This window comes from Grus americana, chromosome 5 (assembly GCF_028858705.1).
Source record: "Grus americana isolate bGruAme1 chromosome 5, bGruAme1.mat, whole genome shotgun sequence".
In the NCBI taxonomy this organism is placed as follows: domain Eukaryota; kingdom Metazoa; phylum Chordata; class Aves; order Gruiformes; family Gruidae; genus Grus; species Grus americana.
This window is the reverse complement of record NC_072856.1, coordinates 53,898,386-53,967,490: the sequence shown is the minus strand read 5'-3', so window position 1 is coordinate 53,967,490 and position 69,105 is coordinate 53,898,386. Positions and strand designations below refer to the sequence as shown.

General features: G+C 44.9%; 2 protein-coding genes across 3 annotated transcripts; one reads left to right on the top strand and one right to left on the bottom strand.

Annotated features, from left to right (window-relative positions):
* The first annotated feature begins 24,383 nt into the window (after positions 1 to 24,383).
* On the top strand, positions 24,384 to 64,051 carry ASB2 (ankyrin repeat and SOCS box containing 2). 2 transcript variants are annotated; one of them, XM_054828442.1, is made up of 11 exons: positions 24,385 to 24,516; positions 30,411 to 30,818; positions 36,950 to 37,215; positions 38,823 to 38,927; positions 44,081 to 44,247; positions 45,038 to 45,193; positions 47,155 to 47,400; positions 50,149 to 50,320; positions 55,219 to 55,780; positions 59,558 to 59,711; positions 60,462 to 64,051. In XM_054828442.1, the coding sequence occupies exons 3-11, from the start codon at positions 36,971 to 36,973 to the stop codon at positions 60,596 to 60,598; spliced, it is 1,944 nt and encodes a 647-aa protein (XP_054684417.1). In that variant the 5' UTR covers positions 24,385 to 24,516; positions 30,411 to 30,818; positions 36,950 to 36,970; the 3' UTR covers positions 60,599 to 64,051. The 2 variants fall into 2 exon arrangements, with proteins under 2 accessions (XP_054684418.1, XP_054684417.1); XM_054828443.1 differs by lacking the exon at positions 38,823 to 38,927 and having other exon boundaries at positions 24,384 to 24,516.
* A 2,886-nt stretch (positions 64,052 to 66,937) lies between these two features.
* FAM181A (family with sequence similarity 181 member A) lies at positions 66,938 to 68,319 on the bottom strand. The gene is made up of 2 exons (XM_054828033.1): positions 68,205 to 68,319; positions 66,938 to 67,878 (listed from the first exon to the last, which is right to left on the bottom strand). The coding sequence occupies exon 2, from the start codon at positions 67,805 to 67,807 to the stop codon at positions 66,938 to 66,940; it is 870 nt and encodes a 289-aa protein (XP_054684008.1). The 5' UTR covers positions 67,808 to 67,878; positions 68,205 to 68,319.
* Positions 68,320 to 69,105: the final 786 nt, after the last annotated feature.

The window sequence follows — 69,105 nt, the reverse complement described above, 5'->3', positions numbered from 1 at the left end:
TTTGCTGATAATTCACTTCATGGAAACAATAACAGAGCAAACATCTAAGTTGTTTAAATATCTCTTGTTAACATGATACTTTTTAAAAAAAATCACAGTGGGACAGTACTGATTGATTGAATTTAAGCCACTGATGCTAGGGGTTTCCTAGTCCGGGTGATGCATTTGCCTTCAGTGTTTTCCTCTTCCAAGCACAATCCTCTGCACCTGCCTGTCAGCTCGTCTCTGGGAAGAGCCTCTTCAATAGCCCTTTTCCCAAGCGGGCAGGAGCACATTACAGGGAGCTAAGAGAGGCCCTAAGTTTGGCCTTTCTTCCAGTTAATCCAGTCGTAATGCAATAGCTGTTTACATTGCTGAAACCTGCCACATTTCCTCCCCTGGACAGCTAGCACGCCTTGCTGCTGAGCAGAGCGAAATGGTGACTACTCCTCCTGCCACCCTCCCGCTGGTGACAGCTGTGTGTCTGAGGTGGCCTCAGCGCTGGTGGCTGCTGGCCTCTGCTGGCACCCGCCTCCACCTCACCCACAGGCAAGAGGAACAAAACTGGGGGAAGACTTGGGACAGACCAAAACACTGACAGAAGGGAAGAGAGAAAGGGCTTTTCTGTGACAGCTGGGTTTGTTTCAGCTCCTGTTGAGGTGCTGGAGCGTGTCCAAAGAAGAGCAATGAAGCTGGTGAAGGGTCTAGAGCACAAGTCTTATGAGGAGCGGCTGAGGGGACTGGGGTTGTTTAGTCTGGAGAAAAGGAGGCTGAGGGGAGACCTTATCACTCTCTGCAGCTACCTGAAGGGAGGTTGTAGCCAGGTGGGGGTCGGTCTCTCCTCCCAGGTAATAAGTGATAGGACGAGAGGAAATGGCCTCAAGTGGTGCCAGGGGAAGTTTACATTGGATATTAGGAAAAAATTCTTCACCAAAAGGGTTGTTATATATTGGAACAGGCTGCCCAGGGAAGTGGTTGAGTCACCATCCCAGGAGGTATATAAAATACATGCAAGTGTGGTGCTTAGGGACATGGTTTAGTGGTAGACTGGGCAATGTTAGGTCTGTGGTTGGATTTGATGATCTTAAAGGTCTTTTCCAACCTAAATGATTCTATGGTTCTACATCGTGCTCCACTGGCCACAGCTGTTTAAGTAAGAAAATGTCCTGGAGTCTTGCTGATTTCTCAGAGTATTACCTTTGCCCACATTTTGTCCCATTTTCTGCAACTGGTTCCCCCACCCCCCCACCCCAGCTTGTTTCTTTACAGGATGAAGCTGAATGGAGCTGCAAGAATTTCTGGTCAAGCAGCCGATCCATCTGGCTGCTCCTAAAACAGCTGCAGCATCCCGTGGAGGCACATCAGGCGGGAGTGCTCATCTTCAGCACCTCTGCTGCACCTTGCTCACCATGTCAAAGATGCCTTCAGCTGCTCTGCCCCTAAACACAGCAGCCTGGCTGTGCTCACTGGTAAGCATCACATGGCGTTAAAGATGTTTCAGACTGTTGCATGTAGGTGCTTTGATATGTTTTTTTTTAGGTTCCCTTCAAAATGTTGGTGCTGTTTGCAGGAGTTTTACTTAGCACGCGACTCTCCTGTTCTGCATAAGTTAGGCAGAGCTCAAGGACAGCTTGTCTGGCCAGATCAAAGGCCTGCCTAGGCCAGTATCCCGTCTCCTGCAGGAGGCAGCAGGCCCCATATTTCTTCTGCAAACATCAGGGAAGGACTTTTCTCTTAGTAATCCTTAAGCTTTTTGTGTCTTCTGAAGCTGTACAGATGCAATGTCAGGAAAAATATTATTTCTATTGACTTGGAAAAATATTCAAGAGTCTGGTGTCTTGCTTAAGCAGTTACAGTAAAATTCAGACGAACTGGAGAATTGGGGGGAGGAGGATTATTTTGGGTTTCTGTGGGGTTTGGCATTTGTTGTTTTACTTTTTTTGCCTTCCTCTGTATTGTGGACTCTAGTGACTTTCTAGATGAAAACATCTGGATGATCCTTACAAAATTCTCTGCTACAGCAGGAACCACCAACATTGAAGATGCCTTTTTTCCTTTGCTCTCTTCTGGTCATAGATAGTTTTGGCAGCTTGTACTGAAGATCTTCAGTTTTCTGCAAATATGTGAGTAAAGATTTTGTGGTTTCTGATAAGCAGAGCCCATCTTGCTCTTGCAGGCCTCTCTGAATAGAGGCTTAGGAAAGCTGTGATTAAGTAGGGGCATATTAATTAAAGAAAAGGCAAACAATATTAAAGCACTTCATGCCTGATTTACCTCTGGAATAACAACTCTAACATCCGTTTTAATGGATCTTTGTGTTTTCTCTCCAGAGGGAAACATCCAAGTGCTTTGAAGCACTTAAAAAGACATTGAACGCCTTCTGAGTTGAATTTCATTGTGTAGTTCCCAGAGGGCAAAACTGCAGCACTTTCTTTTCCACAGGTAACAGGAAAAGAGACGGGCAGAAAGAATAAGTTACCTGAAAAGAGACGGGCAGAAAGAATAACTTACCTGTGATCATCTCTCCCTGCTGTTTAATGAGTCGGTGATTGTGTGCCTATGGATGCAATACAGTTTGTGCGCCTTCCATCTCAGATATATCTTTACCCAGCTAAGGTTATTAGCAATTAGCCAGCTAATTACTTTCCAGAATGTCTTTATCGCAACAGCGGTGTGGGACATTTTGGTAGGGAGGCAGAACAGACGCTAGATGGCACAGACGCACTTGCAAATCAAGAGGAAGGCTGCGCCGAGGCGAGCCGAGCCTCGGGCATCCTCCCCTCTCCAGGGGCCAAACCCGGGCCCCTGCAGGGAAAGCACCTGGGTGGGAAACATAAGGGACTGTGACCACAGTAATTATGAACCATCAGTTTAATACATTCTGCTTCGTTAGCCTAAGCGAGAGGTGTCACAGGCCAAGTTTATATAGCTGTACATGTTCCTCTTTGTAGTTCGTGGGTGAAATTATGAGCATTGGATATTTGCATCACCCCTTTTACTTGTCCAAACTGACTTTTTTTTGGTAACTCATTTATCTCAAGAACATTTATCTCAAGAACTCATTTATCTCAAAAAACACAAAGCAGACAGAAGAGACTATAATTCAGCCTCACTTAAATCCTCAGCATTTTGCATCCATTTTGTACTTGTGCACTCATGTTGATCTGTGTATGTTCAGTTCTGGAGATGATCGCAGTTGGCCTTTAAGTCTACCCTAGCAAGGCAGGGCAAAGGAAGCTGGAAAACTTCCAGACAAAATGGTGTGAAGTGGTGTGAAGCAGACGGATAGATGTAGGTCTTAACAGTGTTTCATAACCAGGTGAACAAACCCTTGTTACTGTTCCAGAGTTGTCCAGACACATCAGTTCTGGATCATTTTTCCCATGTGCCTCCTGCCCGAAACAAGGATATTTTAACTCCCCACACCTTTGTTGGTAAATGGCCTCTGCAGACACCTCTTGTGGGTTTCTCTTTTGAGGAAATCTCACTCAGATGCTTCACTCATTGGTACTTACACTTTACAGACTCCTGATTGCAATGGTTACGTGGGCTAAGACCAGATCTCCATTTATGCTGGTTAGCTGCATGCAGATCTTGCATGGGCAGCAGTAGGGCCATGGGAGTTTGCGTGCATGCAATGGGGTTGTTTGCCAAGCACATCTTGGAGGTGGATATCCACAGGCATGACACAGAGGTGGCATTGCTACCCTCTGTTGGGCTTCCCCCAAGAAACTAAAGCAACTGGATCCCAGTTTGCTCAAGTGCTGTTGGTGCCTGCAAAAGTACAAACCCAGGGAAACGCCACCGGGATGGGCTCTCCAGCCAAGTCCCCGTGTCCCTCTGGGGCATTGGGCACAGCAATGAAAGACAGCAAGGGACGCTGAGCATAGCACCTGCCCTCTCCTGGCTTTAGTTTCTTGCTCTTGCTCTAAACACTGATAGTAAAAGAAACCCAATCCAGAAGCCAGGCTATAACAAGTGTGAAACAAATAAAGCAAGTACAGCATCTGTTTGCACCTGACAAATCCTCCCATTTTTCAGCAAATGACGGTTTAGGAATTCCCACTTCTTAGTCTCACACTGCAATCTTGGAAAGCCTGTTCAAGACTTGCAAGAACGCTTTTGTGGGATGACTGAGCCACAGCAAGGTTGCAGAAATATGGGAATCTACTAGATTCAAGACATGACTGTTACAAATATGGGGGATATTAAATTTAAGAGGAATCTACCAGATACTTGGTCTTATTTTTTACTCTTGAGCTTCATAAGCTCTTATACAGTCAGTGCTCATACTCAGTATTATGTACTTCTGTTGCCTGAGAGTTAGTCAGACAGTACTTTTTTGCTGTCGGTACTCAATGTTTCAGTAATTTTCCCAGTTCGCAGGGCAGAAGCCCTACTTAAAATTTACAATTCCTCCTCAGGTTCCTATGAAGGAGTAAAAGTATGAATCAAAAGTAGGCTGGATTTAATTCAATCCATAACATCAAACACTATCCAGATTTCATTACCTCTAACACTGAGAGCAAGACATTCACTGAGTGACAGTCAAGTAACACAAAGATGCTTCTTCAACTAGGAAACTGAACTGACCTACGATTGCACATGTTTAATCCTATAATGTTGATGTGATAAGTATCTTGGTTTCATGAGATATCATGTACCAATTCTGTAGCTGCTGAGAGTGTGCAGCCATTTGGCAATAGGCTGATTTGTGAAATGTAGGAATTGCCGTTGTGGATTGCAGCAGTAGACCAGCTTCCATCTCTGACAGTAGTCAGAAGCAACTGTAGGGAAGGAATATTGCAGAAAACCCAATAACTGGTGACAGACAAATCCAGGTTAATCGGTCTTCCATAGAAGTCTCATACTGATCCCAGAAATTAGAGATTGGAGTAATCTTTGAAACACAGTGTTCTTAGCATCTGGTGTACTTCATGAAAGACAGATTTTTATCGTATTCTTTTTCCATTCCTTTTCTTCTTTTTCCCTTGTTCCTGGAGAATATGTTTCTGGTGGAAGGGATATGGCTGTTCTATGCAGAACATGGTATGTGCTCTAGCAAGTGCTCTAGCCACACCGCCCAAGTCACAGAAGGGAAAAGCAGGGACTGGGAGAATAAAGAACCACCCACTGTAGGAAAAGATCACGTTCGAGACCATCTAAGGAACCTGACGGTGCACAGGTCCATGGGACCTGATGAGATGCATCTGCAGGTCCTGAGGGAACTGGCGGATGAAGTTGCTAAATCACTACCCATCATATTTGAGAAGTCCTGGCAGTCTGGTGAAGTTCCCGCTGACTGGAAAAGGGGAAACATAACCCACATTTTTGAAAAGGGAAAAAAGGAAGACCCAGGGAACTACAGGCCAGCCAGTCTGTGTCCAGCAAGATCATGGAGCAGATCCTCCTGGAGACTATGCTAATGGTGCACGGAAAATAAGGAGGCAATTGGTGACAGCCAACATGGCTTCACTATGGACAAATCATGCCTGACAAATTTGGTGGCCTTCTACAACGGGTTTACAGCGTTGGTGGATAAGGGAAGAGCAACTAATGTCATCTACCTGAACTTATGCAAAGCATTTGACACTGTCTTACACAACATCCTTGTCTGTAATTGGAGAGACACAGACTTGACAGATGGACCACTCAGTGGATAAGGAATTGGCTGGATGGTCACATTCAAAGAGTTATGGTCAATGGCTTGATGTCCAGATGCAGGCCAGTGACGAGTGGCGTTCCTCAGAGTCAAAATAAAGTGCAGCCTTTTTGCTGCCTTTTCCATTAAGTAAATTGATAGACACTATTCAAAATCTTGTTTAGGATTTTAATATTCTCGATGTCTTTTTATATTGATTTAACAAAATCAGTCTTGCTTAAAAAATGTAAAACTTCAACTGTTTGACTCCATCGCTCTAACACTTAGTGAGCTTCAGATTAACTTTCAACAGTATAAAACAAGATTTTAATTGCTTAGTTTGAGGCAAATCTGTATTTGTCTCTGTTTTGGATTTTCGGGTTTGGTATTCTGTACATTACTGTACGCCTTTGACCTTTCTCCAGGGTAGGGTCCCTGCATGAAGCACTGTGTGTACCGGCAGTAAGCAGAGCCAACCAAAAAGTGAGAGGTCATGGGAAATTTTTTATTTATTTTTTTTTAAAAAACTGGTTTTGATCCAAATTGGGTGGAAACCAACATTTTTCCAAATTTTCAGCAAACCAAAACCTCCACAGCTCATGGCGTGGCTGGCTGGAGCTGACACACTTGTCAGTTCCACTGCTAACAGCATCTGTCGGTGCCCCAAGCAGCTGCAGGAGGCTCCCGAAATCCCCACGCTGGGGCAGACCTGCTGGCATGTTGGGGTCCATCAGCCCCAGGGCGGGTGTCAGGAGCACCTGTGCTGCGGCCATGACCTGTCAAACTGCCTCAGATTCAGTAAAAAATTATTGATTAGAACATTGCCTCTATTGCCAGTAAATGCATTATTTTGTTCTACCTTAATTTAGCTGATCCAAGGTTAACAGATGTTCCTAGCCAGGTTTTCTAGTCCTTTAGGAATACAGTCCTTAAAACCATGGTATTTAATCACTGGCTTTAATTTTAAAAAATTAAAATTATCTTTTATCAAGGACATGGTGATTAGAAATGAATTTGAGGCTCTTTCCCCATCCTCAGGTTGAGACTTCCAAATTACTTCTCATGGCAATGCTGGGTGGAATTTAGGTGGAGGCAGTCCTGCTTCGGTAGCTGCCCAGGGAGGAGCTTGGGATTTACAGGGTAAAGAGGGAATAGGATCTGCAGTACAGTGGTGGGATATTTTGGAGACTATGTGTGAATCTGTGCTTCTGGGCTCTGGGCCCAACTCCACACCTGCCAGCCAAGGCACCAGTACCACCCCTTGCCTGCCTGTCCTAAACATTAGCATCCCCAGCACCAGAACCACTCCTTATTGAGTGTGGCAACAAGTACGGGACATGAACAGTACTCAACTGCTGTCCCACGGGGCTTTTAGTAGCTGAATAATTCTTGGTGATTCAAGGAGGGCTGGTCTTGAGAAGAGGTTTGATGCCAGAGCCATTAAAACTGATGCTACCTTTGAACTGAGACAAAAGACAAGGAGTCTGAGGCTAGATCTGAATGAACTTGATGCTGCCTGCAATGAGTGCCTCTAGCTTCATCACCTGGTGAGTCACGTAGGAGTGTCTAATTCAGGGGCTCTTAAGAAATATGACTTTAGCAACCAGTTCTCCTGTTTAGACTGGTGGGAGGGAAAAGTCAAGGGCTTGTTTCACTGCAGCCTGGTGCAGAGCAATGTCAGATGCCTCCTTTCCAGTTTGGTAGTGTTTTCCAGCATGCTTGCTCTAGTACAGAGATTTGGCAGCCTGCGGGAGAGCTGTGAATGGAACGTGCTGTTAAGGCATTGGAAATCTTGGGCAAGACATTCACCAGGCATAAGTCAGTAGAGCCCCTGTGTTTTATAGGTGTTTTATATAGAATCATCTCTCATAGAGTGACAGATGCTGTGATAACACAGTGCAGCATGTGTGTTACTGACCAGTACCAAAGTATGGCCATGGTAGCACGGGATCTCAGATGCTGGGATCACATCCTGCCCTTTCTTGCTCCTCCATTCCTGCTCACATCATCTGGCCCTGGAGAGCCTCTGCTCCTGATGCCCTCCTCTACCTCTCCCACCCCAGAGCTGAGGAGGCCCCCAGGGCTGGATTGCCAAGGAGGGAGCATAGGAAGGAGGATGGGTGAAAGAAAATTGTACCCAACCCTCCTCTTTTGGCTGCTGATGCTTTCGGAGCTGCTGGGTTGTCTCAGCCCTTGAATAATGGTCTGGAGAGGGGGCTGTGTGTGCTGAGAGGAGGGGGGTGAGGGCTGGACTCAGCGCAGCATTGTTCGACTCCAGGTTCAGGGGGAATTTCAAGGGACTAGTGGAAACTTCATGGGCAAAGTGAGCTGCATAGAGTTAGTGTGGGCAGAGCAAGAGGGCAAATGCCTCTGAACCCCACTGGCCTCACACTGAAATGGCTCTGAAGTATCATGATACGGTTTTGGTGCTCTGAGTGATTCCAGTAGCATCACTCAGCACCGTTCCCATGGTGGTCCGTACTCTGTCCATTTTGTAACCCCTTCTTTCTCCCAGAGAAGAAGCAACTAAAGTGAGGGGTTCTGCACTAATTTCAGAGTGGATGCCCTGAATCAGAGTGCACCTAGATATACATTGATCCCACTCATTCCCAGCATGACCAGTGTATTGTCAATGTTTTTTATTGCCAGTGTGTTTCCATTATGCAGCACTTGCATCTATTTTTACCAAGCTTGGATATGCAGGGAAAACAAATGAAAAAGAGCATTAGAACAAGAATTAGTTAAGGAAAACCAGGAAGCCTGATGCTGAGGTTTGCAATTTTGATCTGTTGAAGCAGTAGTACATTAATCTAAAATAGTGCCATGTGGATGCTTTCCACTTTTTCTTACCACATTGTATTATTCCACCACTCCCCACCAGTAGCTTGTTTTGTGCCTTCTTCATAGCATCTTGCACTGAGTCTGGTCTCCAAACCAGACTGCAACTTTCCAGATTCATCAGGCTGTGTCACTAAGTGTATCATACGATTTTTTTTCAGAAGTGAATCCTGGTGATGAAAAGGAGAGGATTCCTCTGCAGGAAACCATGAACTGCCTCAAGTCCCCTCCTAACCTACAGGACTTGAGTCTACAGCTCTGCTCTCAGCCTGTCCTCTCACCGTAGTCTGGTTGTAGGGCTTTGCTGCCCCTTGCAGGCACATGCTGTAGCAAGGAATGCAGGCACAGTGGATCAGAAAAAGAAAGGAGTCTGTTTCTGTACCCCATTAACTATTTTTGGACAGTACTGGTATTATTTATTGTTATTAACATATTCTACTTTCAGGATTTCCTGCCCTCACTATAAAACGCATACAAATGCAGACTAGGTTCACAATCTGGGTTTTGAGACCATAAACTGAACTGATTTCCTCCTTCCTTTCTATTTTTGCAAGGTAAAATAAATTGTCTTGTCTCAGTAGGGGCAGGATTTCGACTGAAGTGTGAGAGAGCTGAGGCAAGGTTCAGAGTCAGAGCTATAACAGCTTGAGAACTGTCTGTGGATGCTATTCTTGGACCTTTCCCTGGCTCCTCCTCTGATCAAGCACTTCTCTGTGTCTCTGTTACCTCTCTGTTAAGACAGGATTATTCTGCTAAACAACTTTAATACAGGGCTTTGGGAGAGGCTGGAGAAAGCCCTTGAAATATTGATGGAAAAACCATTGCAGTTCTCACTTTCTAGAAATGTCCATATATAGCTAAAGTTAAGGCAGCCTCCAAGTGGATTTATTTATCCTAGCAGACTGCATGCGCTGTGGCTTTTTCCAATGATACTCTACCCCTCAGGTTTACATTCCCAGGGGCCGAATCCTGAAAAGATCAGCTTTGAAGAACATGTTGTGACATATCTTGGCCAAGAAGTACAAGTCTCCCTGTCTTGGCTTTATATCCTGGCTGTTGTCAGATCACCTAAAAGGAGCCTAATCCACCACTGTTAGTGCTACATACTGGCAGCAAGATGAGACTAGCAAGCTTTGTGCAATGTGCATACCGCACGTGCATAGGTACATGTGCTGCTGATGATACATAGCCCTTTTTAGGACCTTTCCCCCCAGTATTTCAGTTGTTTAATGTATCTATTAACTTTCAGAGAAAATGTAAGAGGTGGAGAAATATTGTTCTTTGTGGGGAAACTGAAGCATGGTGTTATGTGACTTTTTGCCAGTCTCTTTGTAACTCGCTAGTAGAGCTGAGGGACAGTTTGGATCTCCTTGTTTCCAGCTGTTTGTGCAAGACACTGCCACTGCTGCAATACTCCTGATCTTGTCATTAATGCTGCTAGTCTGGGTTTTACTGCCTTTGCCAGAGTGCTTTGGTGAGCAGGGTGAGTCGCTGGGAGTTCAGCTGACCGTGGGGGTGTGCGTGCTCCTCGCAGAGGAGTGCCGCTCATGCAACGCCCAAAGCGTGTTTGTTACTTACCTGCCTCATGTCCAGACTTGATAGCAATCCCGCCCTCTGCCAGGGCCGCGTACGACAGGGTGCCCCAGCACAAAAGCCCTGTGTGAATTTCTTGCCCCTAGCAAGACTAGGATTGCCAACTTCCCAGAAAAGGCCATTCCTCTTGCGGTGACAGAGCAGGGCTCCAGCCCAGTACAAATCCCTTTTGGAGATCCTCTTTTTTCTCTTGGGAGCTTCCCAATGACCCTGCTGCTTTTGTCCATGTCCTCGTTTCCTCCCTGTGACTCCAGCTGGCCCCTGTGCAACCCGCTCACCTGCTGTCTGATGTGACCTTTCTCCCAGGTGATGTGTAGCTCCAGCTCTTTGTTTTTTTCCATGAGCTGTTGCCCGTTGTCTGAAGCAGGGAAAGCTCCCTCATCAGCATCTGGATGAAGAAAGCAGAAAGCTCGCTCACTGTTGTGCTTCTCACTTGCAGAGAGGCAGCCAGCTGTGGTGGCTTTCAGTTACCAAATGGCTTTCTAAGTGACTACAAGTGTCGTCTTTGCAAACTTACCAAGCATGCTTCTGGGGCTGGGCCAGGACAAGTGCAGCACCAAGGCTCTGCAAGGGGCTGTGCAGCTCTGCCTTTGCTCACTGGGACACCTTCTTCCCTCACCACCAACACCAAGGTAAACCTCGAGCAGCTCCAGCGTCAGCACTTGGCCATTGCGGAGCAGAACGGTTGGCGCCAGGAGGAGTGCCACCCGGGCACAGCCCAAGCCTGGTGGGCACCACTTGAGCCTCCTCGGGACCTGGCCTGGAGTATCCGATCCAGGGTGATGATCTGCGGAGATGGGCTTTTGCAGGACTGCTTTATCTTCCCAATAAGGGCACTATTTCTCCTTTCATCTCAATTAAAATAAGGGATAAGGGTGATTGTTTTAACCAAAAATATTGGGAGAAATCTTTCAACCATAGAAACTGGCTTCAGTAGCAACATTTTGCAAACATGGCTCAAAATTAGGCTTCAGTCACCACGTCTGTGTATAGCCATGGCCTGGATTGCACTTGGCCCCCCTCCAGGAATCCACTTGATATCCATGAGAGACTTCCAGCAGGGAGGGAATTCAGGCTGTGCAGTGGCCACTGACACCACTCATTTGACAACAGGGATGTTTTTCTAGCATGTTCAAGTGAGGGGGATATATTTTATATTTATGGTCAGCAATAAGTGGAGAAATATTCTCCTCTTCAGCTATTATATGTGAGTCTGAGGCCTAAGGATTTCTTGCAAGAGGGTGGCATTCAGCGCCACAAAGAATTTGATTTTTAGGTTGTGTGACTCTGTTGACCTAAATACCACCCTATAAACCATAAATAACATGCTTAATAACATTATGATTTTTGTGGTATTGTGTTCCCATAGCAAGGCTTCAAGGTCATATGCTGGCTTTTTTGGTAGTCATCTGACAGGATGACTAAATTCTTTATCAAGTTCTGGATTGTAGCTGAGAGAGTCTTGTGTCTCCTGATGATATTTCTCACCACAGGGTCCTCACCACGTTCCAAATAGTCAGTAGAAGGACACAAGGGAAATGGACCACAAAGCCACCTTCCATCTATCACACATATTTTATTGTCCTTTATTTGCATGGTAGGAGCCAAATCCTGCTGATGTACAGATTTCTTCCTGCAGGACATGTTATTCAGACTGCCCATGGACCTCTGAGGAAGAGCCTGCACCTTACAAAATCCATGAAGGACCAGGATCTCTGCATAACAGCCTAATCTCGCTGCTGGGGAGTGTTCCTAGCAGTGGGAATCAATTCAAGGTGACCAGTTAGGAGCACTCGTGTCTCAGCACTCACCTTGCTCCCCTCTACCACATCTGGAGGTCATCTCAACAATCATGAATTCCAAAAATACAAATTAAGAGATCTTTGTATTTACCAGTTTTGAAATGTGGGAGCTACACATTTTCAGGTTCTTTCCCTGCAATGTTGACAAGACTTGAAACAGAGCCCTTAGGGAAAAAAGCACACCACACCTAACCTTCCCGACCCCTGCCTGAACAGCGGAGACTGCTGCTTAATCTGCTGAGTCCAAAGCATCACCTAGTCTGAGATGTGAGAAAATTCTGTAAAGTGCCTCTGCTGGTAGATGTCTGACAAAAGGAAACAACCCTGTTTTACTCGGAGAATGTGGAAAGGTAAGAAAACATGGTGACTGAAGTGATTTCATTTCAAGGTTTTGTCAGGGAAATGCATTGGACTTCATATCTCCGCTACTGAGGGCTTTAAGCTTCTAATACCAGGAAGCCTAATTTCTGGAAAACATAGCAACAAGGATGGAAAGAAGGAAAAGTCTTCACCAAGTAAGGTGTTGCTCCATGAATAGAGAAGGAGTACAGTCAGCATCTGTAGTGACCCAACACAGAAATTAATCCAGAGCGAGACTTCACACCAATGAGTGAAATGGGGTTTTAAGAGAACTCGTTTGGTTTGAGTTTTGTTTGGGGTTTTGTTGTGTTGTGCATTTTTTGTGTTTGGGGGTTTGGTTGGTTGGTTGGTTTGGTTTGGTTTTTTAATCTGTATGGGGACTTCTGTGTCCTTTAAACAGGCTATTCCTTCAAACAGACTTGACCTCACAGTGAAAACAAGCCAGTGACTTTTCATGGCGCAAGGTCTAAATGTTGCCAAGAGATAAACTATTTATAGGCTTAACACCTGACTAAGTGTTAAATAGCTCTTAGTGATAAACCTTTTGGTGCAGATTTATTACTTCAGACTGTGACTGGACTGAAAACCCAAAGACCTGGAATGCTTGAAAGGATTCAGGCAGGATTTAAGATGCATTTAAGAAAGTGCATTTAATGCATCTCCTGTAAGGTGCGTGTAGCTCAGAAGGATTAGAGACTTCGGTAGTGATAGACAGGTCCTTTACCTGTATGTAAACAACACATCAGTGAATTTACTTAAAAGAAAGTCACCTAAGTGTTTAAATACAGCATTAAAACACAAATGGGTTTATCTACACCAAATGAGCCTTCTGCAAGCTGGATCTATGTTTAACAGCCTCCACTGGGTGGTGGCCCCCCTCATTCTAACACAAATATTCCCTTGGCCCCAGTATATTTGTTATAAAAGCAAGAGAAAAAAGTATCAAAGCTTGTTGGAGTGACTTGCTTATTTGGAGAAGTTGACAGAGCATAGTTGACCTTAGACATGTGGGGGGGGGTCAGGGAGCAGGACTGTATTCATTTTATAGTGTAATAAATGTTTCAACATATCACAACCCTCTTGGATGCCTTGCATGGGGCTACAGGGGTCACAACCAATTTGCTGAAAAACACTGAGCTATAAAACAGTCTGGAGTCTCTTCTACTGCAACTCTAATCCTCTAATAAATAAGTGGAGAAAATCAGACTGTGCCACTCATAAAAGGGTAGATGCACAAGTTCAGAGATGTCTCCCACCCACTCTGCTCCCATGCAGCCATGTGCTGTGGAGCCATTTTAGGGCAAGCTCCACAGTCGCCTGGAGGGAGAGAATCCAACCGCGCTCAAAACCTAAGTCCTGGGGGCCGAGTCTGTGCCTGTGCGGTCTGAGGAAAGTGCTAAGCAAGGCCAATAGGCTGCAATTTGTCCAGGCAGGTTTCTTCAGGTTGGCTCTATCCGGGTGTTGTATGGAGCTGTGTGGAGTTAGGAGCACAACAGAGCTAACCGCCAACGATGGAAATGGGAAGCAAGGGGGTCGGCAGGCTCAGGGTGCTTATAGCCATTTTCAGTCCGGTCTGTAGCTGCAGTGACAATATGGTGGGGCCATCCAAGCATCACTGCTCTCTTCCTCAGGCACAGCAGCCCTGCTGACTGCAGTACATGGTTGGAGTCCGCAACTCTAAGAGCTCCCTGAGCAAGAGGCTCTCTTTATACCCTACCTTCAATAGTAGACAAGCTCAGCAAGGCAGAAATGAAACACATACATTGTGAATCCTTTCAGTAACTTCATGTCATCTTGGCCTGACCCGATTCCTGAGTGGACAAAATCATCAACAAATTGCTATGATGCACTACGCAGTCCTGACTTACTTTCTTCCCAAGCATAGTTTTACTGATAAGTTTAAGAGGATTTCTGTGCCTTGTGCTGGTATCAGCTGGAAAAGTGTGTACTCCTAGTTCCCAGCCATAAGGCTATGCAGATCCCATGGTCAAACTGGGCTGCAGCTATTATAGAAGGGGTCTGGTTCCCTCGTCCTCTACCTACAGCTTGACAGCGCTGACCAGGCACACAGGCTCAGCCCCAGGGAAGCTGGTTTGACTCTGTCCCTGCTGTTCCCCAGGCCCTTGCGCTGGCAGCCATCAGCTGTCGCCTACACCCCCAGCACACCTCTGCACAGCTGATTGCTGGCGCCTGGATTTACTGGACCAACGCTCAGGAGCAAAGGGAGGCAGAGACAGTTGCTGTCATTACAGTAAAAGAGGCAGGAGATGCCTTAGAGTAACACTCACTGTCAGCCAATTTGTCACTGGGTTTCAGTAGGAAATCTTCATATACTTCATATTTTGCAACTTTCTTCTCTAGCTTTTGCTGCCTGCAAAGAAAATGAAGAAATACACAAGGCTGTTTTAGAAGAGTTAGTTCAAACAGTGAGAATTAACTACGTTGTTAAAGGGATCCTTCGGTGTCAAAGGAGCTTTTAATTGTGCTATGCCACACAAAGAGCATGTCCATCATGTTGGAGGAGTATATAAAAACTGCTATCCTTTGAGGCAGAAATCTGGCAGTTCTGACAGTTCAGCCTCCCAGTGGCCTCCTGAAATAATAGTAATGCTAATAATCATAATACTTAATAATAGCAAGTATTTCTCCCAAATATTGCATGCAGTGTTCATGAAAGGCAGACTTGAACCGGACAGGTGCAGGCAGGGAGAGCTGAGCGGAGCAGGGAAACCGAGATCCTGTCTGGGACAAGGGGAACTTGGCTGGCTGAGTGTTAGTGAGAAAGTATCCCAGAGTGGAAACCAGGGCTTTCTATAAATAAAGCAAGGGCAAAACACCAGGGAGAATGAGGAGCCAGTTAAGCTAAAGGACAGAGCTGGCAGCAAAAGAAATAAAGGGCCATGAGGCAATTAGAAGAAAGTTTGTAATCAGCGGAGAGAGGTCTTGAACAATATATCGCCGGGTGTAACAGGAGCTGGGGCTAGAGCCATGTTTGACACTGACATTTTGCATACCGTCATTGCAAGCTGTAGCCTCTTGAAAGCCCTCCTCTAATGCTGGAGGTGCCTAAATCACTTTGCACTCTCCCATAGGCACTGAGAGCCCCCTGGGAGCTGCAAGCTCTGCGTCCCCACACACCCAGCACTGCTCAGGCTGAGCAGCTTCATGGTTTTGCTCACACCTGAGCCCCGTCAGAAGTGGCTGATCACCAGCTCACGTCCTGGGGGTTAAACCTGGAGGGCTCCTCACCATGGGGTTGCAGCGGGCTGTCAGGTCCAAGCCCCTAGCAATATTCAGCAAGAGCCACTGTATTTTAAACATGACTAGAGGAGGGGGAGGCAGTGCTCCACTACCCACATTCATAGGTAGATGAGGCACATCATTAAGGGATCTGGTAAACTGCCAGATTATCCAGTGTCCTGGAGAGATTTATTAGCTTCCAGCAGATCAAGTCCCAAATGACTGAAGTGTCCACACTGGGAATGGAGCATGGGGGAAGACGCTCATGTAATAACTGGCCCCAGTGTCATTGCTGAACCCAACCCAAAGGATTTTACACCACAAGCAAAGATGTAGGCTTCAGTGTATGAGGATGCAGCACTGACTCAGAGATCATGGTGAAATACGGGTCACTCCTCCCACTGCATGCGGGATGTGCACTTTGTGAGAAAGGGAGAGAAACAGTGAGCACACTACTCTCCCTTGAGAAAGACTCATTTGCAGCTCTTCCCTTGCTTCCATGGACTATGCCTGCTGCTTAAATTTCCCACTGATTACAACATGTGTGAACATGCAGTCGCTCCCTATGAACAGGTAGAAGAGAGTCACCAAGGGATGAAGCAGGACTAAACCCTGATGCCAGGACTCTCCTCTCCTAGCACAGAGTAAGAAGGTTGCTCACATCTTGTTGTGCTTGGCAGCCAGCTCTGCTCTCCACTGGGACACAGCTTCCATCCTTACTTTAATTTCTTGCCTCCTGGCAATGAGTTCTGCTGTGACACGATTGACTTTGACCATTCTCTGTAGAAGCGGAGTCTTCTGGAGCTTGTTTGCATGGCTTTCCAGCATTTTGCTGGGAGACTACCAACAGAACTGGCTTTGCAGGTCAGTGAAGGCACACAGCAAATCCCCTTGTGCTTGCATAAAGCCAAGTCAGAGTACAATAACTCTTTGTCCTAAAGCTGGCCAAAATCTCAAGTTCCACCCCCTCACCCTCACACTACACACATACAATTTACATGGTGAACCCAAACCAGAACAGGAGTGTGGCAGTTTTAAGAAGCTCCTGTTTTGTCAAAATAAACCATAAGGCTTCCTCAAGCCATGCCAGGAGCCACCATGACCCAGGGTGCCATCCTGCCACAGCCCCTAAGGAGCATAAAGTGGGAAGAGACCCTTCCATCTGGGGTGCAGCTAAGCAGCAGCAAAGGGGATGGCCGTGGGCTGGGCTACACTTGCACCATTATGACCAGCAATGCTGGTGGGACACTACCATGTGGGTCTGAGCAGCCCTCTGAGTCTCTGACACCCATGGAGCTGGCTGGGAATGCCCAGACTGTAGCCAAGCCTCAGTCAGTGCTGTCTTTATGCTGGTTTCAGTGCACGTTGAGTTAAATGAATAGTAAGTTGTTGCACACTGGCTGGTGTGGGACAAACTTGCTAGATATGGGTCCAGCCTCCAGAAAGATGTAATCTTGTGGGAGTTTTTAATTGAGTAGAGGGCATCCTGGTTATCTGTAGGCATTTCAACAAGATGCCAAAGTTAGAAGATTAACCAACTCTGAAGCTGATGAACAAACATAAAGATCCTGAGAGGTCAGTGCAGCCCACCCAAACTCTACAGTGCCCAAGGAGGTACCACCTGTGTTTCTCATGATTCAGGGGGGTGTAAGGTGATGAGACTGTGGAGCATTGATCAGTGCCTACAGTTACATGGGATGAATCTGGGCAAAGTTGCTGGGCAGGTGCCGAGGCATGTCCCACTTTCTGCACAGAGGACGGAGCACCTGAGCTAGGGCTTGAAACGTCATGAACCAAACAGAAGTTGTCTGTACCTACAGATGCTATTGTTGAAGACTTGGAACTTAATACACTATGTTTTTCTTCTTTGGTTGCATTCCTGATTTGTTACCTTTTTCTCATAATGAACCACCGCTTTTGGGCTGTAGTATGTATAAAAACAATGCATAATTTTTTGATGTATGATTTTCTTAGAGGGAAGTCCCCACATAAAAATGTGACTCAGTTCAAATTTGAACAGATGCTTTGAATCTACTGTACGCTTGGCTTCCTGCACTCATGACACCGCCTCACCTCACCTGTCGATAGGCAGTACTAAGGTAATTTTCCTGAAGAACAGAGTGCCATGTGCTTACTTCTCTAGGGGCCAAACCTGGACCCAAATGACAACAAATAGCTGGAAATATCTGGGGTGAGCTTGGCTGGCACACGCACTGTGCACTGAGAGGGCAGTGGCTTATTTAAGAGTTTGCTTTAAGGAGAGAATGCCGTTCCCTGAGACTCTCTGACATACACATGAATAGGCAAAGAGATTTGTCCGACCTCACGGATGATGGGGACCTGACACCTTTGTCCTCCTCTTCCCTGGGAAAATACACAACAGTCAATCAAATCAACTAAAGCATCACCCAAATAATGAATTTCTTACTTGATGTTCACTTGTCTATACATGGTGAAATGGCCTTTGGCTTCAGCAGGCTTTTTGCCCTTAGAAAAGAGTTCAGAGCTGACCTTATTTGCCAGCAAAGACTGGTCAGGCAAAAACTTTCATCAGCTTTTGATAATAATTCTAGTTACTGATTTTCTGTTGAGACACAATTATTTAATTCTTTGGCCAAGTCATAAGCTCAATGATGCTGATGTAAATTGAAAGGGCATCAGTTGTATTCATTGGAGTTATAATCAGATAAGTTAGCAGAGCTGAGGGCAAGATGCATCTCCTTGTCTCCAATAGATTTGTCATCAGCATGCTGAATGCAGTGATGGTTTGAAAAGTTCTTTAAAAATGTATGAATTGATGACAGGGGATTCTGATTTTTATAAAGCATGATTGGTTTCAAAAGCAATTACACTACTTGGAAAATTTAATTTTATGAAGCAAGGTCATTTCAGTAATTTCTGTTATTGCAACATTTCTTTTAGGTTCAATATTAAGTTAAATCAAAATGCAACAAGAAATCTAATGTATTTTATTAGATTTTGCTTTTTAAAGAAAGATTACGCTGCGTGTTTACAAACAGATCAAGAATTTGCTTCTGGACTCGGATCTTGTATAAGAAATATCAGCTTGCAGTGATGAGATTTTTTTCCTAATACATTTCTTAACCCTAATAATAATAACGATATGAGGTGCCTTGTCATGGAGTACAATCACACAGCTCTGCTTGGCAGTGCATGATAGCAAGGATGAGAAAAGGTTGTGTTGAGACAAAGAAAAGAGTCTCTCTCGTTGCTCTGGCATCAGCACTTTCGATGCCAAAGGGGTTTTACAGAGAGTTTTTACAGAGATGTGTTTACAGAGATGACTGCACTTTGAAATGTTCTGCGTACAAAATGAATGGGTGTTTTTATAAATATATACATCTATATGGGCAGGGCTCCTTACGAGGACAAAGTGGACTAAATACAGACTGAGGGAATATAAAACAGACCTGTCCAGCTTCTTGACAAGTTGGTGCAAAGATTATACTCCAGTGCTGCACTCGGGGGCCAGGCAGCAAACGCATGGCATCATGTTGCACAATGGAGAAAGGCATTCAGGAGGCAGGCGGGGTTTCCAGCAGAAGATTCAACACCGAAATTACCAACACGACAGCCTTTATATCGCACTTCTTTTTTAAGCTTAACTTCAATGTTTAACTCTGAAGATTTGAAATTTTATAAATCTGCGAGCCCAGATCCTGAGAGGCGAGACTGACATTTATTTATCAGTATAATTCAGAGTATGTTAGTCTCTTGAATGGATCCTTCTGTATGGATGGATGTTAAACAGCTCCTGAGGATTTTCTTCAGATGAGATGTTTGTCCTGCCACCTCTGCGGATTAATTCAGTGGACATGACTGCTGCAGTCTTGGAGAAAGTATCTGGTCTCATAGGTTTTATGAATGGGAAAATGAGATACAGTCCCAGCTACTAATTTTCCACCGGGCACGGAATAAGCCTGGCAGATATGGGATGAAAAATGAGGCTTCTGTTGCAGGATTAGTCCCATTCAACGTGTCTTAAGTGATCATATGCATTTGATTTGTTTATGGTTATAAATTTTGGAAGTCTAGAATCTTTTATTACCAGGGGTTGAGGTCTTTAAGGGCAATCTGCAAGAGCATGGTCTTGAAATGTGCAAAACTAATGGGTATGTCTGGTATGTTGCTGATTCTTTTGAAGAGATACTCTATTGGAAAGAAACGCTGCCAACACATGTGGGAAGGACTGTGCCCCTTGGATCTTTCACACCATTTTGAGAAGGCTGATGGGCAAGTCAGCTCGATGTAGGCAGCTAGGGCAGCAGGTTTGGGCAGCAATTTAGATAAAGCAGGTCGATGCATGTATGTGTCAGAGCTCTGTGTTATGTAAATAGATACCATGGTGGTGGGCACATTACAGTTGAGGGATGGATTAGACTCACGCATGAGCAGCAGCTGCACATACTCAGTTTCCCAGATCTGTCCTAGGCTTTTCTGGGGCTGAGTCAACCAGTTGTGCACATATGTGTCACATTATGCATGGTGTTGTTCTGTCTTTTTACTTTTATTGTCTCCATATTATCTGCTATAAATCCTGATTTTGCAATGATGAATTATCTCACTGCCTTCTACAGTCTCCCTTCCCTGTGTTGTAAGACAGATTTAAATTCAATCAGTACCTACTGACATCATCCCAGTTTGTTTTTGTTTTCTGGGATGCCACCCTTAAAGGCACAGCACTAAATTTACAGATAGAGCTGGTTTACGTGTACAGGAAAGTTACTACTCAGTCATTCTTCCTTTTTATCCTAAATTAGAATCATAGAATCATTTAGGCTGGAAAAGACCTTTAAGATCATCGAGTCCAACCATTAACCTAGCACTGCCAAGTCCACCACTGAACCATGTTCCTAAGCGTCACATCTGCATGTATTTTAAATACGTCCATGGATGGTGACTCAATCACTTCCTTGGGCAGCCTGTTCCAATGCTTGATAACCCTTTTGGTGAAGAAATTGTTCCTCAGTCTAAACCTCCCCTGGAACAACTTGAGGCCGTTTCCTCTTGTCCTATCACTTGTTACTTGGGAGAAGAGACTGACACCTATTTTGTAAATTCTTTAGAAAAACTTCTGTTTCTGCAAATCTCCAACCAGCGTGTTCCCCATAAAGGTCTCTTCTTTTAAATTCCAGGGCATGGTGGGGTTTGAAATTAAGTCACCTACCTGTATCCACCCAACTGGGTCAGCAAAACATTTCTTGTGTTGTTCTGCAGCTGCAGCAAATACCTCATCTGAGATTGCTGGGGACCCCCCAGTCACTCATGATGGGTTGGGAGCGCAGTAGAGTCTTTCCCAACGCGCAGTGCTCTAGGCACTATGCCACATGTATTTTGATGACTTCTCCTGCAGAGGGAGGGAGAAGAGTTGGGGGAGAAAAGTTTTTAACAGCCTCTGCCTGCATCAACACAATCCAACCTCCTTTATTTTAATTATATCAAACTATGATTTGGAGCAATATCAATTTCAAGATGGATGCAAATCTCCTGCCAATGTCCGCTGAGCAGGGGGGAGCTGTGGGGAGCTGGATTCCCAGCCACAGCTGCAACCTCTGCTTCCCTGGCAGCCTCGGCTGTGTCCAGGCAGAGATGATGGGGCAGGTGATCACGGGCCTCGAGGATTGCCCTGGCAAATATTTCTTCTGCATGCCACTATGCAGAGATCTGCCCAGTCATGTTAACACCCTTATCTGGGCAAATGTCCCTTCCTTGCCACATGTAACACCTCGGGGAAAATTTCAGCCTGAAAGCTTCAAAATCAATTGCAAAAAATTCAGTATAATCTGTTCCCAGGATACCTCCAAAATACAAATGCTGCAAGCAGAGTTTGAGGGTTAGGGTTAGATTTCTTTGATTTTTCAAAAGCTGCTCGACTCGCTTGATGCTGTCTTTTTTTACACACAGTTCCCATCTTCACTTTGCATCTGTGTGTGCATGTGTGTATAGCTACTGCAGCATATGCAGACACACACAAATTTTATCTTTTATTTATCTTCCTCCAAACTGCAGTTCTCTCAGCAGTATTTTGTTTGATTTTCACAGCAAAGTGTGTTTTTCCTTTACAAAACAAGCAAAAGAGGTGCAGAGTCCCATGCTTATATCTGGGTTATGCCATTCTGGTTACATGTAATTGTAGATTTACTTTTATGTAATTTCTTCTGGTTCTTTGCTAATATGCATACTGTGCTGCTAAATTTATGATGATTTTTTTCCTGAGGGTGCTTAGCCAGTACAAAACTCTGACCTGACCACTCACAATGGTAAAGACACATACTTCCTAAGACAAACTCTTTTTTTTGCTTGCTCCAATTCAGCCTAACCATCTGCATAATGCAAGACTGATTTTTATATTTCGTTGATGCTGTGCTCAGACAGACTGGTGGACTCTGTGCACAAGTACGTCACCGGGTCCTTTCCAGGTCTATTTGCAATTGATGGAAAGCATCTGGAAGTAGATTTTTAGCTATGTGAAGGAATTCTTTTTCAGAAGAAAGCTGGAGAAAGCCTGCACCTTCTGCAGTATTTTCACCATCTACTCCCTTGCCATGCTAATTTGTACCTGGAATGGATATCTCAGGTAATGGACTTCACCCTCTTCACCCACATACAGCAGATTTCCAGTAAGATACCTGTACATGTGCGCATACACATGCAAAGAGAGCGAGTGCTTATTCATGTGTGTGTTTTGCATGACAGGAGGGTCAGAAGAGATGGTAAGTTTGTCATAAATAATAAAGTGTAACTACACTAGGGAAAGAAAAGGCTGGTAATGCCTGGTTGATCTATTCTTTCTTTGCATCTTTGTATGTGTTATTTCCAGTGTATTATGAGACCTAAGTGGGTTTTGACTGATTGTTTTGTCCTCACTTACTCCAGTGTGACTCCATCAGCTTCTCTGGTACTAAACCAATATACCTGAGCATTCCACTAAAGGAATATTGGTTGTCATTTGTTATACAGATGTGATGCAGAGCAGAAACAAACCAATCCTGAGGCCAAACATGTGGTATGGATTGTGGTTACAAAGATCAGTGATAAAGACAGCACCCTCCAATTACTCCAGTGGTTTCTGGTAAATCTTGCCTTTTTTTCCCCTTTTTTTTTAAAAAAAATATATATTTATTAATAAAATGATTATGAAACACTCCATTCCTATTCACATCCTGAGCAGTGAACCAATAGCCAGAGACATTTCATAACACTGGTGAAAATTTACACTATCAATCACTGTTTTGTGGTAGGAGTGTTTTGGCTCTTGCCAGGCACGAATGTGCCTAAGGCTCTGCTGGTGCCATGTGCTGCACAGGCTGCCCCGGTGAGTGTTCTGCCACCTTCACGAAGAGCTGCTGCCTGCAAAAGTGAAGTCTTGATGCATGTATGAGGCTTGAGATTTTTTTTTTTCTTTGACAATGTTTTAAAGCTAGCCACAGTTTCCTGTGCGACCCGAATTCAGTGTTCGCAGCATGCCCCGATGTCATTTCCACATGACTCTGTGTCAAAAGGTAGGTTGGTGCCTGCAGCCTTGCTTCCCCTAGTGCCTGGCTGACAGTGCCAGCAGCCGTCCGTGAGGGAGGTCCCTGCTCTTGGTGTTCAAAGCCACATGTGGGTCTCTGCTGGTACACAGTAAGAGGTTGTCAGAAGTTTGACAACAATAGCACAGAAATGTACTATTTGTGGCTCTGGGACGCGTTGCTCCAAAATGTCACGGAGATAAAGAATTTAGCAAGATTCAAATTTGGGTTCAGTGTTAAATGAAAATGGGACTGTTGAGAAGTAAATAATCAGAAAAATATTTGGAAAGGTTGCAAAGTGCCAAGTTTTGAAGATTTAAACCAGTCATGATTTTGCAGGACGTCTCTGAGGGGAACAATTTATCCTGCCAGAAGTTTCCTGCAAATGCTCCTAAACCACCACTGTCAGAGTCAGCCTATGGGGTCTATTTAAGCTGACTATTGGCTTGATAGATTTTTAGGTATTGAACAACAGAAAATAAGATTAAATCAGAGATTAATCCATGATATATAACTGTGACCACAACTAACACGACAGACATGATGTGCAGTTGTAGCAGAGAAAGCAAAACCATTTTCATGAAAAACAGAACATGCCAACCAAGAAATGACTCAGTCTTTGCAGCATTTCAATAAAAATATCTTTGACACTCTGCATGCACCCACCTACAGTCATATATAGTGTGAGTAGCTAAGATGTCTCAACTTGTCTCACAATCTCGGGTCAAAAGGAAATCACTCATTGAAGGAAAAAATGGTGCACATGACTGAAGCACTTTTGAAAGGCGTTGGGCTGGCATGCCCTCACAGCAAAGTGCTTTGGTATCTGGAGAGCAGGCACAAAGCGGATATATAGATTTCTCTACACTGTCATGGTACCATACCTCGCTCTGGTACCAAAAGACTGTCCCACCTGAGGGTGAGTGGTTTTTGGCTGAGGAGACCAGGCAGTATGATGTGGTCGATCATCCTGCCCCCGCACCCAGACCGAGCCTGCATGTGCTCCCATCAGCTCCCGGGCGACTGTCAGATATCAGCCCCCTCCATTTGGGCTGGACCAGCTTTAGCTTAGTGACCCGGGGAGCTGTTTGTATCCCATTTCTAATGCCTCAAAACAAAATCCTCTCTTTGCTCAGCTGCCACAGGAGCATCAGTTCCTCACACTTCCCCAGTGCTTGCTCAGCAGCACTGCACACTGCCTTGGTGCTCTCAGCGCACCCTGATGACAAGCTGATTTGCACATCACAGCTGTTGGCCCCTGATCACCAGCAGCATTCAGTATTTTCTGTCTCATCCCAGTGACCCTCCCTCTGTCACGCTGCAGCTCCAAGGACACGGGTGGACAGGGACCTTGTGCACCAGCTGAGGACCTATGAGGACGCTTCCGCAGGAAGGAGCCATGGAGGCTGCCAGCTCCTCGCATCAGAGGACAGCTCAGCATTGATGGCCATCACCCGCACGTGGCTGGAGCGCTGACAGCCCCACCATCCAAGGCCTGGTGAAAACACCCTAACCTTTCCTTATCAGCAAGGTGGGCCTAAAAAAATGCCAAAGGACAGAAGCACAGCAGCAGCTCAAATGGAAAAAATACATCCTGTTTATTGTTACAGCTCTCAGTAACATCAAGGCAGCTTGGCTGAAGTTCAGCTCTTTATTTCATCTGTACTTATTCTCATCTTATCTGTAAAGGTGTTAAACAGATTTTCGATCTCACTTTGTGGTTTTGACACTTGTATAACAGGTTGGGGTTTTTTCCTGTGCTCAGGTTTTCCCCGGAGCTATGATCTCCAAACACAGCTCAGGAAGCTAATGATGCTTAGTTTGGAGATCTGGGTCTCCCTGCCTCAGCCGTGCTGACTGGTGTCATCCAGACCTGTTGGAGCTGAGGAAACCATGTCTGGAGCAAGCTACTTCTTAACTGTGAAAGAATCTGTCCTCTTCTAGGCTTAGGGTGGGAGTTTTAACAGCCATTTAACTCTGCTCTTGAGGAATCAGAGAGATCTCACTTCGGTGGGAAAAACCTCTATAATTCTTTTCATAATTCCACTCTAATTTACCTATGCAAGTCCTTTTTTAAGATAATCTAGATGGTCATACATAAATTATTATGGGACAGTAATTACCACCTGATACAAAGAGGGAAGAAATACAGGGAAAGATCTTTTTTTCCTGTCTTCTTGCTTTTAGTGATGTCTCTTCCCTCAGTATACTTGTGACTCTTATTATTGCGCTGTCCGCTTACCAGCTTAGTAGATAGAGTCCAGAATCCTGCTGAATTAGGTAAGTGTATGGTTATTTTTAACCGAGCTGAACGTTACATGTTCGTATGGCATGTTGTGCAACAGATATACGCTGGTGTCATATGACATTCTGTCCAGACACTTGTCCTAAATTTAGATCTACATTTAACCTGAGAGATGTAGGGCAAATAATTAAATGTCAGCCCAGCAAAACAAACCTGTTGCATTGTGATTTGAACTTAAAGGAGGTATAAACCTCCGTTCCTCTCTCATGCATGCTCAAAGTGTTCAGTGCAGGACACTGAAGCTTTCTCAGTGGCGGTATAAAAGGAAAGTTCATTTTATCAGGGCTTCGGATATTGTATTTATTACATATGAATTTGACCACAAAACCAAAACAGCACTGGGTAAACAGAGATGATGTGCAATGTTCTTTAGCACAGGCTATTCTGGTTCTTTTGCTGTTCTTGACTGCACCACAACCAGTGATGTCCGAGGCTTGGCCATCTCATCAGGGGGAGCAGGCCAGCATAGCATGGCAGGAGTCCATGTGGATGGCAGCTTGTCCCCCTACTTTGAGTGTCTGAGCCTCATGGCAGCAAACCCACTTCCAGTTGGCATGGGCAGAAGCCACCTTCAGCATTCATCCCAAGCCAGGCTGGAGCCCATCTCTCAGGAACCAAAACCACCCACTTCTCCCTGGGACTGTGGGGCTCTGCCTTGCGACCCTGATAGCACCTGCTAGCCATAGTTTAACTCCAAGCATATAGAAAGTTGTAATTCTTTGAGCTTCATTGTGCTCAAAGTTATGGACATTTCTGCAAGCTGCTGAATTTAGGCAGAGGCATCTTTTGGTTTTCAGGGACTGTTTATCTGTGGCAATAGTAACAAAAGACAGATCCGTATCTGGAAAGCCTGTTGTTCTCATGTCACTGAAGGAAGGGAAGGAGAGCAATGCAACAGGTCTTACTGCCTACAGCAGGCAGAACAGTTAGAAACAAATCTAGTCTTAAAGGAATTAGAGGATACCAGAAAAATGCATCAAAAGAGACTTTTTTCATAAACCAGCCTAAGGGATCGAATGGAGAGGTAAACACCCATTGTTCATTTCCAAAGACTGCTTTAAAAAACCTGTGGAAAGGTTGTTTCCCATCAAAGTCAATTTCACGTTTCCATCATTGCCGTTTTGGAGTTGGTTTTTCCCAGGACATTTGCTCTTCACAGCAGCTTGTGTCTCTTGTTGCCATTCTCACCCTCCTGCTCCCCTGCAAGAGCCTTGGAGCAATGGGGTTGCAGCAACATCTCTGAATTTTGTGGATTTTTTAAAGGTCAAGAAAAAGACAAGTCTTTCATTAGAATTCTTACTAACATACATTATAACATAAGATAAATTATATTTGCCCAGCAAAGAGTAACTAAAAGATAATGTTTATGCTTTCCCTCTTTCTCCAAGGAACATGTATTTGTTTATATAGTCTTTGGGTTGTGTTCACTTCGTATTAGCATTTCATGTTCCCTCTGACTGATTCCTCTTTCAGTTTGAGTCAGTGGATGTGACCTTATGATGACATTTGCAGAGAGGCAGTAGCTGCAGTAGCTACACGCTCTTCCGAAGCTCACTGGCAGGGCAGGTCTGGGCTGAGTCATCAGATACCTGAAATGGGGCTTAGGACCCTGGATGCTGGGTGTTCCCCTTTGCACTCATGTCATCATTCCAGAGGAGTGAGGACTCCATTTTGTTTGTATCTGAAAGGTAAAAATTTTCTGTGAGGAGCCGCTGCACAGAGGTGGAAGTTGCACACTGAGTTGAAGTCCACCCTGACTCAGGGCGGGGGGTGGGGGGGGGGAGGTGGAGTCAGGAACCATTAGTGTGGGATAAATTGCTCCAGAAAGGGGAATTATGTTCTGAGTAGAGTGATCTCAAAACACCTACTTCTGTGCAGCACTGAAGCATTTAGGCAGCAGAGTCAGCAAGAAGTAATGTATATTGTATTCCCTACCCCAGGCATGTGTGACATCCCGCACCTTTTCCCATACAAGTGCCTCTGGCTCCTCGCCTCTCAGGGTACTGGGGCCAAAGCAGTCATTAGTTCTTGCAAAGGAAATTGAAACCATCTTCCCCTGTGGGAGTTTCTATCTTCTTGTTATTCGAACACGAGTTGTATAGCAGGAGGCACAGGAGGATTGCTTCTGGTTCTGGTGTTTGCATTTAATCTTTGGGAGTGTCTCATGGAAGCACAGCACGGCAGCGCTGAATGCAAAGCTCTGCTCACTGGAGTATGATTGCAAAAGGTACAGAGATGTGTGCCCTAGGTCTATGCTCTCAGTGAAATATGCCAGCCAAAACCTCTTGCTGTCTTTCTACAGTAAAAAGTTCAGACAAGATATAAGTAACAAGGGAACAGTTCCAGGTAATTGGTGCACAAAGCAGTATGCTGTTCTGTGGCAAAGTATTATGAGGATTTTCTGTCCAGGGACTGTTACTGTCACAACTCATCAGTATTTTCTTCTTTTCAGAATAACCACCCATGAGCCAAGTGTTTGGGTGCAGTAGAGTTACTCATCACTGGTAGTTGTAGGCTATGGACAAGAATACAGTTTGTGCTAATGTCCATTCTGACCTGCATTTCATCACGTGATGGCACATCTGTGGCAGCTCTGCACGCAGAATGAGTCTGTAACAAGCTCATCGGTCTCCCAGGATGCACAAATGAATTTGTTTTTTCATCAGCCTCAGCTACCTGATTCAGTCTTGTCTTAAAACAGAAAAGCACTTAGTGGAGCTGAAGGGCTACTTAAGAGACTCTGAACAAACCCCAAAGTTAAGGAAATGTGCTTTCCTAACGTGACTTCTGCTGGCTATTTTGAGGGAACATGAAGAATAAAGCAAATCTTGCCGTTTATTTTTCCATTTGTGATTTTCATGTGGTCATCCTTCTTTGTCTTCTCTCAGGTTCAAATCTCTTTTATGGTGTCCTGTTTGTAAGACCCTAGCTGACTCCCCCATCAGCATGAGTTGGCTATTTCCATCATTTTATATTTAAAGAGAAAGCAAACAGATCTAATATGCAGTGTCTGCGTTTGAACTCTGTCCCAGAAATGGTGTGAATTTATCTATTTATTTTTGCAGGTGACATTTTGTAATCTCTTGGAATGTCTTGGGGTTAAGCTGAAAATGCAGATCCATAACTGTGCGAGCCCCAGGAGAAATATTAACAAATCTGATGCAATGCTAGTAAATCTTAATGATTGTTATTATTATGCTTTGGATGTGTTGTAATAAAGCCACCACATAATTTTATTGGGAAAAAAATCAACCCCCAAATGTATGATTTCATTCCTGTGTAGTAATATTTCTGTAATTAATATTTCAAACTTCTATAAGGTCTTCCTCTGAGGATACCAAAGTATTTCAAAGACACTAATTAAATAAGGTCTTATTTGGCAATCTCTATCCATATAAGTAGTCTTGGCTTTCCATCTGCAAGGAATTTTGGACTTTTCTCTAAAGTTAATGTGTTTAATTATTTCCACTTCACTAATGCAGAAAATGAGACACAGAGGAGTTAAATGATTTACTCAAGACAAAAGAGAGAGTTAGTGGTATCTGAAAATAGATCTTCTGAAGCAGTCCTGCACTCTTACTGGAAAATGGTGCAGCAGAATTCATAGGAGCTCCAAATACATTGAAGGGGTGCGTGGGGCTTTGCAAGGAAACCCAGGTACGTGAGAGGGAAGGGAACTGCAGTCACTTGGTGTGAATGGCATTGGGAGCCGCCTGCAACATTCATAGCTGATGAGACCTTGCGCCCCAATATCTTTTTTATAATCAAAAAGTCCATCCTGGAAGACGTAGGCACCCTATCCTCTGCCAAACATGAATCTGCATCATGATATCGGCATTTTTCCTTGAGTTCAGTGGGACATCAAGCTGGCCATCAGAGTGCCAAGGGTGTGGATCCCATGAGAGACTGCCGAAAGGCAAGCAGAAGTGTTAAATGTGGGAGATACTCACTCTTGGGTTTAAGCCAAGGTTGGTTGCAATCTTAAAGTAATATCAGGGAAAAAAAGTGCTGGGTGTTGTTTAAAAGTCACAGAGGGTTGGCTGACATGTTTTCGGGGGCTAAGAGTTTCACACCCTCTTGGTGACGACATCCAGGACTTCTTTGCCTGCCACAGTAACTGCTGAATGTCCTTAACTTTGGACAAAACAACAGCCCTAGCACTATTTATGAGGTGCAGATGGTTTTGCGGGCAGCAGAGAAGGTGGACGTGTCAGTGGCCATCCCGTCATGCTGCAGCAAGTCGGATTGAGGAGCAAGCATGGAGAGGGAATGATGCTGGTCATGAAAGACTCTAAAAGTAAGTTGGGAGGGATCACCTATTAGTGGATGTTATGGTCTTGCTAAATTTGTCCCTTTTAAGATTGCTCTTGTAAAGCCTTAGGCAGGGGTGTTTATGCACTGACAGGGTGAGTACAGCTAGCCTGAGGCTCGACAAGGAACTCGGAAAGGAAACCAGACCCATTGCAATCTAGGCTTGATTCTCTTTTATGCAATGTTTTGCCATGGGAATCAGTGAAGCAGGAGCTGAAGGAAAAAGTATAGGCATCATTTCGATACTGTATTATACTGTTTCACTTTATTCGTTGTATTAGCTGGACAAATACATAGAAACCTGCCCAAACTGAGTATTATCCTCATGTCCTGGCTAATCCATCAGTGACAATTCTCCTGTATGTGTCTGACTGTTTTCTTCTAGCTCATCCCTGGGTCAGAGCTCTCTCTCCCTCGGCCAGCTTGCCCTCTGCCAGATGTGGGGAAGATGGCTACCCTGTCACATTTATGGCCTCAAGGAGTCTGAGAGAGGGTCTGCCGTTCACATTTACGTGGTACGACAGCAGTTCTTTTCCAGTAGTAAGCTCTTAAAAATACTACTTGGAACAGTTTCACATCTGCTTTTGTCATCTTTTGGAATCCCGAAGTCTCAAACTTGCAGCTTTAAAAATATACGAACCACTTTAAAACTTCAATAAATACCCACGTAATGTTTGCCTGTTTTGTTTAACAAGCAGCAGCTTAAAGAAAAGTAAATTGAGCTCCCTGCTCCCCAAGTAAATAAAACTCTCCAGGACAACATTTTTTACTTCAAAATTATAAGGCAATTTTTCTTTTTTTCTCTTTAGGTTCCAGAAACATGTCCATATATGGTCTACTTGTCAGGGACAATAAATAATGACGTAATAGAAAGGTCAACTTTGTGTCATTTAGCTACAGGATGCTTGATGAAGTGAAGTTCTTCAGATAATGCAACAAAGAAGAACTTTAGGATGGGCAAAAGTTTCTGCCGTGCATCTTCAAACAGGAAATCTGAGATTCAGAACAACTTATATTTTGGCTTGTATTTGCTGATCATGGGGTGATCCAGAAATAAACTCCAGGCTTCAAAGTGAGAGCATTTCAAAGCTGTCCTGCAGTTGATCGAAACATCCAGGCAAAGCAGGGAGATGAATACCAGCAAGGATTTTCTGAATTAAGACTTAATCAAGGACCATTTCAACAGTATTATTACCCTTTTATTTCAGAACAAAAAGGTAATGCAAATATGCATGTTTTGAACTTACTTTTCATTTTCAATCTGTCAGTTTGCTATGTCTATGCAAATATTTATTCCTATAGCAGTTTGTAACCTAACACGCTAACATAGTCTTGGGAGCTTTTGTGGTTTGCTTTTTGGTTTTGGTTTTTGGGGTTTTTTTTCCAATAAGCCATAAAACACTCACTGTTGTTAAGCAGAACTATAGTTCTGCCACTTCCTTATTCTTCTTTTACTTGCAGGTGATGCTTGTATCTTTGTCCCTAGAATAGCTTGCTCAGAAATAGTGGTTGTTGTGACAATGTGCTAAGGTGCACCGTAGCATGCAAAGCACAGTGTGAAGGAAAAAAAATTACATCAGCAAATGATTTATTTATTATTAAAAAATTCCTGTTGGTTTGACACTAACATTGGACTGATTGCTGTGTGAATTAATACTTTCTGAGAAGAAATAAAAGCTTGCAGGTGTATGCATTTTCAGTAAAGAATTTGCACTGAGTCATCATTTGATGGCATCGTAACATATGCCAGACTGATAGGTGACCTGTTTTGACAGCTGGGGCTGGACGAGGGGATTTGTTTGCTTGGAGGATTCTTTTGGGAAGCCTGGCTTTGCTCCTTCAGCACTGGGCTAGAACTTGAGTGGTTTGCATAAGCTGTCATTATAAAATATATTTGCTTGTTGCCGCAGCTGGACAACATGAGGTGTCATTCTTCTAACGCCCCAGCTCTGGCAGAACTGATGGGCACTGAAAATATTTCTGTTTTAAAAAAATCATTTGCTTCCCAGCAGTAGTTATCCAAGACAATATTCTCTGAGAACTGCAAAGATTTATCTGAAATAAAGCAAAAATACAGCAAAAATGTGAGTACTTAAGTGCTGCAAATTGGTCTGGTTTCCATTGCCAGCAGCGGATCTGGCCTGAAAGGTGCCGCAGTAAGAGCTAAAGTGGAGGCTTGGTTTACTGTGAAGACTTCCAGCCGTGTTTACCTTCCCCCTGTACGCGTTCCTGCTGCTTTCAGAAGTAAAGGCAAACACATGGAAAGGCAAACACGTATCTGCAGAAGCTGGGGCTCAATTGTTCTTTGCAAAAGGCAAAACAAGCAAGCTGCTCCTCTTCTCTCTCTTTTTGCAGCCTCCAAAGACTTGTTTTTGTTTTTAGAAATGTGGTTTATCTCACCCTGAGCCATAAATACTGAGGTCCTGTATTGAGTTACAAGCTGACTGGGGTAAACTCAGTGCAAAGGCAGGCGAAGTCCCTGGCTCTGCTCCCTTAATGACCTTGTCACTCACCTGCCACCCTTCTCTGACAGCAATAAGTAATTCTGCTGCCTGGGATCTATTGAGGGAGGACAGGCAGCCTTGCTAAGCTTTTCTTTAAGGAAGTGCTATCAATGGGGACCAGTTGTTTCAGATGCTAATGGTTTTGAATAGCACAGTTCTGCATGTTCAAAGCCAGCTGTAATCCTTGTTGTTTTTTTATGTTGCATCAGGGATCAGAGGCCCATTTTCCCAAATGCTGTATGCTGACAGAGCTTGTAGTCCAAATATAATAGCCACCTAATTATGTTTGTCTGTGGCTTTTGTCATAATGTGAGTGGTTACTAGTAGTCACCCCGGTGAGTAGTACCTGTGGTTTCAGAGATCTGCCAGGTACAGCTGCTCATTAACGCAGGACGGAGCATCACCGCCTGGCCCTGGCACAGGCATTTCATTTCTAACCTTGCCTTCTGGTGGCTGGATGCACTAAGTTACCTCTGTATGGCACAGGCCTCGTTTCCACATCTAAATAAACAAAGTCTCACTGAAATCGGGATGGCAAAATTAAGAATGGGGATCAGGTCCTACATGGAAACGATGATAAATTCAGATCCAGAAGATCTTGTCAGACTGAGCTATTAAATGGCAGCACAGGCAGCAGTATCCTAACGTGTGTGTCTGCCAAGGGGGATCACAAATGAAGCCATTCAGACCCGAAGGCAAAGGAATAAGGAATAATAAGGGCACTATACTCACAGCTTTAAAAATCAAGTTCTGCTCTTACAGCACGTGCAGTGCTGTGTGCTACCCACTTGCGAGGACAGGTTCTTGGGCTGCCTGAGAAATGCAGGGGACACCCAGACATTAAAACCCCTGCCAAAAACCTGAACTTAGGGTGAACAGTAAACCCAGCATTTAACTTACAAATCTGATTCCAATACTGTAAACCTGCAGTAAGCAGAGTTCGAGCAAGCAAATAGATTCAAGCTGCATTTAGAAAGACCACTTTGGTCAGATCTTACTTATCCAAACTGGTTCAACCATTCCTAGCAACAAAGACTGATTTTTTTTTTTTTCACACCTTCATTACAGAAGGTGGAAAATATTTCTTATAGTGCATTAGTCTAATGGGCTTTCATAAGGCCATGGTTGGTGGTTCACCACTGGCCTCAGACAGGGTTACCTTAGCCCTGCTGTGTCAGCTGAGCCAGGGCAGGTCTGGAGAGCTGCAGCAGCACCAGGTGATGCCACCAAGCTCAGCCGCAGTGAAAGAACGTTAAACTGAGTCAGGCCGCGTTGCATTAGCCTCCAGCTGAGGGCACGCGCTTGTCCTGTTAATGAAGCTCAGCTGGCTCACTGTGACTCGTTACAGAAATAACTCAAACCTGTCCCTGAGCCCTGTGGCTTAGTAGCTTCAAACAAAAGCATTTCCAGGTGGAAGGGGAGGGGGGTGGTTCTGTTCTGCTCGGGGCTGTTGTACAAGGACCTGTAAGAAGGGGGTATGTGTTGTACCTCCTGCCAAATTCAGACACACCATGCAGGTCAGTCTGAGCAAGGGGAGACAGGTAGAGGGATGCAAGAATGGCTTCAAGCCCAACTGGAACCATCTCTGCTAGAGGTCAGGACAGCCAAGGCTGTTCCTGGCTGTCAGGATGGGCCCAAAAGCTCCTGCAGCCCTAGGATGTGACCTTCATACTGTCATTGGGGTTGTGCCAGGTAGATGAGCAGAACAGAAAGCTTTCTCTAGTTTGGGCCCCACGACATTTCTTCCTGCAGGATGAGTCAGTGGCAGGAGCTGCAGCCAGCACTGTTGTTTCTGCACTCCGTGGGACTCCTGTCAAAATATTAAGATTAGCAAGGATCACCAACATGCAGGGGAGGTTCTCCTTTTTCTCTGTGAGTGGGTGGGACCCAGTTAACCCATAGAAAGAATAAGAGGATGAAATAGGAATGATCCCCAAACTCAAAATCTTCCTTTTCCCTCCCTGTGCCTCAACAAGGCATGAAAGAGAAGGAGGAGGGAGAGGAAGATGTCCAGAAATGGCCTTTATACGTAGATCCATTGGGGATTTAGGGAGGCACCTAAATCAGTTGGCCCCTCTGTGCTGGGGTGCAGAGTTGCATTTAGCAGTGGTCTCCTCAAAGCCCTGACTGCCAAGAAAGAGACTCCAACACCCAGCTCAGAAGCACGGTGAGGCTGGACCCACTGTTGGCTCTGCCTCCTGTGCTGTCAGGATGCTGGTGGTGGGGTGGAGGAGGATAAGAAGAGGCATCTGTGCCCAATGCTCCACTGGTGCAGGTTGCCTCCAGAGAGGAGCACTTTCATCTCCACTCTTGCCTCCTCTAAAGAGTCATTGTGCATCACCTCCATTACAAGCTTATGATCATATCCTGCCTTCTCCACTGACTGTGTAGTTCAGATCTCTGAGTCACCATCAGGGCCAGGTCCCTACATTTGTCCCTCCATTTAGGCATTGCAGTGCCGGACACTGCAGACAAGCCCTCCGACTCCAGCCCGTGGGTTCCGCAGATCCGCAGCACACCAGTTACTAAGTGAGTACCTAGGCTGACGGACTATGAAAGTGCTGCCCAGCATGCCAGGAGTTGAGCAAACCAAGCAGCAGCAGAAGCTGCTGGGAAAACAAAGCTGTGTCATGGTTCTTGGCCAGCCACGGGCTGGAGCACAGCCAAGGACAGGTACCGGAGCAGCCAGGGCACGGGGCGGGCAGCAGCTCCGTACAGGAGCTATCAGCAGTTTGATGCCTGGGCTTGGTTCCTTGGGACAGCGAGGGCCACAGCAGAGCTGAGGCACACCAGCTCTTACTGCAGAAGGTAACCAGCAGCAGCCATGAGAGATCTGGCTGAAAATAAAAAAAAAAGAAAACCCAACAAAATTGAGTTGCATTATTTATAGCAACAGAAGGTTTTATTTTGGCAGTTTTCATGGCTGTAAAATACATCCTTCATTGTTAAAAGTCATAATGTCAGTTTGAAATCTGCTGGGCTTCCCTTTACCCTGAACTCTTCCCACTTCTTCTGGGGTGTGCTTGGAGTCTGAGGTGGCTGTTGATGTGGGAGATATCACCATTTCTGAAGTGAAAACTTAAATCCAAGATTTTATGTTATTTATGGCTTGATTCAAGCTCTTGCAATTTCTTAAAACTGTATTAGTTTGTTGGGGTTTTTTTTTAATTATGGTTAAAGAAACAAACACGAGTGCCTCGACATGCATAGATACGGCTCTCGCCATTTGGGGAGCTACCATTTCCTCCATGTCAGGACTGCCTCTGGGCCACACATGCAGCAGCAAGGACTGCTAGAGCAGGCCAGTCTCCTGGCGTGAGGCTCGTGGCCTGCTGGACCCCGCTGCCATCGACGTGGGTGTGAGTCCCCGGGAAGCCAGGCTGCCCTGGCAATCGGTGAGCTGGGGGCAGAGCCCCAGCCTGACGGAGGGAGCAGCCGCGTGGGGACAGGGAGCCGAAGGCTTCGCTGCCAGCGGTGCCCGGTGTGGCGGGAGGCAGGTCCTGAGCAGCAGGAGGCTGGGTGGCTCTGCCAGGGGGCCCAGCTCAGCAGGACCCATGGCCGGGCAGGGCAGGGCTGTGGGGAGCTGGAGACTGGCCCTGCTGTGGCACCGCTGGGGCAGGGACTGGCAGCCCCAGGGTGGGCAGCAGGCAGCTCTGTCGGCAACCATGCTGGTGCACTCAGCCAGCCCCTTGCCTCTCTGTGCCTTGGGGAAATGGCTCCGCAGTACCTTTCTGCTGGCTCCCTGTCCTCCCCTGCCCTGTCCATAGGCATCTTGTACCCATTGCTCCTTGTCCCACCATTCTCCATTATTTTACACAGTTCTCGCTTACTTATGTGCTTATAAAAAGCAAACCTATTACCCCTTGGCTGTCATCTTCTTAAAAGAGGCAAGCTATTTCATCTGCTCCCATGAAATAAGCCCTTGGCTCTTGAACACTGGTAGCCAGAGTGCTCTCTGGCATCCAGATGAGATCCTGCTAGAGTACTGAACCATTCATGGCATTAGTACTTCCCTATCACTGCTGGAAATACCGCAGTATTTTGGATTGTCTTTGCCTTTTCTGAGTTCGCACTGCAGTGATGGTTCACAGTCATTCGCTAATTGCTGTGTGCCCTGATGTTTCCCCCTTCTCTCATTTCCAGTTCTCAACCACCAGTTTTTAAAAGAGAGTCTGACCATAAGTCTTAAAGCTCGTGACATTGAACTTCATTCTGTGAAAAGCAAAAAATCAGAAGTGAAACTGAGCGGTGTCCCATTGCTCTCCTAGCTAAGTGAAACAAAGAAAGTAACTTCAAAGAATAGCTTTGCATGTTGCTTGAGAGATCTCCAAATAAGGTGGAAAAAATTACTCCGTGAAGTCTCTTTACAGTTCGTGGTGGAGAACCTGCCCTTGCAGAAAAGCAGCAAACAGACAGACAAAACTCTTCCCTTAGTTTTTCGCAATTAGAGCAAGAAATAAAACACACACACAAAAAAACCCCAAACCAAAACAAAAAGACATGTCCACTGGCTGTATCTCTTTAATCTTACGGGGATTTCCTTTACCTATTTTTCTCTTGAGCTGTGGTAACCAGAGTAAGTAGATAAAAACCTGCCTTGCTTGCAGCAGCTCCCTTCCCTTTTTAAAACACCAGCTAAATCAGTTACTTCTGTGTGATAGAAAGGAGTTAGTTCATTAAGTTTACATGCAGATTTTAGCTGATAATGTTGTCTCCCTGGTGAAGGATTTCTGAAGCATTTTCTGGTCAGTCTAATCAAGAGGCAGAGCTGAACAAAAGCACAAGATAGTTGAGTTTCTTTCTTTTGTTTTCCATATTTTGATGATCACAATTTCCTTTTACAGGAAAGCAAAAAAAAATAAAAAATGGCTACAACGGCAGCAAATACTCAAAGACAAACGATAGGCTGCGAGGAATACAGTCTGTACAGTAGCTTGAGTGAAGATGAGCTTATAAAGATGGCCATCCAGCAGAGCTTGGAAGAGGACCCCGCGGGTCAGTCGGCGGCCCAGAGCCACCAGAAGTCGATGGTGGCGGGTCCCAGCGAGGCGGCCACCCCGAGCCATGCCAGCAGCCACAACCCGCCCTACCACATCTACCCGTGGCAAAGGTGAGCGAGCGCCTGCCTGAGCTGCGCCATCCCAACAAACACCCTGCCTGGGAAGAGCAAAACAGCTTCCCCTGTCTAAACACATGCTTTCTAATTAGCTTTACCGAGCGGCTGCTCTGCGAGTCTGTCATTAGTTTGAAAGCAGGAGTCTGCTATAAATCCAATGAGGTCAACAATTTACGCCCTCACAATGAAATGAGAATTTGCTTGCTGTTGTCTGTTTTAAGCAACAAATAAAATAAGAAAAGGGGCGCTGGTACAAGCTCTCCTGAACAAAAGAAAGCCTGCTGAAGCCAGCAGCTCCTTTCTCCCGTGGGCGCACGCTGCACGCCAGGCTTAGGTTTCGCCAGAGAGGGAGCACAGCATTTGTTATGGGAAAACATAGGAGACAGGCCAAAAACAGGCATATAAAACAGTATGAGCTGGCTACCTTTTAGATACTGCAGACTTTAAAGGATGCAGCTATTTCAAACCAGAGTCTGACCTCAAGCACGTCGCTCTCAGCCAAGAGAGAGCCAAGAGCAGCTCCGGACACCAAAGCGTGGAGGCACCCCCCTCCCCTGCGATGCTGGGCTGTGGGTTGCAGAGACCTGCTGACAGTTTCCAAACCAGCCATTGTTCTCCTTTCATTTTATAAAAGGCAGATTTCTCAAGGGGAAGGGGGAAGAGGTTACAAAGTCAGCCAAAACCCAAAGAAGATAGAAAAATATCCTTTAAAACTAATTTTTTTAATAAACTGGGAGTAACTGAGGTTTTGTTCCTCCTTCTTTCTCTTAACTCCACTATCCTCTGATACCTCACTCGTTACCACCTGTGATTGTTTGGTTTCCAAGGCTGGGAAACTGGGGACAATTTGATGAGCAGTAAGTGCGTTTCATAGCTGAGGAATCAGGATGCTGTACAGCAGGCAGTCCTGCTCCCATCAAAGGTCATGGCTTCTCGGCGTCATTACCATGCACTTGCACTGTCAGCTCTGCCATGGGGACCCAATGCAGGGGAGAATAAGGGCTTCCCTGGCCGTTTGGTCCTGTCCACCTCGGGGGTCCTTCGGCACCTGCTATTTTGGCAAAAGGCAGCATCTGCAGTTCTGTGCATTAACCTGCCCTGCCTTTGCCTCAGCCCAGCAGCTTTTGACCTCCCACCGGAGGGAAAAACTTCACAGCTTGTAGCTCCGGATCTGTAGCATTGCTGAACTCTTCTGCTGCCTTGGAGAGCCGGGCTGGAAATGGAGCCAGCACCCGGGTGCCTTGGGTCCTCCTCCGCCCCCGCCTCCAACCTGCTTGCGTAGCACTTCAGAGGTGATGAACGTCACCTCGCCTCGTGCCTGCTTCCTGTGCAGTGGTGGTAGGGTTAACCTCACTGTTGTCTTATATGGTCATTTGAATCCCCTGACGCTTCCTCAGAGGGCCAAAAATAATCTCGAGCCGAGCAAGCAGCTGAATCCAGCACAGAGCAAGCTGTGGCCATCTGCTTTTATTCAAAGTCCTGACCGGCAGGCTTTCTCACTCCGTCTCTGTGGATGTGTGTCTCTGTTTCTGCCTCAACATGACCTGTTTCTCCTATTCGGAGTATTTCTCTTTATTTCATTCATGTCATCGCCACTCCAGATTAGCGACCCAGCCGAGAGGCCGTGCTCAGCCATCCAGCTCAGGGGGAGCCTGGGGGGTCAGGCGAAGGTACGATGGCAGCCTGTTCAGCACATCCCAGCCCATGTAAGTGCCTCCCTCTCCTGCTTTCCCCCCGCGGTCAAAATAAGCCTTACTACCCGCTTTCCCCCTGAGCCAGCTCTTCTGGGTAGCAATGGTGTCTGGTGGGGGGAAATGGTGGTGTTCATCTGGAGGAGTTCATGAACTGCTTAGAGGGGTCTTGCTGATACCTGCACCGCACCCTCGCTGCATTCCCGCTCTTCCTTCCGACTTCCCAGGTGCCACGAACCATGCACAGGCTCTTGCAGGTCACCCACCTCGAACCTCCCTTCTTCTCTTCTCCCCCTCCATCCCTCTCTATCCCTCCAGTGCACGTGTCCTGGGGACTCTGGGTCATTCAGTAGCTCTGGGGTGACAAGGACAGCAGGGAAGGGATGCCTGTGCTGTGGTTTATTTATATAGGCTGGCTCCCATGTCAACACAGTAGATGAGGCAGGCAGGTGCTGATAGTAACTGCATTGGAATTAAGTTCATGGTTCAACTGTGGGGAACAGTGGGAAAACCAAACATTTTATTGTAGTATATAAACAGGGTGAGAAAGTCTGGTCCTTCAAAGTAAATATTTTATAAATGCTCCCAAGATGTTGTGCCTGTTCCCAGCAATACCTGCACTGTCCTGCCACACCGAGGAGGGCTGCTGGGGAGCTGTACCACATCTTACCTGCCCAAGGGGGAAACCAGCTTGACTGACTTTGATCCTCCTGGCCATGCTTTGCTGTTGGCAGAGACTGTAAATAAGATTAGGGGAACACAGTCATGATTGAGGAAAGCAGACAGGCAAAGGAGTGGCCCAAGCTCTGCCTGTGCGTAGTGGAAACGTCTGGACCATGATGGGTTTATTACAGCTCTGCAGGGCAGAGTAGATGTAGTCACCTGCCTTTATTAGATGAAGAGGAGAAAGTGTTGTAGGCAGCACTTCTCTGTGTCCTGCAGAAAACTCTTCCCTGCCCTTTTTATCTACCCAGTTCAAATCCACTTTGTTTTATCCATCTTACAAGTCCCTCCCTGGATGCACGGTTGCAGTGACTACCCCTCCACCACTCTTCTTCCTTTTGTCTCTCACCCAGCTCTACAGTATCCCCCACCTCACCCTGCACCCTGGCTGATCCAGGCTCTGTCCCCATCCCTCCACTGACATTGCCCTCCCTGACATATGTAAAAACCTCTTTCTGCTGAAACATGGAGCCTCCCTCATCCCTTGTCACCTGCCAGCATCTCTTGGTCACACTGGCATCCTCTCATTAGGTGCTCTGCACACCTTGCATGCCTCTCTCCTGCTCTGGGTGTGATGACTGGAGGGCAGGCTTTTCTTCTGCATCACATAGGTCAATAGAATTCAGTCCACAAGGAAGGCTGGGATAAAGCTGATAAGCTAGCCCTCTTCTGCTGCCAGGTGAGAGCAAAACTGGGGCTGGGAAACCATAAGAGAGCATGATGGCATGACTGTTTTATAGCCCTGATCTCAGAGCCAGGAAGGGATGATAGTTGGCTTCACCTGGGGAGATGTTGTTCCTTCATGCTGCCTGTGTCTCGTCAGGCTGCCAGGAAAAGAAGGAGCTTCCTGAACCCTTCTGTGCTCCACTGAACCTCTTCTGTTGCGCTCAGAATTGACTGCACCATGCATCTCTTCTGCAAGGAGTATTTATTATCTTGACTACTAGTCTTTGAAATGCAGTAATTCTTTTGATTCACCTATAAGGTTAAGATTTCATCAGATCTTCAGGCTTCCTCCATTTCCTCCTTCCTTGTTTTTTTGCTGTATCTGACAAAATCCAAGCAGCAGAATGTGTTGGGTTTTTATAACAGCCCACTATGAGCCAGGCAAAAAACAAGGATTTCACATGGAGATTCATTAAACTTTCTGTACTGATCTGGAATTTGCTTGGCTAAAGCATCTACAGCCTGGTCCAGCAAATCCCCTCATCTTACTCAGGAATCATTTAAGGTCAAGGAGCCTGACAGAAGTTTGCTTCGTTCAACATCTGAGGGCTCAAGCAGAATAGTAACTGATTCTTCACGCGTTTTTAACCCTACCACAGATCTGGCGTACCCTCTGCCTTCACTGAGGTCTCGGCTAACGTGATGTACCTTGCATTTGCTGTGTGTCAGCCCTATGCACGGACCCCTGCCATGGCCCACCTGGCATGCAGTAACTCACTAAGCGCTGGTAACTCTATCGTGTGCCCAAATCCCGAGGTCGCAGTGAGCAGCCCTGCATGTGTAACATGAACCTTTGCACAGAAGGACAGATGGCTCCAGCAGCCTTGTGCCAGAGGCTTTTAAAGACAAAGATCCCCCACCTCCTCTTCCTCTCCCAGCCAAACATTTTTAACTGACTTCAACAAAATGCTCAATTTCAAATGCCTATATAAAAATCTATTATCTATACAAAACTAGCAATTTGGGGTTTAATCCCCAGGGTGCTCTAAATAGTATGGAGATACAGCAGTGTGCCTGGGACCTCAGCCTTGCAGACGAGGGAGGTCAGTCGATTCCTCCTGGGTGGGCCGTGGCCAGGAACGCAGCTGCCTGCTCTAGCTGTTATCTCCTCAGGCAAAATGCCTGGCTTTGTGTCCCATATCTCCCCCCATTCCAGTGTTGCTATTTTGGTGACTGCTGTCTTGAGATCACTGCTTCCAGCTATAGAGAAGGAGCAAGTGGCACCAAGTACTTTTTCACCTGGTAAATGGTGTCTTTTCCCATTCCTTGGCACACCACATGTTGTGTTCACCTGCTTCTGCTCCAGGTCCTGAGTCTATCCTCAGAGAAGCAGCTTGGTGACTTTTCTTTCAGTGCTAACATCAGTGTTTATGGCACAGACTGAGTACCTTTGGGCAAGCTGAAATTAATGATGCCTGCGTGATTTTCAGGCTGTTGGTCTGTCCAGCCCCACAAGGCAATGAAATCCAGTGCTGCTCCTGTAACCTGCACTAAATGCAGAGGTTGTACCAATGATCTGCTTTTTGAGGACTCCTGTGCTGAACTGCCCATACTTTTCTGTCTCTGATCTCACTCTGTTGCAGCATTTTAGACCTTCTGTCATAACCAGAGTTTCTTGTTGTTCCTGTTGTCACTGCCCTGCATGACCTTCATCACATGCTGTATTCCTACCCTGGCCATGCTAATAGTCTCTTTGAGACACGCATCTCCCTCCCCAGTCTCTCCGTCTTCAAGGCTGCAAGATTTTATCTTTAGAAGTAGTTCAAACCACAAACCCTCCTGCATTTTCAACATCCTCTTGTTCTGTCTCTGAAAATATAGCCCACATTCATTTTTTGCAAGTCCCCATTAGAACTGGAAAAATGCTTCTTCCTTTGCGGTGTTTGCTGTCCTGGACCTTAGCCATTTGGTGCCTCAGAATAAGGAAGCAGTGGCTGCCTTCTCCCAGCACAGCTCAGCAGGAGCAGGACCAGGTGCTAGCGCTGGAAGGCGCACCACAGTGCCATGCATCGAGCCGCTGCCCACCATGGGCAAGGATCCTGCCTGCATCAGCTGCAGGGTACCAGCTCCCTGCCTCTGCTGCGCGGTCGGCACTCTCAGCCGGGGTGGAAAGAGGGAGACAGGTCCTGCTGCAGGCAGGGCTGATCAGTGGTACAGTGACTCTCAGGCAGTGCTGTGACTCCAGCAGAGCAGGGAGTCCCGCAGCGGCTCTTGCTGTTGGTCTGCAGAAGGACTGGTGTGCCTAGGTCAGCCTTGCTCTGCAATTGCTCTTACAGAGCTTGGGGAAATGGGTTGATGCTCCAACTGTGCAGAATGCAAGCTTGGCAAAGGGAAGGCTTGTCAGAGCAAACCTTGCTTGTAGGCTGCTCATTGTGTCTCACTTCTGGGTGGCATGGAGCACACTTCATGCTTTTTGTAGATTTTCACAGTGATTCTCTTCTTGAAAGCTTCAAAATTAGGTAGCATCAAAAGAAATTACTTTCACGTTAGTTTTGGTGTTGCTGGTAAAAACTGAAATATTACTTTAACACTTTTCAGTGGTTTTACACATTTCAATGAAGAGGCTTTAAAATATTCCATCCCTTCCAAATATTTTTTCATTCCTTTTACTCCCTGTGCCTAGAAGTTACTTGACCCTGTGGAGCCTGACAGTGGTTTGCTGGGTTCAAACGGATCGTCACACAAACCACTTCACAGCTTGGCACCAGGTGCCAGCTGGGGTTCCAGAGGCCCCTCACTGATGCAGTTACTTGAGGAACTACTAACTTGGCTAAGAGGTTCGCAAGAGTGCACTTGTCAACAGAGCTAATGGGTCTACTGCCAAGCAGGCTTCTAAAGACCAGATTTTCAGAAGTGTCAAGCACCTAACATGTCTCATTGCAGCACCGAAGACACATTTCTGAAGGCCTATAAAGTCTGAAGTGGTTATCATTTCTGAAAATTTGAGTACTCAATGCTGAAATAACAGCTGGGGATCTCTGGGGCACGGTCACAAAGGGCAGTTCAGAATTTCATTTAGGCGGATGGATTTCTTTTTTTTTTTTTTTTTTTTTATGCTCCCTGGCTGAAGAAAGGAGAGCCAAGACCAATGCTGTAACGTTCACATGTTCTAACCAGAACTCTCCCTTCTTCATAACTGGTCCAGCTAACTTCTGAAAACAGCCTTGTGTAACAGAAATAGGAAGTATCTTTAAAATACAAGAACACAATTTATGGAGAATTTCTGCTTTAGGTATAAGCCACCTGCAAATCAAAGTTAAAATTTTCTTCAGGGATGAACAGGGGCAGTTGTCTTCAAAGCTGATCTTGTTTAAGAGATCTCTTATAGAAACACCTTGCCACATGGCAGGGTGATGTAATTATCACAACCATGGATACTCATGGCAGCATACAGAGCATGGGTAGAACTAGTCTCCCCCAACTCCAGATATCTAAAATATAAGTGTTTATGTCGGAGATTAATCACACCTACACCTTCCTTACACTCCGAGGAAAGAAATCAGCACCTCCAGCCAGTGATTCTTCTGTTGTCAATGGCCAAATTAGAGCAGTCAAATTTTACCTCCACAGGCCCTGTAGCAAGACAACTTAGGGACACAAATAATTATTATATAGGCTTTAGGGGTTCACTATTTTGGCCAAATGATACAGTGATGTTGCCAAAAAAGGCTTCTCAGTAACGAAGGAAGCAGTAATCAGATTTTAATCTTGTTTTAAAGAGAACTTGACCCTGTAGTGGCAGCAATCAAGGATGGAGATGAAAAAGCAGTATGTAACATGATGAAATCAGGAAAAAACCTTTCTGAACCTAATAAGGACGGCTGGATACCCCTCCATGAAGCTGCGTACTATGGCCAAGTGGGTTGCCTGAGCCTGTTGCAAAAAGGTCAGTGAAGTTAAAACTAATTCATTACAAAAGGGAGAAGAAGAATATGAATAAACTAAAAAGCAGAATTAGAAGCAGCCTAGTCCTTGCCTGGGATTGTGTGTGAAGCTTTTTTTTCCACCTCGTAAAATCATAGAATGGTTTGGGTTGGAAGGGACCTTAAAGATCATCTAGTTCCAACCCCCCTGCCACGGGCAGGGACACCCTCCACTAGACCAGGTTGCTCAAAGCCCCATCCAAGCTCTCTGAGTGTATGTTAATTTCACCTTCTCTTTGAGAATAGGTTTCCAGACTGAAGCCTCTAAAAGTTAGGACTTCAGGAGAAAATGATATCTGGATACATCTTGCCAAGCCCTGGATTTCTCACAGTAAAGCCTTGTAGCTGAACTTGTGGCTGTTGTGAGCTGCTTGGCTGCCACAGCTGACAATTACCCCACCTCCCACTAGCCGGAGATCCAGCCCAGTACCTCTTTGCTGGTGACTGAAGGTGGTTAACTACTGCAGTTTGTTTTCAAACTGCTGTGGAAGAGCATACCTCAGCAGCTTTCTGCATCACTAGTGGCCATAGCTGAACATTTTAATCTGAGCCAGTGACTGGTTTAGGTACTTTAATCTGAGTTATACTAACTTTATAGTATATACTTAACTTTGTTCATGGACAAGGAAAAAGAAGAGAAAGAATAAGCAACAAAAACTCACCTAAAACTCCAATGATTTTGAAAGGTGATGGTGCTGCAGATACTTATGCATTGCATGCTCTAATGACTCTGGGCTCGCCGTTTCTTCACAGCATACCCTGGCACAATCGACCAGCGCACCCTCAACGAGGAGACAGCTCTCTACCTGGCCACCAGCCGGGGCAACCTGGACTGCCTGCTCACCCTGCTGCAGGCTGGGGCCGAGCCCGACATCTCCAACAAGGCCAGAGAAACGCCGCTCTACAAAGGTGAGCGGCTGCTTTTCCAGGGATGCTGAGCAATTCTGGCACCACTGAGGCAGAGCTGCAGGATTGTTTGTGATGCAGGGCCGAAACACAGCAATTAGCTCCCATTTTCCACCTCCCTCCAGTAGTCCTGCATCTCCCATGTCTGATCTGCCACGCCATGGCCTTTCTTCTCATCCACATCAGAGACAGGATTAAGTGGCTGCCCTGTGGGGTGCAGGCTGCAATACGGAGCTGAGGGTGGGGGTTGTGATGTTTAGTGGGGTCTTCTCAGCACAGGATGTCTGCTCAATGTCCCAAACTTAGGGAAAGCTGGATAATACAGGAATATGTATGCTTTTCTAAAGAGTGGGAACTAAGAAAGATGTGAGGGTATAGTAACTGTAGACATGCCAGTGATTCATATACTGTGGGCCGGGCCAGGCTGTGTACTATGGGAGATGCATAAAGTTATAAACAATTCAGTGAGGTAGATAAAGTATTTAACATGGACATACAACGTTGCTACTGGTCAGAGAGAACACTTTCTTTAGCATTACATTCATGATATCAAAAAGATTCAGAGAAGGAAATGATCTCTCACACCTTTGTGTCCCTCCCCCTTTTATTGACTCCTCCTGCCATGACTATTTTCAGTGCTTTAAAACATTAAAAAGCACATATTACTGGTTTCAGCAGTAATCTTCCCTCCAACTTTGAATGCCTGGCATTAGAGATGCTCAGTTTAAAATACTTTAGTTTTAAAATTCTGGCTTATATTTAGCTAAAGGAAAGCTGTTCAACTGTGCATAAACACGCAGTCGTGGCAGTAGTAGTAGTAGTAGTACTCATAAGAATAATAACAATTATAATAACAATAAAATGAAAGCACCCTTTAGGCAGAGAGAAACTGTTATTAAGAATGTGCTAGATGTGTAAAAATCTTCTGGTCTATCCTCCAGCAAGAAAAGAGTGAAAAAATTACCATAACAAATTACTCATCCCTAGTATGGAAGCAAATTAAACTCTGCAGAGCTATGCATAGGTAATTACAGCAGTGTCTAATCAGATAGTTGCTTTCAGTACATGTATGTGACACCTATGTATGGGAAAGGAAGCCACGGCAATGTCCCAGGGGAAGAAACGAAAACAAAAGGCAGGACCTCTGTGAGAAAAAGACACTATTATTTCAAAAAAACCCCCCACAATTGCTATGGAATGTGCTGGCCTCTCTATGTGCACATTGTAAAACAAATGCTAATTGGGGTTTGTAAATGTGGCTGCTTATTCTAGGCACCTTTGCTTTGGGGTCCTACAGTAAAGGTGTGTAGGAAGCCTCATGATTTGGGATTCAAAAAGCAATGGAACAAATTGGTAGAATAAAAATCAATAAAATACTATTAATTATCAAGAAAATACCTTTAGCTCAGGATGATCCTGAACTATAAATTGTTGCAGGCTGAGGGAATGCTACTGACTCACACCATTATTGTTTTTTAAGGATCCTTTTCGGGCCACTGTTGGTTTGGGCTTTTTTTCAATATTCTTGTCTATATGGAGCTTTATCTGCAGTAAGATACAGTCAGTTTGCTCAGAATTTGGAAAGAAAGTGTTCAGGTCATGTGATTTCTGTAACATTGTTTGCTCTTTATAAATGATCTCCCACACCTTGTCACCTCCCTGTGTCACTGTGGTGTCCAGGTGGTACAAATGTGCTGGGCTGGATTCCCCTCGGTCCTGGACATGATGGTTAGCCTCCCCCAGGTCCTGGTTGAAGACTGGCTTCACTGCCACATCCTTTGCAAGCCCCAGACAATGTCATTTGGCAGCACTCTTGGCCCTCATCTTGACCTAGATGGCTCTTTGGTCTTATTCGCCCTGGCCTAGTTGTATTATATTGCCTTATGCAACATGAAACGGGTAACACAACACCCAGAATCTTTTCAAAAGCTTGTCCGAATCACTTCCCTTTTTCTCCAAAACAGCCTGTGAGCGCAAGAATGCAGAGGCCGCAAGACTCCTGGTACAGTACAACGCTGATACCAACCATCGTTGCAATCGAGGATGGACAGCTCTCCATGAGGCTGTCTCCCGAAACGACCTGGAGATTATTGATATCCTCGTGAAAGGGGGTGCCAAGATTGAGTCTGCAAACGCCTATGGGATCACTTCTTTATTTGTGGCAGCTGAGAGTGGGCAGTTGGAAGCTTTGAGATACCTGGCAAAATGTGGTAAGTACAGTTGTGCCATGACATGCCTTTACTCATTTCATTCTTAATATTTCAAAGTGGCTCAGTTTTTCTGTCTCTGGAGACAAGACCTCGCCTTCAGAGGTGCTGAAACACTGTTGTTCCAGATGGCTGAACTGTGTAGGGTCTTTCAGAGAGCATGGTCTAGACAAATGCACTTCTTCAGCATTCATTCATGGTCACCTACTTTGGGAAGTAATATGGTGCTCTCTGATTGCATTGCCTGACAGCTTTCAAAACCCATATTGCTGCACACATGTAGCCTAAAATCCAATCAGTCATAAAAGACAACTGTAGGTGGTAATAGATGGCAGAAGTTGAACATTAGCCAACCCCATCTGCTCATGAATATGTGCAGTGATAGGCAAGGTTAGCTCTCCTCCACTACTGAATCCTGCTGAAAATAGATTAAAGTACTATTGTATAGTTAACAGATTTACACCAAGGAGAAGCAGACTCACTCTCTCCATGCGTGTATGTTCAAACATATAAACAGAGTGAATTTTATTCTAGTTTACACTAAACCTGTCTTTCACTGCTCCACTCATGTAAAACAGCTTTACAACAAGCACAACATACTTTATTACTGTTCTGAGGCATATTTTATTCTCAGTGTGGGCTAGTATCTTCAATGTAGGTAATAATTGGGTCCTGCACTTCTGAAACAAGAGGTAAATGGTAATGAAGATAAGAAAAACTTCTGAAGCAGTTAGTATGGCTAAGAAAGATATGAGAGTTCGGGAATGTTCTGCTGTCCACCTAGCATTGTCAAGTCAGTTTTGTATGTAGTCCATCATACTGCCTACAATTTTAGAAACTAAGCCAGAATGCGATTTGTGTTTCAACTTAGATATCAGGATTTCCTTAAAGTTCAATTTTGAGAAAAATACACAGGAGAAAATCCAATAAAACAGTCCACTTATTTCAAGCCCAGAAAAAGCTCCTCTGAGAATCCCAGGAATGATATCACTGCATTGTTTACAATGAGCAATGTTCATCATAAAAAGGGTTTCTTTTTCATTTCTTTTTCATTAGGAACATAGTCCTGTGTTATGTTTTGTCACTGCAATTCTCCTGATGTTTCCAGCTACAACATCTTCAAAGGGCCAAACACAACACAGATGTTTCGGTTTGGGGTGAGAGCACAGGGAAATGTTCTCTTTGCCAGGGAGTTTTCATGATCAAACAGGAGATTGATTGGCTTCTTTATTGGAGTTTAGAAGCAAAACTCCACTGACCTGTCATTCCCATTTAGAATACACATAGAGCAGCCTTCCTGAGGACACCGTGGTATGGTATACTACAGTCAAAACCCAGCCTTTCAGGCCTTAAGTATCTAGCACAGAAAAATCTAGGCTCCGAATTGATTGTGGCCAAAAAGTATTAGGTCTTGGTTTATTCTTGCGTGTTGTTTATTAAGCCAAGCATACACGAGAGCTCAAGAAAAAATGCCCCAAATAATCTAGTAGCTCATTAATAATATTTATCCTTTTTTGGTAAAACTTACCATTTGGAGCCTAACTTGAACCCTCGTGAAATGAAAAGATATGGCCTCAGGTGTTGAGTTTTGAAATGAAATATTCGTTGACTGAGGCATGCCCAAATAAAAGCTGATTAGAATTATTGCTTGGTACCTTGTAGATGTCATGTTATAGTGTCCTATTTTAGCCTGAATATGTATTAAAATTAAAATATAGTATAAATGTACTTACAGTGTGAATATATATAGTATAAATAATATGTATAAATATAAATAGAATCATAGAATCATATAGGTTGGAAAAGACCCTTAAGATCATTGAGTCCAACCATAAACCTAACACTGCCAAGTCCACCACTGAGCCATGTTCCTAAGAGTCACATCTGCATGTATTTTAAATATCTCCAGGGACGGTGACTCAGCCACTTCCCTGGGCAGCCTGTTCCAATGCTAGACAACCCTTTCAGTGAAGAAATTTTTCACAATATCTGATCTAAACCTCCCTGGTGCAAGTTGAGGCCTCATCCTATCCCCTGTTACTTTGGAGAATAGACCAACACTCACCTGACTACAACCTCCTTTCAGGTAGCTGTAAAGAGCAATAACGTCTCCCTCAGCCTCCCTTTCTCCAGACTAAACAGCCCCAGTTCCCTCAGCCGCTCCTCATAAGACTTGTGCTCTAGAACCTTCAATAGCTTTGTTGCCCTTCTTTGGACATGTTCCAGTACCTCAATGTTGTTCTTGTAGCAAGGGGCCCAAAACTGAACACAGTACTCAAGGTGCAAGGAATATATATCATAAATACATAGCCATAGAATTTTGGAGAGCACCTATTGAGATAACCTAGTCCAAACTCCTGCTCAGGAATAGCACAAAACTAAACACATAAATACTAATGGAATTACAGTGTCTAAAGAAAAGGCCATGCTATATAAAGAACAGCACATTTTAAAGTTTCTTGTCTTTGAGCTACAGCTGAATGGAGCCTGGATTCATGATTGGGAGCTAATGGTTGCCACCCACATTAAACTCTCCCTCGTAAAATTCACATCATGTTAAAAGCCAGTGGACATCTATGATATTACTGTATATAACTGATGACTGTATCACCTCTGATATGATCTCATTCACATCTCCGTCCAGCTCATTTTGCAGCTCCAGTGTCATGCAGACGTGTGTGTTCATTCAAAGCACCTTCCTCCCATCTGATTGTAACCTTTGGGTGCTACAAAGATTTTCTTCCTTCCTAGGTGCTGATATAAATACTCAAGCCAGTGACAATGCCTCTGCACTTTATGAAGCCTGTAAAAATGGACACATACCTATTGTGGAGTTTCTTTTGTCCCAAGGAGCAGATGCTAACAAAGCCAATAAGGATGGCCTGTTACCTCTTCACATAGCAGCCAAAAAAGGGATTTGCGAGTAAGTTTTAGTTCATTTCATAGTTTCATCTTTTAGACAAGAATCCAAAGTCCTTATGAAAAGGGGAATGTAATGCCCCAGAACTGATTCTGAGCATTGCGAGCAAGTGAGCTGCCAATTGAGAACTGGGCTTTCCACTTGCAGAGCTCAGGTTGGAAACTATAAACTGAAGAGTTTGTGCGTTGGGATGGGATGGGTTGGGGTGAGCAGGAATGTGGGGTGCAAGATTCCTTTAGCCTTGCCAAGATATCACCTATTACAGCTAAATAACCTCATGTATCTTGGAAGTAGATTAAACTGAGCTCCACTAAGTATGCTTACAATAGAATAAAAAAGCATTGGGAGAGGGGGCGGGGGGGCGTTAGTCCTCAATAGCTGTTGCAGCACAGTTTGCAATCATTTTCCTACATGAGCCCAATGTGATTCTTCTGCACAAGCAGAACATGCTGCATTCATCTCTGGTGTGTTCAGGTTTTATTAACAATAACTCGGATGCTGACAGCGGGAAGTGGTTAAGTGAATCTCTAGGGCATTAGTGAGATTGTTGCTAGAATATGGTGTCCGGTTCTGGTATCCTCCCTTTCAGAAACCTTTCAGGAAATTGGAAAGGCTTCAGAAAAGAAGTACAAGAATTACTCACGGTCTGGAAAATATACTTTATTAGTGAGTGATTAAATGACTCTTAAATGTAACAGACAAATGCATAAAAAGATCCAGTGCTTTGTTTCTGAAATGAAATGTGTTTGGGATAGAGCTGAGCACATTCTTTAAACAGTGAGAAAAGTAACTAATGGAAAAAAATAAATCAGGAATTGGGTAGATTTACCAGTCCTTTGAAGTAGAGGTGTTTATAGGAGGGGGAGAAACTCTACTAAGCCTGTGATAAAGGATATCAGTTTAGAAGATGCTGTTAGGGATGGGATTGATGCACTGTCATGTAAATCGTGTTTACCTAGCTCTTTCAAGACATGGGACATTGCAGCATGCTTCTGAGCCCGAACTCCTCCGCATTTATTTTTGATCCTAGGGCAAGTTTTAGCTCCTGCCTTTAACCCCTTGCTGCTGGAAGGGCCAGTGGCCCACAGCTGTTTTTGCAAACCACAGTCATGTCTTGCAGTGACAGACCCTTTTGGTGACTGTAGTGGATGCTTCTGACTATCACAGTTTCTATCAAAACAGGCAATAGTTTCTATCAGCAATAGTCAGAGGAGAGAGTATATCCAACTGCAAAGACTGTTTCTGGATAGTAAAGTTATCTTTACAAACAATGGCTAGAGCAGATTCTTACATATTTCACAAAGTCTGAGGAACGAAAACTTTTGACAGCACTACACCTTCCCAAAGCATCTTTTATGCTGGCATTTAGGTCTGCTAATTAAGCTTCTCAAATCAGTTTGATAGACCCGAGGATATTCATTTTCTGTAGTTGGAGTAGGTAGGCCTGCTTCTTTGTGCAAGCTCTGTACTGTAGAGGGCAGCCCAGCGTGAATTTATGTAATGGATTTATACGCTTACAGCATGTACATGAATACCCTGCATAGACTAATGCAGGCATGATTGAAAATTTTCGTTGGGGTTTGAGTTACAAAGACATTTTCTTGTAAACGAACACATTTTTTATGAGAAGTGTGCCAGAGACAGAGCCCAGCTCCAGTTGCTCACTTTCAAAAAAGTTAATCTGAAAGTACAGTAAGTTGGTCTGAATCCAATTTGTATATAGAGTCTGGACCAGCTCTCTGAATGTTTTCCTCCCCTCTACAGTTCCACACCCCGACCTGAAGAGACATTTACATGGAAACTCTGCAACCTGAGTCCATCCCCATGTTATAAAAGAAAGGGCCTCAATCAGATTTCATATCTATTATTCCCAACAACCACCAGCATAAATGAGACCAGAATTCAGCCCAAACTCCGAGTTCCTTCACTTCTAAAAGACTGAGCACAAATTTTTGTGCACAACTGCTGCAAACTAAGTGCAAAAGAAAGAAAAAAGAAAAAGATCTTCTCTTATAAATATTTATCTAAATGACAAAGCTTTAGCCCAATTGGCCAATCATTCTTAATTCCTTTGGTATTCAGTAAAATAACACCCTTCACGGTGACCTCTCTTTGTATTCCTGCAGATTTAATACGTAATTCTGCAGGAATTCCATGCTTCAACTTTTTGCCAGAGCATGAAGGCTCCCTACCATCAAAAAGCCAAGAATATGGTCCCAAGGCTCAACCGTCAACTCTTGTTGCTTGGTGTTTGTTTATTTTAAATGACACCTTGTCAATACTGACCTGAAATTCATAAGGGTCATCTCATCAGCTGTAGGAAAATCACAAGCAGTCATTTAACTCCTTCCCCCTCGGAATTGAGATGCTGAGAAGGGAAGAGTTTGTGAACTGTGGGAGGATTTATTAAATAAATGCAAGTCAATAAACTCTTGGCACACTCATACTACAGATGCCCTGCCTCCTCCTCCATATACTTTCTAACAAATAGAAATCACAGAAGCAAGTGTCAGGGATGAGGGGAAACTCGGCACTATTTCAAAACTGTACATGAAGCTCAGCCCTGTGATGGACGTGGGATGTGCTTTGGCTTGTCTGGCCTTCGCTGCCTTCACTTGAGCTGCCTTCTCCCTCTAGACAGACAGGAAAGACTGCAGAGGTGGAGGCACCATATTACTAAACCAACTCACTTTGGAGGATGAGCAAGACAGACAGGTTCAAGCTATAAAATTAAACTCTGATACAAATTTGATGCTTCCTGCTTTTCCTCCCAAAATAAATCTGGGGTACAGGGAGTGTACTGAGGTCTGGGACGCCGTAGCATTTGGATGCGGAGCCTCAGTGTGGCACCCCTGCGGTGAGGTTCAGCTCCCCTTGCAGACAGAAATGGTGCAGTGCCTCTTTAACTCAGATGTGAAGAGCTGGCTGAAGCATATGTGCTGGAGGGAAAGAACAAAACAGACCCTTAAATCTTCAAAACAGTTGATCATGGGTGACTAATGCTGGCACTTGGCATGGTGTCCTCACAGTGCTCTGTGCCCTTTTTGTTATTATGACTCTTACAGAACTTTGGCTAATGGTGGGAAGTTGCCAGCTCACCAGCACCCAAACCTCCTGCTCCCTTGTGTCACAGGACACATTAGTGAGGCTGCTTGGAGAAAAAAAAAAAAAAACAACTGTGCTTAATTTCCCAAGATATTTACGTAATTTAAAAAGTCTTTTTGTTTAAAAATGAGATGTAGAAGTAACTTGGAGACATCAACAGTCCATCACGTAAATAGGAACATAATCCTGTAAAGTGTTATGCCTCTTCAACTCTTATTTCAGCTCCTGGGAGTGTTGGAGGCTCAGTCTTTCACAGGATCGCTCAGTGCATCACAGACGAAGGTTTTCTTGAGACTTAGTTCATTATATAAATATATATGGCTTATATATGGCTTAGTTCATTATGTAAATATATATTTGAGGGCCCAGTGTTGGGACCAGCCATTGCAGTCAAGCTGAAGATATGCAGAATTTAAAGGAGACACACTACATGTGAAACTGAGCTTTGCATGTTTGTGTGTTAGAAGAGCTGTTGACTGCTAGATAGAGGAGTCTGCATGGGAAAAAGAGGAGTAAAAGGTGTGCTTAGCTTGCTGGCTACCACAGGTTCCTTTTTTAGATATCCCTCTCTCCACAGGCACTATATAGGGAGCATGAGCATCTCCCAAGACAGTAGGCAGACTCAAGTTGGATTGTCCCTAGTCTCTTTCTGGAAGTAGCTTAAGGTGACTTGTCTGTATTTACAGAATCAACCTAGTGCCTTGGCTAAACTACCCAGCTTTATGAGCCGGAAATGAGGGTTTAACTCATGGTGTTGGTCATGCAGCTCTGATGACACCTATGGAGACATAAAAATGATCATGGACTCGTGACTGCGGGGCTCCTGTACATCATATATTTGAACTTCACATTACGTAATGAGAGCAGCTTGATTTATGTCACTGTGTTTAAGGCCATATCACACTTTCCAATAGCAATCCCTGATTACTGGGGTTTAGGACTTGGCTGTAAGTTTTTTCTCCCTGGGCTAAAGCATGGAAACCAGCCTGGAAAATATTTTTATTTCTTTTTCTCCCCTTTCCTAATTGTCTTTTTGGCTCCCCATGATCTGGGATGGATGTTGATAGCCCCATGGATTTGTCACAGCCAAAAGCCACACAGTGAGGGCCTCCAGGATGGGGATCAATCCAGGGTAATAACTGGAAACCAAATATGTAGTTCATCCTAGCTCAGTCCTGCAAAGGAAGGTTTGGTTTCACCTCCTTTCTGGTCTCAAGCCTCTTGCTGTGGCTGTGACCCAGGAGTCACAGACAAGGGTGCCTTGTGTTGGCACCCTTCTCTGCTGAGCAATAAAGCAATCCCAATGGAGGTGGGGAGATACAGCCTCCCTGCTGGCACTTCAGGCCAGAGGCCATGTGCCTGTTCCTCCAGTCCTACCCGCAGCACGATAATGAAGGTGCAGAATGCCTGGGAGATCCTGGCTGGGTGTCTGCATTTGTGCTGTGGCACCTAAGACAGTTACAATAGGGTAGGAGAGGTGCCGGCATGTCGCCTCTTCCATCGTAACTGCCCCTGTAGCTGCCATTACCTCATAGAAACTGGGTGGTAATTTCAAAAACACTTGTTCCTCCATGAAAGAAGGGGTCATGCAACTCACATTTTTGGCAAGGCAGGGACACAGGGAGTTGTCGACAGGTTTCAAGTTCACACGCTGGTTTCAGAGACAGTTGTTCCTGTACCCAAATTAGCAGGACCTCTCTTATGGTTACAACCATACAGCTACAATTTGCTATATGGTTGTAGATCTCCTAGATCCCCTAGAGCTCACTGCTGTTCACTGACTCTCCACCTGGCAGGATTGTCTCCATGCTGATCCCTGTGACCAGTCGCACCCGCATCAAGCGCAGCGGTATCAGCCCCCTGCACTTAGCAGCCGAACGCAACAATGATGACATCTTGGAAGAGCTGATCGATGCTGGCTATGATGTAAACACCACCCTCTCCAACGAACGATCCTGCCTTTATGAGGACAGACGCACCACTCCCCTCTATTTTGCTGTTTTTAACAACAACATCTATGCCACAGAACTCCTGCTGCAAGCTGGAGCCAACCCCAATGTTGACCTCATCAACCCATTACTCATCTCCATCCGCCATGGCTGCCTGAAGACCATGAAACTGCTCCTTGACCATGGAGCAAACATTGATGCCTATATATCAAGCCATCCCACTGCATTTCCAGCTACCATCATGTTTTCGATGAAGTACCTTTCTGTGCTGAAGTATCTTCTGGATCTGGGCTGTGACGCAGGTTCCTGTTTTGAGTGTCAGTATGGAAATGGCCCACACCCTGCATTAAATTACAGACGGGACAGACTTAATGATCCTCAGCTGCCCAAGGAACCAACTGTAGTACAGGTAAGCACTGTCTAGTCTACCTGCAGGACTTCTGAGGACCTCTCCTACCCATGCATCTTGACAACTTTAATGTATTTTTTCCCCTAACTTTCCTGTGAGAGAAGAGGCCTTTATTCCTACTTTATTTACAGAAAAAAAAGGGCTCAATAAGAGTCTGTGAATGTTCTGAGTCCATGTTCAATGACAGCAGGAGGGTAGGAAGCAGCCCCTGTGGCCCTAGCTCGAATTTGCAGTGAATTATAGCCATTTTGACAGCCTTGCCGTCAGATCTATGATATTCTTTTTCTCTGGACCTGAGGTGCCAGGAGCGAAGCATGTTTTCTTGACAGGCAGAGTCATATGGGCAGTAGCATATGGATGGCAGCATATGGGCAGTAGAAACCTGCTTGTTTTATTTGCTCTTTAAGGTTTGTTTTGTCTGATACAGAATTTAAACTCCTGGTTAAAATAAAATTGTCTAGTGCTTCACTTTATGAGGGTGAACTAGTGAATGTAAATAGTTGCAATTTCTGAGTCTACTGGATAAGCAGCCCTGGAGAAAGAGTGTAAATTGTTACATTAGCTATCATTATATTTGAAGTTTTCAAAACAGATTAGGAGATTTAGATCCATGATTTCATATTTTCAAAGCCACTTACAGTTTTAGATATCCACATTTTGCGTATGTATCTTTGTAGTCCTTTCGTCAGTGCAGCTGGGCTCAGCTTCCATTGGGCCGGAATTGGATTCTCAATCCTTTAAAGAACTTTGCAGAATTTCAGATTATACTTTTTTTTTTTTCCTGATCTCTCTATATTGACTCCTTCTAGTATATCCCAAACAAAATCTGACCTTCCAATCAAAATTTGCTATCCTTCAACATGCAACACAACAAAGACATTTCAGCACGGCAGTCTTTCTATTTTGCAAATAATCAGGGAAAATATAAATCAGCTTCTATCTAGTTTAAGTGTAGCTTTGAGGGATTCAGAAGAAAGCGTTATTTAGCCCAAAGAGATGGTCACCAATAAATTCTCCTTGGTGGTGGAAAGAATAAAGGAAAACATTAAAAGATCCTACGAAATCTTGACCTTTTTATCAGTCATGTCTTCCGAAAGACTTTACTGTCCAATAACATGTCTGGGAAGCAAACAAACAGACTTCTTAGAAAGAGGATTGTAAGAATCCATTAAAATAATCTCCCAATCCCACACAGAGCTGTCTTCTTCTTGAGAGTGTTTGTCACAGCAAAATTGCTCCAGGAAACCACATTTTTTTCAAAGAAAAAATAATAAAATAGATCATCTCTAGTTCTTGAACTATGATATTGTAGCATGTAGAGTGAACAGAGGACTGGAGTTCCAAGGCAAGGAGAGAGGATTTGTCTGTAGCCCTCTATAATATCTTAGCCACTCAAAAACAGTTCTGCTTTCACTTATTTAAGCACATTTTTTTTCCTCTGGATCTCACCTAAAACCACTTTTAGTGCCTAACAAAATATTAGGTCACTCACAAACAGAGTCATCACTTCAAAGGTCAGACCACATGAGGCAGAGGTAGCAAAAGCTGTGTAAAATTATATGTGTGCCTGGAGAGAGACCAGTGAGGGATAAATGCATACAGAGAAAAAGCAATCCCTTCCCTCTGATATTATTTTAAATTTGCTTCTTAGTGCTAGGAATTTGGCTAATAAAAGTAAGGCTTGTGTAGTGTAGCTTCATGACATAGTTGTGATATGGTTTGTATTCTGAAATATAGAGGATCTTATGAAAGTATAGCCATCTCCTCACAAAAGATGTGCATTTTTTATTTTCTTGTATAAGATTACCAAAGGATAATAAATCTGAATGATTAGTCTTTATACAGTAAAGACTATGAGCTACTGGAAGTGGATTTGAAAAATGCGTAACTATAAATCATTACTGTTGCTGCTAAATGAATGTATCCTGGAGAAAATGAACGCAGAAAAATGGTTGCTGTCTCACTCCACGTTTCCAGCATCGCAGTGTCCAAACTGTGAGCGTGGGGAGTGAAGTATCCTACTGCCGCGAGAGGGCATTCGGGGGCCTACCGAGACTGCAGGCTCAGAGTCGCTTTGTCCCTGAGTCAATCCCATTGCCTGTAGCTGCTGGTTTGAATTATTTGCTTCGTTTTGCTGTGCTGCTTTTCCTGCAACATGTTTTGGAACATTTTTATTCCAGAAAACGTTTTCGTAGACTGAGCTTGTGAATAGGGAAGAGAGAAAAACGCAGGCAAGCTCTCTGGCAGAGACAAGAAGAGCAGTAAGATCCAGTGTTTTATTGCCCTAAATGTGTCCTCATTTAAACTCTGACAAAGTGGAGTTACTGCTTGGAGGTAGTAGTGCAGATCCTCAGTTTGCACATCCTAGAGGTAACTGCGTGGCAATGGCACATGCCCTGGGGAATGACAGCCAGATACACTCAACTGAACTTCCTATAAGTGGTCCAGGTAGAAAAATGTGGGATGTCTGCTAGGATCCTCCCGACATTACTGTATCTAATTTTCCTGGGAAACATTACACGGTGATGCTCAGTGAGGAAAAAAGTCAGAAGAGTAGTAAACATCTCTGTGAATGCTGTCACCTTGAATAAAATGGCCTTATAATTTTCTGCAATTTTATTTTTTCGTAGGTGAGCTAATATAATTTTATTTCTGAATAAAAGTATCCACACAAGAGTTTAATGCATTTTGAGTTAGGACTCATGCATGTATAATCAAATGTGATCTAGTTACAGCAGCTTAAAGTGAAAGAGGTTTAAGCTGGTGCATTTTCTTTCCTGTTTGGGGTGGGCTTGGAAGGTACCTGCAGACAGTCTCAGTGACTAAGTTGATACATGGTGCTTAAGCCACCGTCATTCAATTGAGTTCGGCCATGTGCCTGAGCTCTTATCCACATGACATGATTTAATTAATCTTAAATTTTCTGACTGCTCATGTGCAGATAAGTCCACAGATATCTTCATCATATGCAGAGATAGATGAAGCTGTGTGATATAATATACATATTTAGATTAAAGTGGGAAGAGAAGTCACTACTTTTTTGAAATGAGACTGCTTAAAGTCAGGTCCTTAAGTCTGTTCTTCAGTATCTCCGTAGCAGCCCTGCATGCAATGGCTCTGAGTACTCTGCAGCTCACAAAGATTTGCCTGATCCAGGATCGAGTAAGGAAGATGCTTCTGCTCTGTATTAGGCCCAGAATAGTTCATCTCTGCAGAGATTTCCCCAGACTTGTTTCTAGTGAGGTGTTTGGTCCCCAAAAGCTGCAGATACCAGTTGGTTCACCAGAAGTAGGAGGTGCTGTGCTCTGCTGAATCTCCCTCTTTACCTAAGCCTTCTTTGTGCACAGTTGTCCCACACAAACCCTCCCAAGAATGGAAAGGAACCCAGCACGCTGGGTCACAGTGCCCAGGGCTGCATGGATCTTTCAGCAGCTCTCTTACTGGCTTGGAGCAAAGCTGTGAGCACTCCTCTGCCCTCCCATTACTGCGGAAGTAGGACCTTTGGACCCTGTAAACAATTTAGCATCCTTTACCATGCTCCAGAGCTAGGACTCTACCAGAGTTTTGTGTCCTCCTGTGGTTGTAAAGAGGGGATTCTGCCCTCAGTTGCAAAAAAAAGAGACTTTAATTGAAGTTTCCTGGGGGGAAACCAGTAATTGCCCTCACAGCTGGTAGAAGGGTGGGACCACCAGTACAGTCAGGGCTGTTGCTATTGTTGCAGTTTCCATGGGTGCATTCATGTCCCACTGACTGTAGTCAATCTGTTTTTCCTTGAAGTTTTGTGAAATGGTGTCTACTCCAGAGATGAGTCGCTGGGCCGGGCCGATCATCGATGTTCTCCTGGATTACGTGGGTAACGTGCAGCTCTGTTCCCGGCTCAAGGAGCATATTGACAGCTATGAGGACTGGGCTGTCATTAAAGAAAAAGCAGGTATGGTCACCCAGGAAAGAATCTGGGACAAACAGTCCCACTGTTGGATTCAAAACCTCAGTCACCATCTCCTCTTAGTATTCATCCCTTAAACTTGATAGAATTTCCCTGCTGAGACTGAATTATGTTTTGGACCAGTTATGAGGCACTAGAAATTGCTGGGGCATCACTGATTTTGTCGTATTAAATGTACACCAGCTGTGGATCTAACCCACTGGGAATGAGCATTGCCAGTGCAGGAAGGCCCATTTGGCTGCACCTGAGTGCAGTCAGATCAGGGCAGGTGGGCAGCGTGATCATCTCCACAGCAGCCCAGCAGGAACCAGTGGCCTTTAAAGCCTTTACTAATATTCTGCTGTCCTAAACATCCTTTCTCTCAGGATCCAAAGTCTTTCATAGACACTATCAGAATTAGTTTTATGGCACCAAGCTAAATTTGGTATGCATTACATTTATTTTCAGTTGGAAGGCATTGTGAAGTGGCTTGTTTAAATCCTCCTAGAAAGTCCATTGCTAAGGCTGAGATGGGACACAGTACCCCATCCTCCAGCCCCACTTCCTTCCCTATGTCATGCCTCAGAGTAGATAAGCTGCCACTAATGCCAGACACATCATCCCTCCATTACAGAAACCCCCTTTTTTCATTCCTCCTCCTCCCATTTTCCTCTTGCCACTGACCTGGCCAAGCCAAGCTGTCCCTCTCAAGTTTAAACCTGTTCTGCTCATGCTTCTGACCTGCCTGTCTTTCAGAGCCTCCACGACCTCTTTCCCATCTTTGCCGCATCAAGGTACGAAGCCTGGTTGGAAGAAACCGCATTAAACTTCTTGACACCTTGCCTCTCCCACACAGACTGATTCGATACTTACGGCATGATTACACACAGTGAACCCAGGCACACCGGACACGCAGCGGCTTCCCAGCATGGCACCCAGCGTCATTGGCATGGCGAGGGTGCACATCCTGCACAGTGGGGAGGAATTGCTGCTGGCTTGGTCAAGCGCCCTCCAATAAATAATCTAAGAGAAATATGCTTCTGAAGCATGAGTGAGAAGAAAATGGAGGAGTCAGAGAGCTAAACATAGGACTGTTGTTAGGTTTGCCAAGAGAAAACACATACAGTTCACCTCCGAGCTTGGTCTGCAAAGAATAAGAAATGAAAGCCAACACTGAAAAATGAATAGTGCTGAAGCACTGAGGAATTGAAGGATATCCTGGGGTTGTGGTGGAGCTTAGCCATCCTTGCTGTGATCACAATTCAGAAATCGTCAAAAGTCAACATATTTGGGAAAACAATCACATTTCCTTCACTGACTGAGATTTTTATTTTAGTTTCTATTCTACTTTTTGGATTTTTGCTAAGTGTGCTGGTTGCTAATTTCTGATACTTTGACACCATCTTTCTAACACTTTTGCTTTAATTTTTGGACCTTTCTTATTGAGTACTTGATTTCTGAACATTCAAAGCTCAGAACTTTTTAATAGACTCAAATCCAGAAATGCTGATTCCTTTAAAAGTCAAGGGAAGGTTTATTTAAGACAGATGTAAGAATTGTATTTGCACACAGTAAATACAGTTCATGTTGTATTACATTTGCAAGAAGTATTGGGTGAAATTCTGCTTGAGAGAATTACCTAGACTGGGGATTTGAAAGCAGCTCTGAGCTCTTGTTTGGTTGGGTTTTTTTGGTGTAAACTAGTAGTCACTGCACTGTAACCAGTAGCTTTACTCTGTCATGAAGCTGGTGTCAGAACAGAATAAAGCCATAGAGGAGCATGAAAAGAAAGTGATGTGCAGGAGAGAAGCAAGGTACATAGAGAGAGGCAACACTACTAAACCGATTTTATATGTTGCTCCCCTAGCAGATCTTGTCCCTACAAAAACCAGCCTCTCTTACCTCCTTGGACCTCTGTGGCTTAGCAATACTATCACTGGAAGAAAAGAGAGATTAGTTCAAAATTATGAAAGTCAGACTTTGAGATTTATGAAAATGAATACCCAGAATTAGGCTTCCGAATCCTTATTCAGGTGCCTAACAATGCCAAGTTGCTTGTGCCAGGTGTACTTCCACTTAAGCCAATGGGACCACATTTGGTGTCAGATATTACTGAGGCAGAATAAAAATCTTAGGATTTAGCCCTGAATTTTCTGACTTTGGAAGTTCGAAGTATCTATTAGATCCCTTTGACACTGATGAAAGTTATTATCTCAGCTTCTTTGAAAATTAGGTCACCTATTTACATCTCAGATCCACAACTGATTTATGGCAGCTTAACAAGTTACCATCTATCAGCTGAACTGCTATAATTGTCCGTGAAATTCTTTTATTGAAGTTTTTAACAAGTCACATTCCCTCACAGCTGGGGAGGCCAAGGAGCCCATGAAGGGTTATTGGCAGTGACTACAGCTCAGTTGACAGGTGTGACTTGCTGAACCACTGATTTGATGAGTGCCTCATTCCTGACTAGGCACCTAAGTAAGACAGAGGAGCCTAAATTTGGAACTACATCTTTGCAGATCTTATGCTAGAAGCCTACTCATTCTTACCTTAGATGACAAAGAAGCTGTACACTGTGGTTTGTTTGGATTCCCCACCAGAGACCTGACAGATCTGGTTTTGTTTGTTGGCCTGCATACCGTCCATGGAATCAGATAGACATGTAAGTAGGGAAAATGCATTGCACTGAGTTTTATTTGTGTGGCGTTTTATACCTTAACACAGGACTAGAAGTGTATTGCACACATACAAGTCTGTCTGGGCACACAAGTTCAGATTCTGTGATGGTTTTGTGTGAAATGTGTTCAGCACTTGTGGGACAGGATGTGAGCAGAAGAATTGGTTACAGCTCTGGGGACTCTGTCCATAGCTGTCCCCTTCCTAAATGCAAAAGAAGTTGAAAAACCGACAGAGTTTCAATTCGCACTGAACAGTGATCTTCTTGCAAAGCTTTGGAAAGTCAGGTGAGATTCCCTCACTGCTGAAATTTTGTTTGGCGACTCCCATTACTACCAGTTTAGGACCTACTCCCTTGTCTCCTGCAGTGTAAACAGGGAATTGCTTCAGGTTGGAAAAATACTAGGTGGAGGGAAAGGGGTGGGGAACAGGAAATCTTTAGACTAGTTTTGCCAGTGAAGACCCTGTACTGGTAAGCAACAGCTTGAGAGATAGAAAATCACCTGTGGAGTTTGTGCATCTCTCAATTTATGGGGCTGAGCAGCGAAGGTCTGGGTCCTACGCTCATTTAATTTCAAGGACTTTTCTTCTGATTTAGATTAATGTGAGTAACAGTCGTAGAGGGTGGTGGATACAAACATGGCTTGGTGGAGATGATTTACTTAAGCACTTGCTTGGTGTGCAATGACAGCCCTAGAGACCACTGACTGATAGAAGGATTCACAATCACCAACTGCATGTATAGGCACAGGGGTGGGATTTCATAAGCTATCCCAAACTGGGAATTTCCCCTGAGTCAACATTGTTATGTATGCAAAAGTCTCATGAGTTGCAATTTCTTTTTATGTCCTTGGAGAAGCTGAAACTGAGTTTGAGTGGAAAAAAAATGGAAATTGCACTTCTTCTTTCAACCGAGTGACCTTGATCTCTACTGGGAGACCCATGTCCTGGTTGCTCTCAACCACCTGTCCTGAGCAGGAGAGTCATTGAGCTGGAGAGCACTGGTCTGGTGGGAACATACCGCACCTGTGGGAAGTCTGAGGGCACACTGCGCACAGAAACCGAGGAGAGAAGAGTCTGTTAGAGGGAGAATCTGGTAATTACAGTGTTATTAAGTCCCTTCTGCTTGATCCCTACATTTATGTGCACTGAAATGGGGCCCGCTGCCTCTCCACTCCAGTCATTGACACAATATTTTGTGCGCAATACTGAATCTACAGAAATTCAATGTGCATTTAATGCATCTATCTAGAAGTTACTGTGAAAAGACAAATATCCCAAAACCCAAACAAACCAGGCTTTGTAAGCAGATCAGTAGTTCTAGTGCAAGGTGAAGTGGCTTGTTTTTACTGAGTGTGATAGATAGACTCCTTCAGAGATGATAACTTTATGTGAAATGTTCTAGGAATATTTCATGACCAGGTTACTGTACTTTTTTTTTTTTTACTGCAACGTGCAATTCACTTGATGTTCTTGTGCACTTTTTTGATTTTTTTATTTCATTTTATATGAAAGCTTTTTCATTTACCTCTCCCTTCTCATTATTTATAAAAGCTATTGTGGGTTCAACAGTTTAAATTTGCATTGTTGTAGTAAATAGCAGCTCTCAAATGTTATGTTTCCATCTTTCAAACAATGTATGAATAAACAAGTAGATTCTGAAGGGCTGTCAGCTGTCCTGAATAGCAACATTGAACAACCAAACACAAAATTAGCCAGGAAATGTCTGAACTAATCTAAGCTTGAACAATTAATAATTTTGATGGTAATCTCAGGGGTGAGAGAACAGTAAGTATTGCTAGAAAGGAGACACAGTTGCTATTCTTTGCAAACCTTTTGGAAAGTCTCACACATTGCCACTCAGTGATTTCAAATATACTTAACAATTGTCTTCTGTTCATTTGTGTTTTACTTCAATGCTGCTCCAGTTCAGAGCACCACTGCCTGCCCTGGGCTAGGGAGGGAAGTTCCACATCACAAAGGATTTTAAAGATTTTAAAAAGTAACATCATTTTGAACATGAGGGTGAGCACATAAATATCTGTGTGTTGGAGGTTACTTGGAATGGTCTGATTCAATCCTTCATTGTAACTTAAAAACATGCTATTCTACTACATGGAAAATGTACAGCAACACAGATTCAAATAAGAAACAGTTTAAACAAAGAAAAAGAAAAACAAAACAAAGAATTTATTATCCAAAAGGTAGAAACTTGATTTTAACTCTTTTCTTTTTCTGAATTTCTTCAGAAATAAAATTTCTGCAAAGGCTACCCATTTTGCCAGGTATTTTAACTTTGATAGAAATCTATATTCTAGTGTGATATGCAGCACTTCAGTTTTCCCTCCTGAACTGAAGCAGGAACACTCGTCCACAGCAATCACTGCAATACCTGCGGTTCGTTCCACAACCTCCTCTGGTCACCCAGATGGAAATCCAGAACAATGCCAAGGAGGCTGCTGTGCATCGACAGCACTGAGACAGAGTTCAGCATCTGGCTTCATCTGGATTGCAACAGTGACACAGAGCTATCGGTGTGAGAAAGCGCTCCTATTCCCATGTAAAAAATCCCTTGCCTACAGTTCTGCAAATTAAGAGCTATAGTTCTCCTCCCATTAATTTAAATGGGGGTGCTTCCTCTGATTTCTGTTAGAGTCTCCTCATGGAAAGGGACAGAGTCTCCTCATGGATGTTTTTTCCAAAAAGACAAAAAGGGAAAGACATCTAAGTATATTCATATCTTCACTTCTGAATCAAGAGCTAACCTGATGTCTTTAACCCTTAAATCAGCTCTTTACCACCTTGCATCTTGCATGTAGTTGCAGGTATGTGCTACCAAAGCCGTTTCTTGCTCTCTTTCCTACAGAAGCAGTCCACACAGGCTTGATATATATATATGTATGTAAAGTACTGGTAGCAGGGAGAAAGCAATGAAAGCCATCTCTGTTTCTACTTTTGGCCTGCTACATGAACACAGTACAGCCATTGTTTCCATAAAAGTAAACATTGATGGGATATGCTGTGAGGTTTGGGGAAAGAATGAGCTACTGAGAGTAGTTTATATCCTAACGAAAGTTGCAACCTGGTTATATAACATCAAGCCCATCAGAAGATCCAAAATGATACCCTACGGTGGCTTAAGATGATCATTTTTTAATGACTACAATGTGCTCAAAAGAAGCATTGCCTGTTTTTCCCCTTTTGGAGATACCAAGAGTCACAGAGAGCTACAGTAGCCAGAGACTAAGCCATTCAAGGCCACTTTTTGTTGAATCCTGGGAGAAGTTCCATTTGCTTCAATGAGAGCAGGTTCAGGCCCTGGGAGATCACAGGTACCCATTCTCTGGCCCTTCCTGCCCACCCCCCCCACCCCCCCAGTAATACACTTCTCTTGACCTCAGTGATATACTCCAGTATAACTGAATAGATATTTAGGCCTGCAATAGTAAACCTTTCAGATCCCATGTTCCGTGCTTTAGCACTAGTTTCTCCATGGGTTTAAGAGAAATCTAATTTAAAAAAAAAATCCCCTATTAACTCTTCTAAAGCCACTTTGTTAAAATAATTGGGAAAATACTGGGCAAATCATTTGCTGCCAGGTCTTGTGATAGCATCTTAAAATCAGGCAAAATAAATGATGCCTGTGAGCCAGAAATCAAGGCAGGCTATTCTATACACTTTTTCTTCTATCATATTTTGTGGGTTTGTATTCAACTAATTAAACAATTTCTCATTTGTTCTGCATCAACAGAACAATTCCTGATGTGGAAATTCATCCTGCTTTCGTTTGCAGCAGCTTAACGCTAGCGCATTTCCCATCCTCAGAAGAATTACTTTTGATTTCTGCCCTCATATCTACCCACCAGTTGCAAATCAAACCTGTGTCTACCCAGCGAGGCAAAAATAACCAGAGTGCATTTGCAGAATCACCAAAATAAAATTACCTCCTTTCTTCCCTTATTTTTTTCTTTTAATTCTCTCAGTATTTACATACAAGAAGAGCTTAAATGAATTCACAAGCGTGGTTTCTACATTAAATACTGTCCTTGCAGTCTCTTGCACGCAAAAGGAAGTGACCTGAATATCTTGACTTCTCTGGAATTACTTTAAAGTACAAAAACTCTTTGAATGGGTTTAATTCATTTCATTTCACTGCTGCTGCTGCCGCAGGGCAACCCCGGAAAGATGTTCCCACATGGAGGAGGTCTCCTAGGTGTTACAAGTGCGGCTATGAATGGCCCGCAGCCCCGTTCGCTGCGGCTCAGACAATGCGCGTTGATGAAAGAGCCCTGGTTTGCCTCACACTCTGTGCCACCAGCTTCGTAAGGCTTATTCCTGATTTACACCCGTGTAGTGAGAGCAGAGTGGAGCCCGAGTAGCTTCCCGACAGTTACTAAGTCGCTCCAGCCCGCCCAAGAGGAAGCGGGTGCGACCGCTGGCCTCCTTCCCCCTGCTGCTCCATGCTGCCAGCAGCTCGTGCCCGGTGCCCGACTGGGCATTTCAATTCACTCTCAGGAGCTGTCATGTTCAGCATGACTCTGATACCCCCTCGGCTAAAGATAGCCAAAAACGTTGAAAATTGGTGGGGGGATGGCAGGCTTGGTGGGGATGGGTTTCAAAACCACGGGCCTATAGAGTTTCTGCCCCATGCCATCGGCCTCCTTGCAGAAGTGCGGCACCTCTGCCGGGAGCGCGGCTGCACTCTTCCTCCACAGCCCCAGCCCCGGGAAGGGTGATGGGGGCAGCGCGCCCGGGGGCTGGTACACCCCCGGGCCAGGGCAGGGGAAGGGGCAGCAGGTCCAGACACCCACCCGGCCCGAGAGGACCCCAGCAGGGTCCTTCTCCCCAGCATGCGGGGCAGGCTCAGGGGGGCTCTCTGGGCCGGTGGTGTCTGAGCTCCGTTTGCTTTTCTTCCCGTCGTAGGGAGGAGGGTCTCTGGGGGATGGGAGCCCCTCAGCACCAGTGGGAAAGGCCCTGGCTGGCAGGCTCGGGGCTGGCCGTGGCTCTTCCCAGAAGGAGGCAGGGAGCTGTCGCTTCCTCATGGGCACCTGGTCCGGCCTGCCGGCCTCAGGGTTTTGCTCCTGCAAAACGAGTTCCCCAGTGAGGCCCTCCTCCACCTCGGCTGTCTGCAGCACCTTCTCAGTGGCAGCCCCACTGTGGGGGCCAGGATTGGGCACCTCGGGCTGGGGGCCACGGCCCCGGTCCTCCATCCCCCTGCGCCAGCCGCTCTCGGGGGGTTTGGTGGGGTGGCACCGTGGGATCCGTGAGTACTTCTGAGAAAACCGCTTGAGCTGCTTCTGCAAGTATTTTCTGTGGTCAACTGACCGACGACAAGGGGCCGATTTATCCAGAGCTGCTTTGATGTCGCTGGAGGCCAGGTTGACGAAGTTCAGTAGGGTTTTTACCTCGCTGTCTGATGCCATCTCACTGGATGCGCCGTGCAGAGTTTCCCATGAAAAGTTTATAATCCGCCTTTGAACAAACCTTGGCAAACCTGTGAAACATGACAGGCAGACTTACGAGCAGGAAGCCTGGGTTCAAACAGCACCAAGCAAATGGAAGGAGGGTGGGGTGACATGTCAAACTTCTCAGCCACGCAAACAATTGCCCGTCAGCTCGCCTCCATGCCAGCAAACTCCCGGCGGAGCTGCCGCATGCCCGCAGCCCACCACCCCGCACCGCTGCCCCGGCACACACCAGCACGGGGACTGGCTCACAAATGCTGGCCAGCCCAGAGCCTAATCTTGTTAGATAGCGCTTAGGTGGAAAGACACTGGGACGGCCGCTCCCGCCTCCCTGTAAGCAAGCGTGGACACTCACCCGGCGCACGGCGACTTTTCTCACCAGTGCTGGTGGCTGCAGCGTCGCTACGGAGAAGAGCCCCTTCCCCGCTAATCTCGTTAGGCAGGTTACACACCGCCAACCTCGGCAGAGGCAGCCGGGGCCCGCCAGTGTTTGGACGCAGTTTAGCAAGCACTTGAGCAAGCTGAATGAATATCGACTCTGACGAGTTCGGGGCTCTCCCAGGCCAATCAGAAGCCACTTTGCCAAATACAAAGCATCCCAATCAGGCATCAGCCTCCCCTCCTTGCATTCTTTGCCATCACAAATTGTCGCCATGGGGACAGCCAGAGAAAGACAGCTAATAAATACAATCATTTCCCCGTGATTTCTACCATTCTCCACTATCCTCTTCACCCCTACCGAGGCCTTTCTTTTTAAAAAATGACCCAATCCAAAGTTAAAATGCTGAGGATGAGTTAGGAAAGTTTAGGCACCCTTTTCTCCCCACTCCCCGAAACTGTCTGAGGGCTGATACTAACCATGCTTCATTGGCACAGGACAATGTAATACGGAGGACAGGGCTAGCCTACTTTTAACCGTTCCCCATCACAGCCATCACAGCCTTTTTTTTTTTTTTTTTTTAAGGGGAGGATGATGTCAGAAAAAGGTAGGAAAGGAACAAATCTCTAAAGAGATGTGCAGATATCCATGGAAAGGGAGCTTGAGCGCTCAAGAATCTTGTCTTTATGTTTGCCCCCTCAATTGAGTTACACAAAAGCTGAATTACCCATTCAAACTACCCGGACAAAAGGATGGAGTTGGATAGTACTCTTGCATCTGTAGTCAAACAGTTAGAGACTTAAATCGAGTCGTCATGATGGAGAAAGAGTTAGACAAAGCCCATAGAATTGCCATCAGCAAACATTTTCCTGTGTCA

Excerpts from the sequence above, each read along its gene's own strand:
- ASB2 (XM_054828442.1), top strand. The coding sequence starts at position 36,971 with ATGGCTACAACGGCAGCAAATACTCAAAGACAAACGATAGGCTGCGAG. Across the intron at positions 38,928-44,080 it reads TTCAGCACATCCCAGCCCAT|AGAACTTGACCCTGTAGTGG; the intron begins GTAAGTGCCTCC and ends CTTGTTTTAAAG. Across the intron at positions 45,194-47,154 it reads AGAAACGCCGCTCTACAAAG|CCTGTGAGCGCAAGAATGCA; the intron begins GTGAGCGGCTGC and ends TCTCCAAAACAG.
- FAM181A (XM_054828033.1), bottom strand. The coding sequence starts at position 67,807 with ATGGCATCAGACAGCGAGGTAAAAACCCTACTGAACTTCGTCAACCTG.